The sequence below is a fragment of the Hibiscus syriacus genome, unplaced genomic scaffold (genome assembly GCF_006381635.1).
Source record: "Hibiscus syriacus cultivar Baekdansim isolate YM2019G1 unplaced genomic scaffold, ASM638163v2 tig00110819_pilon, whole genome shotgun sequence".
Taxonomy (NCBI): Eukaryota; Viridiplantae; Streptophyta; class Magnoliopsida; order Malvales; family Malvaceae; genus Hibiscus; species Hibiscus syriacus.
In genome coordinates this window covers 233278-305366 of record NW_024062875.1, presented here as the reverse complement: position 1 = coordinate 305366, position 72089 = coordinate 233278, and the positions used below count along the sequence as shown (strand labels likewise).

At 32.9% G+C, this 72089-nt stretch overlaps 3 protein-coding genes, 1 long non-coding RNA gene and 1 pseudogene across 4 annotated transcripts; 1 reads left to right on the top strand and 4 right to left on the bottom strand.

The window, feature by feature from the left end:
- Positions 1-8682: 8682 nt before the first annotated feature.
- On the bottom strand, positions 8683-10201 carry LOC120142094. Its single transcript, XM_039156856.1, has 2 exons — positions 9490-10201; positions 8683-9392 (listed from the first exon to the last, which is right to left on the bottom strand). The coding sequence occupies exons 1-2, from the start codon at positions 10199-10201 to the stop codon at positions 8683-8685; spliced, it is 1422 nt and encodes a 473-aa protein (XP_039012787.1).
- A 14287-nt stretch (positions 10202-24488) lies between these two features.
- On the bottom strand, positions 24489-26017 carry LOC120142093. Its single transcript, XM_039156855.1, has 2 exons — positions 25318-26017; positions 24489-25219 (listed from the first exon to the last, which is right to left on the bottom strand). Exons 1-2 carry the CDS (start codon positions 26015-26017, stop codon positions 24510-24512), a joined length of 1410 nt encoding a protein of 469 aa, XP_039012786.1. The 3' UTR covers positions 24489-24509.
- Positions 26018-30829: 4812 nt separating this feature from the next.
- Positions 30830-33609, bottom strand: LOC120142017 (annotated as a pseudogene).
- A 3655-nt stretch (positions 33610-37264) lies between these two features.
- LOC120142055 (COP9 signalosome complex subunit 2-like) lies at positions 37265-41295 on the top strand. The gene is made up of 12 exons (XM_039156813.1): positions 37265-37331; positions 37459-37551; positions 37910-37988; positions 38355-38595; positions 38679-38753; positions 38842-38976; positions 39515-39702; positions 40304-40372; positions 40465-40555; positions 40659-40793; positions 40937-41049; positions 41139-41295. Exons 1-12 carry the CDS (start codon positions 37322-37324, stop codon positions 41227-41229), a joined length of 1320 nt encoding a protein of 439 aa, XP_039012744.1. The 5' UTR covers positions 37265-37321; the 3' UTR covers positions 41230-41295.
- Positions 41296-57802: 16507 nt separating this feature from the next.
- LOC120142042 lies at positions 57803-59316 on the bottom strand. Its single transcript, XR_005517816.1, has 7 exons — positions 59302-59316; positions 59054-59104; positions 58874-58948; positions 58618-58687; positions 58416-58488; positions 58022-58066; positions 57803-57910 (listed from the first exon to the last, which is right to left on the bottom strand). It is a non-coding gene; the product is annotated as an uncharacterized LOC120142042 (long non-coding RNA).
- Between the last annotated feature and the right edge of the window lie 12773 nt (positions 59317-72089).

Here is a 72089-nt window from a genome sequence, read left to right as displayed (position 1 = left end):
AGCGTTATTATTTTAGGCTGAAATATGCATATTATGTTTAATGAAAAGATGATCAACTAAATAAAATGATTAAAATATTATTTAATTATGTTGATTTAGATATATAAATTTGAAATTATAGATTTATATATTTTATTTAGTTATACGAAGTGAAGGTATGATGTTAAAAAAATGTTGTTAACGTTGATTAAAGAATCATTTTAATTTCTAAGGCTGTGGTAAAATAATTTTGATTAGATGAGAATAGTGAGTTGACTAATGGTCAAGGTTTATCATTAATGTGACATGATATATGTGCTAAAAGTTGTTAAAGAATCTTTTTTATCTTTAATGTTGAAATGATTTTAATTGGAAATGAATAGTTAGTCGACTAGTAGTTAATGCTTATCATTAATATGAAAATCATATGCGTTCAAAGTATTGAGGTGTATGTTAGGGATGAAGTTACATAGGAATTGTTGCCCCTCTTAAAATTTTAGGTATAATGGTATTTTAGGTCATTTCTAGTTTAAATATTAGTTAAATAAGGCATTTGACCCTCCCAATTTTTAAATTAAAATATTCAATAGATTTTTTTCTTTTGATATAAAACAATTTTGTTGAACTATGTTTCGATATAACAATTTAAGGAAAAATGATTTTGGACTTGAATTGAATTTACAAAATGTATTTGGACTTAATTGAATTTATTCAAAATTTACAAAAATAATTCAAAGTTCTTTTAATTTAAAATTGAGCACAAAAATGTTTTTATGAATAGTAATTTACTATTTGAACAGTAAATTACTATTTGAATAGTAAATCATTGTTTGAACAGTACCCCGAGGCTCAAAAATTTCAGTATGTAAAAGGGGAACCGATTCCCCCCAAGGGGGTACCGATTCCCTCATTGTTCATCAGTCCAACGGTCATAATATTTGAATATTATGAAGGGGTATCGATTATTTATGAAGGGGTACCGATTTTCCCCATTTTGGGCAGTCTATTTTTGCAGAAAAATCATTTTCAAACGGCTCTAAAACATCCCCAACGGCTAGATATGACTTCGAACACATTCCAAGCATACAAGCTAAGGACACTTGAAGAAGTAAGAGAACAACTATCCAAGTAATCAAACACAAGAGAAGAGTTTTTCATTCTTATTTCATCTTTCTCTTGTATATATTTTGTTCTTGTGAGCTCAATCTTGTAAACACTTACATTAGAGAGGTTTTCTTGTTTACATTTCTTATCATTTTGTAAAGGGGAAAGGTTCTAGCTAATCCCGTGTAAAAGCTAGGGAAATGTTCTAGTTTAGCCCGGAAAAACTAGAGAGTTTGTAAGGTTACTTTTTATCCTCAAAAGAAAGAACAAATTAGTGAATTTGTTGAAAAATCCTTGGTGAGGAGCTAAGGTAGTGGACGTAGACTTTGATTGAGAAAGTCGAACCACTATAAATTGCTGTGCAATTCTCTATCTTTCAATCTCCTTACTCCCTAAACACAAAATCGTTCCGACCCCTCTTTACAAACCATTTCAGTTGTCAATTCGAGTTTCTCAAAATCCTAACAAATTTATCCCATTCAACTTTAGATCTTAGCTTCGTCCTTGGTATATGTCATGTGTTCAAAGTTATGACATGGAATATATTACATGTGAAGTTATGATGTATCCAATGTTTAAAGTGTTGACATATAATGTCTTTAAAGTGATGAAATAATATGTCATGTTTTAAAAGTGATGATGTGATATATATCATGTGTCCTAAAGTGATGACATGACACATTATCTGTCTAAAGTAATTATGTCATATTTTACGTGTTCATAAATAATGATGTGACATTTGTTTAGAGTGATAACATGGTACATGTTATGCGTTTGCGTTTAAAAGTGATGTAGTATTTTGTCACGTATTCAAAGTGATGATGTAATATTGTTACGTGTCTATAGTGGTGACATAGAACACATCATGTTATCAATTTGGACACGTAGAACTTGTCAAATTAACTAGAGATCAAAGTGATGTTATAAAATATTATGGGTCAAAATGTTTTAAAAAATAAATAGAGATCAAAGTGGCTATCTTGTCAAACGTTAGAGCTGAATTTTGATATTATTTCATGAAAAGAATTCACCCATAATGTTTGATTAAATAGTCACTTTGATTCATATTCTTTTTTGAGCACTTTAACTATCAATTTTTCATTTTGAGTCAAAATGATCCATTATTGGATAGAAATTGTCAATTGATTAATGATCAACGTTTGTTATTAATATGATATTACTATGTGTCTAAAGTGATGATGTAACATTGTAACGTGTTCGTTGTGGTGATATGATACTGCAACTTGTCCACAATAATGTTGTGGCACTGCTACATGTCTGAAGATGACATGTCACGTTAGTAAAATATTGGCTTAGTGCCTAAATAAGTGCTAAAACTATACATTTTGTGTCGAATAGATGCCTACATTATTTTTTTGGTCCATCTAGGTGTCTAACGTTATAAAACATTACCCCTTTAGGTGTCTGGGCCTTTAACAACATTAATTTTTCCGTTAAGTGACAAGTGTCACAACTTGGTAATTTTAAAAATTTTATATAAATTTTAAAAAAAAATTGTATATTTTTAAAAATGAAAACACAAGTTTTAAAATAATCCCTAAACTTTGAAAACTTTCATTTCAACCCTTATACTCATGCCGATAGTAGCCCTTTGCCGTTGAAGAAACTCCACCCAACCTCCCCTCCCTGCGGCGACCAAAATCCCTATGAAATCGTGACCGGTTGACGATCGATTAACGATAAATCAACGTTTTAAATCCCACGATCCTTAGGATGAAAATCGCAATCCTACGTGATATTGACGGTGAATTGGCAACAATTACGACGACATATAACTAGGATGATGGCAAAGACTACGTCATTGATGGTGGTCATGGCTGATGAGGGCGCCGACGGTGGATTAAGGTTAGGATTTGAGATTTTAGGGTTATTTTATAATATAAGAAAAGTTAGGACTTTTTTATAAATATTTTCAGATTTTTAATATTTTAAAAAATAAATTTTAAAATTATAAGGTTGTGACATGTGTCACTTAACGAGAAAAACTAACGTCATTGACGCCCGGACACCTAAAGGGGTAATGTTTTGTACCGTTCGGCACCTAGATGTGCCAAAAATAATGTAGGCACCTATTTGGCATAAAAGGTATAGTTTGGGCACTTATTTAGGCATTAAGCCTAAAATATTTTTTTATATATTAAATTAAAATTGATCCAATTCAATAACAGGTTCAATGGCACGTTAGTAATATATATTTCGATTATCCTCCTTGTTAGTACACCAATAACGTTTTTGTAGAAAAAAGTGCTTTTGAAAATTTACATTAGGCTTTCTTCTTATGTGGTAGATTTGAGTGTTTTTTTTCATAATGATAGTATATGAGCGTTGTTTTCATGAGACTTAAGTGCATTATTACTCCTTAAAGTATGTTTTTTTATCGAGTTATCACTTAAAATATTTTTTGGGATGTACTTTTAAAATTTAAATTGTTATTTCATTTGCCATAAACTGTTTTGGTCATCCAACTTTTTTCTTTTTAAAATCATCACTAAACATATATGGCTTATTTACAAGCTTTTGTCATTCTTGTATCTTCTTCTTCAAAGCAAATTCATGCCGCCATGTTCGCCCCAAAATTTTTATCGATGAGGTTTCACCTCCTAAATTGCAATCCAAAATATTGTCTCAATAATAGAAGATTAAAAATGGATTCATTAACACGATCACAAACAAAAAGGATTCAAGAGCAATTCTTACACTAAATTTTTGGGGCATAATTCATACACTAATTTTTATATTAAAAAAACTTATATTGTCATGTGAGTTTAAGTGTGTGCGTCAAATCATTAATTAACAAGTGATGAAAAGTAAAAACGATAACATTGAAGAGCAATTCTTAACAAAAATTTCAATTTTATCGGATGTTCCCGGCGACAATTATGATGGGCAGGCGAGGCTCTCAACGCTGGTAGATGAACCGATGCTTGTTTCTGCTGAGGTGTATGGCAGGAGAGATTTGGAACAAGCGAGGCCCTCGATGCAGGAAGTAGAACAAATACCTGTTCCTACTGAGCTGGCTGATATGAGGAAGGTGGACGGTCTTGGGCGAACTGAAGATGATAATAGACCTGGGGGTGTAATGAAGCAAGGACAAAATCTAATTGAAGGCCCAGAAAAAAAAAATCAGATGTCATGTGATGTCCATAACCTCCAGCAAAACAGGGCCAGTGAAGATATTTTATTAATGGGTTTTTCTAATATTGATCTATCATTGATGGATCAACACAAGGACAACCCAGCCGAAAACGTAGTGGAGAGTTTTGGTACAACAGAAAGTGAGAATTCATTTCTAGATCATGATCCTTAGGTGTGTTGCAATATATTGGCCAAGGTGTTTGTAGTTTATGTTTTCCCGCTCCTGGGGCTTTGAAATCCACTATTAAGTGGTATTTCTAATATTCATAAAATAATTGATGTGATTAAAAAAATTCTTAACAAAAAAAAAGAAAACTTTAAATTCATAAAGTTAAAGGATAATATACGTCGAACAACTATTTGTATATTAAGCATAAAGAAATTATAGATATCTCACCCCAATTGATTTCACTTCTTTTTTTTTATAGAACAAGACTTTTATTAAACAATATTTTCAGCAGTCTCATGAGCGACAATAGTAGTTACTGTTAAAGAGGTTTCATCAAATAATGTTTCTCCTATGAGTCGTCCACGTAATAGTTTTGCTAATGTATTTGCCACTTGGTTTTGTTTGCGGTTTACATGCTGAATTTGTATCTCTTAATCATGGTCAGTCATCCTTTTAATCATATCTACTATGGCATGGTCTCGTAGTGTTTCTGATTTCCCTTGAACCACCTTAACTGCTTTAACATTATCTATTTCAATAATGATTTTCTTAAAATAAAAAATCTTAGCATGCGTGAATGCTTCATGTAAAGCCAATAATTCCTAGTCTTCCGACAAGAGAATTAAGCATTTTCCATGCTTTTTGAGAAATCAAAAAGCATCCTTCATTATCACGGAAGACGCCACAAGTTGATGAATCTTTAGTAGCCCCCGACACCGCTTCATCTGTATTAATTTTCATCAATTGCTCCGGTAAACGCTGCCGATTCGTTATGTCCTCATGGGTGTTTCTGCTAGTCTACGCTGTAGCCTTCTTTGTGTTCCTCCCAATTAAGATCTCCTCCTTAAAGGATATACTGCTGTCGATGACACTAGTGCACTCCACAAAATTCATATTGGAAGTCCGCTCATTTAATCAGATTCATAATTTCCAGTAGATTAAAGCGAAGGGAAGGCTTCAATTTTTATTTTCCCATGTTTTATTCTTGTTTCTTAAATTTGGGTGTATCCACTTTTGAATAGGAGAGCAAAAAATTTTGTCCACCTTACCATTAGCATCGCTTGTTTTGGCTCAGCAATGAATGATTTTTATTGAAGGAAAATGATCGTACAAGATCAAGATTACCTTAAGCCTCATTAAAAAATCCCTCCAAATAGAAGAGAAAAAAGAACGTATAAAGATGATCAACATTACAAAAGAGTCGCATACAAAAACATAAGTGCTGTCTTGGCATTTCTCAATAAAATTGCCTGGCCGATCAAAAAATTTCCGGCAGTCAATTGTCTGAATTTTACTTTGTTTGCAGGGCGGCGCCAATCTATAGTTGAGTGCATGCTTCTTCTTGTTCCGCTTTCAACGCAACCCAACAGCCAAGAAACATGTCAACGTGCAGTCAAAAGTTTTCCAAAACTAGGCATCACCTATGGAAATTGAAACTCTTAGCATGAGGCTACCATCATTAGTTCAATACATATTGAGCACCAGCACCAGACATCTGAACCAACGCAGACAACATCAACCTGACCATAACTCTTACAAAAAGAAAAGAGGGTAATAATATCGCACAGACATACACCAACTTCATGACCGGCTTAGGCCTCCGTAGAATATAAGCAACTACAACATAGTAACATAATCATTCCAGAGGAGTCCCACTTAATACATGTATAGTTTATGCATTATCTCGACGCAAAAAAATGAATCATGCCTCCAACAATCACATATCCTCTAAATATCTCTCAGATCTTCGCATAACGAACAAGAGCAAAGCTTGTCAAAGAAAGAACCATCTAGCTGCTGGTCCGAATTGGGAATAATATCAAAACTAACCCCATTTTGTTTCTGGTTTACCCGTCGACAAACAAAGGGGAGCCGTTGACACTCGAGCTTGATGATATTCATGGAGGACGATACGAGACTTAGCCTAAGCAACTTTACATAATACAAGAAGCCAGACGCTTCGAAAGAAGGAAAACTCTTTCCAGAACCAGCGGGAGGAGAACTCGAATAAAAACTCCAAAGAAAATGAGACGGTCACAGCAAACACACCAAGGAACAAAAAAAATATATTAATACATCACAAACCCCTAAACTAGAGAACCACTCCAACCTAGAGTTACAATTGTGATCCATACTAGTAGCATCCACAACGAAACTTGCATGACATCGAAGCTTCAATTTACAAATTTTAAAACACCTTGACAATAGGAATAAACAAAACAAATTCTTACTAACCAAAATGCAGGCTTCAAGAATTCTCTTCATGGATAAAATCTTCAATTATCTCTTCTTCATTACCCTCAAAACGAATCCTGATACTTCTCCCAAGATCAATAGCTTTTCCAGCCTCCCGTATCAAAATATTCCTTCTATTGTAAAGGTCAGATTCCAATAGCGGAGCATCGGAGATTTCAGTCTTACCATTGTACTTGACCTTAATTTTGCTTCTTTTTTTCCTCCAAATTTAAGAGAATCTTGTCTTGAATTTCTAGCATAGAGCTATATTTCTTTACTCGCCTTGAGTGAATCTCATTAAGCTTCAGTCATGACTTATTACTAGTATATATATTCATCAAGTTACATAATTTATTATTAGCATTAATACTATTCAACTAATCCATTATTTTTTTTTACCATTATTGGCAAAGTAATGATAACTCAAGATTTAAAACAAGCTTAGTTCATCTGAGAAAGAAAATGAGGGAAACGGTATCCATGGCAATACTACACAGATTAAGCTAATGGAACTAACTGTTAAATCACGTGTTTTAAGTTTTAACTATGCTTCTCTCAATATATGATAAATGTCTTAGTAACTTATTTCTGGAGTCTTATCCACTTATGGATCTATGTTTTGTTACTGTTGACTCTAAATTTGAATTTCTTTTTATTAGTTTTCTATTTTATTAATTGTATCTATTTTGAAATTTTATTTGTCTATCTCATATAAAATTTTTATGTTATTAATGTATATGTTTACAAATAAATATATCTCTAGATCCGTCATTAATCTTATCCAAAATAAACTACGAGTTCAAGAAAAACCAAATTTTGGCCGTTCATAGGTACTGAACAGCAAAGCATACATTTAGAGGAGTATTGGTACACTCAACTGACTCGGTCAAGACAATTAGTTTCACAGAAGGACTGCGAATGACAACCAAGAACGAATGGGAGTATACTGATTATTGAAAGAAATGATCTTTCCATTGTCAACTATTTAGTCAACCCGAAAGACGACATCTCGATAATTGAATTGATGCTCAGCAAAGTGTACATGATCATGTAAGATAACTCACACCTTGAGATGCATTATGTCAATCATGAGGCTAATCATGTTGCTCCTGATTTGGTTCAGTGTGCTTTGTGGAGGATCAATCCTCTTTGATTTGTCATGCGTGTCAGGGGGAAGGATAAAAGTGTGATAAACGTATTCGAGCATTCCATGTCTGCAATTCTAACTTGCATCAAACAACTAGTTTTATTGTTAGAAGGGTGTTGTTCAGTAATGGATGTAAGTGTGTTCTAGAATGAGTATATATTTATCTTAAAATTTGATATTTTTATTAATAATCTATTTTATTAATAATTTCTTTATATTATTTGTCTAATTAAATGAATTACAATAAATAAGATTCAGGATTAGTATATAATTGAACTGGTGTCCAAAAAATTGAATTCAAAATACTTGGGTAAATCTGTACCTTAAAAATTAACCGTTATTAAACAAAAACTTAAATTCAGAAAATTAGAATGAGAATAGCAAAACAAATCATTGAAATTCCAGCAAAAGAAAGAAGGATTAAAATTGGATAAACTATGTATTTAGTCACACAACTAGTCGTTTGGTTATATTTTGGTAACCAAACTATTTTTTTTTAAAATTATACCTAACGTTACATTCTGAATTTATTTTAGTCACTCGTCGTTAAAACATTAATAGAAATGTCGACGTGTCATTTTTTTATTTTTTTCAATGAAGATGTGGCATTATCTTATGATGACACATCAACATTCCTATTAATATTTTAATGACGGGTGAATAAAATGAAATCAAAACGTAACATTAGATATGATTTTGAATAAAAATAATTGTGTGACAAAAATAGAGCCGCACGGAAAGTTGAGTGACTAAATAAGTAGTTTATCATATTAATAAATATTTTAGTACATGAAAGTGTAATGGGCAATATTCTTATGGCCCTTATTCTCTTACAAATTTATTCTGTGAGTTAATTGTTATTAATATGGAAATGCAGAATATGAAACTCAGTTCAGATGCTGGCAACTGATACAGAAGATCTCTGAAACCTGCAAGCCTTGCAGAAAGTTGAGAACAGTGATGGGGTTTGATATCTATCTTCCCCACCCATTATGGGCATTGGCACCCCTCTCTTCACTGGACTCACATAACCAGGCTGGTACGTTTTTCCCAACACTCCTTCAACTTCATCACTTAAGTTGCTGAATTTGAACTGTGTTTCCAAGTGAGCAAAGGCATTATCATCTGGTAACTGATACTTATGAACCCTATTTTCCCTTTTTCCAATCGGTCTCACCCTTATGTAAATCTCCACCAATCCCGATACTTTGACAAGAATGTTGTTTCTGTCATCGGTTCTTTCGACCAACACTCGTCCATTCCTCCATTCGGCTTCTCCGTCGTAAGGGATGTTAACAGTGTCGCCATCCCATCGAACACTTAGAGCATCGATGTTGTCGTCCCAATGAGAAACTCTATTTGCTCCGATGACAAGAGTGTGGGTATCGAACATGACGGCCAAGGCTTGCACCCATGTGAAATCGCGAGTCCTTCCTTGTGGTCTAGTGCCGATGAAATGAGCATTGATTTGAAGCTTATCATCGGAGACGATGGCAAAGTTTCCATCTTTAGCTCCATGGAAGTAGAACATAACTCCATTACCGCCAATAAAACGAGGGTCATAGCAAATAGAACCATAGCCATCACATTCTGGTTTCCTCCCTGGAAACAAATAAAAGAATGTGAGTTTTAGAATCAGTCCATAAACTTGGAATTAGGGTTAATAAAGGTGAGAATTAAAGGTATTAATTATGCTTACACTTGCAAGTGGCTTCACACTTGCTGGCACAGTTGATATGGCAACCCTTCTGCTTCTTATTATGCTTAGGCTTCCTTCGAGGGCATTCAGAGGGGCAAATAAGAGTCTGGTGGTAACAAGCACCTTTGGCTTTGCAGTAGGCACGTTCTTGTCCACTCTTCGATGGTGACAAGTAGTCATAATCCACTTCATCATCATATTTCTTCTTATTCTTATCACCATTGCCCTTGTCATTACTATGGTTGGTATCGTTGCCATTACCGTTGCCGTTTCCATTGCCATTTCCGTTGCCGTTACCGTTGCGGTTGCCGTTTCCATTGCCGTTACTGTTACCGTTACCGTTGCCATTGCCATTTCCATTACCATTGCCGTTGCCATTACCATTTCCGTTTCCGTTGCCATTGCCGTTTCCATTTCCATTACCATTGCCATTTCCATTACCGTTGCCATTTCCGTTTCCATTTTCATTACCGTTGCCGTTGCCGTTTCCATTACCATTGCCATTTCCGTTTCCATTTCCGTTGCCGTTGCCGTTGCCATTACCATTGCCGTTGCCGTTGCCGTTGCCATTTCCGTTCCCGTTCCCGTTGCCATTTCCATTGCCGTTGCCATTTCCGTTTCCGTTGCCACCCTTATTATCACCATGCACAATGACGGCTTCAGTGCACAGCAACATAATAACGAGAATCACCAATATACTACGTGGCTTCATAGTATAAAGGATTTGACACACTGCTTAAATGCTTCTTTCTCCTTCTGCTGTTTTTTTAAGTGATCGAGTTGATCAATGGAGAAGAGATGATGAAACATGTTGCAGAGAATGAGCCTATTTATAAAGGATTTCTCAGTGTGAATAAAGCCTTGGAGTTTGGACTTGATTTTTTTTTTAAAGATTCCTTAATTTATTCTTAAGACAATTTGCAAAAGGACAAAATTTTGAGAGGAATAAATTAGTAAATATAGCCTTTGGTTTCAGGGTTTCTTCTTCTTCTAATTTCTTATTTTAGCCCCTTCATTGGTAAAGTTGTTAATTTAGAACTATTAATAATATTATTAAATATAGGATCAGATTATGCTAAATTAAATTAAAGAGATCTAATTAAGATATTCAGTATAGTATAGGGACTAAAAGAAAAATTATACCTTTATTTATGTTGACCGAATAGCTGTAAAATAAGTATTTCTTTCAAAGTAATCGTATAAAATGTTTGCCTTTTCTTGAATTCCATGCAAGGTCATCAATGTTCAATTGTTCAGCTATAAGTTAGGGTTTTGCTTTAGGTGTTAGAAAAGTGTCCCCTTTGAACATTTCAAAAATTTTGTAATTTAAGCACGAACAAAATGACTCCATTGATTAATGAATTTATTGTTATTTTTTAAGATATCGAGTTTAAACAACACGTATATAAAAGTATAAACGTTTATTGTCAAATAGTTGAGTCTTTGAATATATATTATCATGTATTCATCTCAAATTTATAAAAAAAATTATGTAATTTAAAGTGAATATATTCTTAAAAATAATAGTTTGATTTTTAATTAATAAGTTGAATAATCATGAGGTGTTACTCTTTACCCTATCTAATTAACTCGAGATTTCTTATTAAATAATAAATTTCATTTAATTTAAAGTACACTAATTTCTTCAATTATTTGATGAAATCAATCTATTAATAAAACATAATTAAAGAAAAATACATAATTTTAAAAATTCAATTAATCATTGTCAGAAAATGAATTTCTAAAGGTAAATTAATGGGAAAAATTAATTAAAAAAAACTTCGTAATGAATTCTTTCGATTACATATATTTTTATTTCAACATTTTAAGCAAAACATCTGTTGAAAACGTTTTGATGTTTCAATATAACAAATTAAATTAAAAGAATTTTAATTTTGAAAATGATTTTTCTAAAGCATATTCGATATATTAAATTGAATATCAAAATATTACTCAAAGTATTTCAAAGTTCATTTTAAATCCTTACTCAAGTGTAAAATTAAGTTTTAATTTTAAAATAATTTCAAAACGATTTTAAAAAATATTTCGAACCATTTTAAAGCCAAAAATTCCAGATTGCTCAGAGGGAACTGATTCCCCCCCAAGGGGGTACCGATTCCCCCCTGAATGGTTTGGCTCCGAGAATTCCAGTATGCTCGGAGGGAACCGATTCCCCCAGGGGGTACTGATTCCCCCCACTGTTCAACGATCGAAATATTTGAATTTTACACTTAAAGAACTGATTCCCTATGAGGGGTACCGATTCCCCTCACGCTCCAAGCAGAAATATTTATTGTTTTCACACTTAAACGGCTACAATAATTTCATTAATGATCCCCAACATTCAGAAGTGATTCAATGTGTATTTAAGCAAGCTTAGAAGCCATTGATCAACAACAAGAAACATCAAGCAACTAGAATCAAGAGAGAATCAAAGAGAAAGCATCAAACCTCAAGTTTGAGCATTTCAAGCCTATCTTTCATTCAATATTCATTTTGTTTTCAAGAACACTTATTGTGCTCAATTGTATTCATTCTTGAGTGTTCTTTTCTTTGTTCTAGAATTGTGCAAACAATCTACCTTGTGAGGATTTCCTTGTAAGTTTGCAAATTTGTATTGTACTCTTTGGGAGAGAGTGTTCTCAAGAATTTTGGGTATAATTCTTGAGGGTTTGTAAGGTTACTCTTTGTCCTCAAAAGAAAGACAAATTAGTGAATTTGTAGAAAATACTTAGTGTGAATAGCTAAGGTAGTGGACGTAGACTTTGGTTGAGAAAGTCGAACCACTCTAAATCGCTGTGCAAATCTCTTTCAATTTTCTGCAAAAGCTTCCACCAAAATTTTAATTGTCAATTCACCCCCTCTTGGCCATATTTGTCAATCGATTAACTCAACAATTGGTATCATAGCCTAACTCATTTGAAGGTTTAATCGCCTCTTGAGTCGATTCGGGAAGAGTTACAACGATAATCAAAGTCTTCAATGGCCTCTACTTCAAACTTCGATTCCAGTCTCGATTCGATGCCCGTCAACAAGCCTCATTTCTTTAATGGGGCTAACTATGCCTATTGGAAAAATAGGATGATGTACTTCATTCAAGCAAGTGACATGAGAGCATGGAATGTCGTAGAAGAAGGATACATCAAGCCTCTCACTCATCCAAGATTGTGGAGTGAATGAGAGACAAAAATGTTCCAGCTCAACTCCAAAGCCATTCATAGCATATTCTTGGACCAGATGAATACGGAAGAGTTTCATCTTGTACATCCGCCAAAGAAATATGGGACAAACTTCAAGTCACTCATGAAGGTACCGATGAGGTAAAGAAATCTAAAATTAGTATTCTAACGCATAGCTATGAAAATTTCAGGATGAAACCAAATGAAGATATCAAAGCTATGACAGATAGATTCTCAACGATTGTAAATGGTCTCAAATCATATGGAGAGATCATTTCAAATGAAAAGCTTGTGAGGAAGTTAGTTTACTCCCTTCCAAAATCATGGCAATCAAAGAAGACGGCAATCATCGAGTCTAAGGACCTAACGTCCTTAACTCTTAAAGAGCTAATTGGTTCACTCCTCACTTATGAAATGATGCTTGAAGATGAGGTGGATCTCGATAAGATTGAAGAGACACCAAAGGATAAGGAGAAGAAGAAAAACATTGGAGTTTCTCTCAAATCCACAAAAGATGAGAGTGATTCGGATGAAGATGACGATGACGAGGAAATGGCATTATTTACCAAACGGTTCAGAAAAATGATGAGACCTTACCAAGGAAGAAAATTCAAACGAAATAAAGGCCTCAAAAATGAACCAAAAGAGAAGGACCCAATCATTTGCTATGAATGCAAAAAGTTGGGGCATGTCAAATATGATTGCCCATAATTGAAGAGAAAGAGTCAATCAAAGAATAAGCACAAGGCTCATGTGGCTACATGGAGCGATGAAGAAGGTTCCGATGAAGAGGAACAAGAAGTAGCAAACTTGTTCTTGATGGCATTCGGGGAAGATTCTAAGGTAACCTCTAACTCATCTGATTTTGATGATATATCCTATGATGAGCTATTAGAGGAATATAATGGGTTGGCTTCGGATTATGAGAAATTTTTTTTAAAATATAAAAATGATGTTTCAAAATTGAAAAATGAAAATAAACTCATATCCAAAACCAACAACGATCTTGAAAGTAAAATCAAAGATTTGCAAATCAAACTAGAAGAGTTTGAAAAGAAAAATTTGGATTTGCAAAATTTACTTTCAAAGGTCAATGATGATCATCAAAAGAAAATTGTTTATCTTAAAGCTTCTTTTGATAAAGTTGGAACAAAACGTTTTGAAAATAGAGAAAATTCAAAATCCAACTTTGTTAGAAAAAGTTTTAAAAATTACAATCATAGAGGTCCCCAAAGAACCTCTAATGGAAAAATCGTTAGAAGTATATGGGTTCCTAAAGAGCTCATTACTACTAAAGATAAGGATATCCTACACAAATGGATACTTAAGGGGACTAGGATTTTAGAAACTAATAGATATGGACCCAAAAGAATTTGGGCACCAAAAATTAGAAATTAATCTATGTTTGTAGGAAAATGAGCATTGCTACAAGGCACGGGAAACAAATCCAAATTCATTGTACCTTGATAGTGGATGCTCAAGACACATGATCGAGACAAAAGCCGGTTCATTGAGCTTAACGCCAAAAATGGAGGAGAAGTGACTTTTGGTGATGATTCAAAAGGTCACATTGAAGGTATTGGTACTATTGGTAATACCTATTCCATACAAATTAAGAATGTTTTATATGTGAATGGATTAAAGCATAATCTATTGAGTATTAGTCAATTTTGTGATAAGGGATTCAATGTCATATTTGATATTAATGGTTGTAAAGTCATTGGCATTGCATCTAATCAGGTTATGCTTGTTGGTCATAGATTAGGAAACATATACATAGTGCATTTAGATTATATTAATATGACTAATTTGTGCCTAGTTGCTAAGGATGAGCATGATAGTTGGTTATGGCATAGGAGACTAGGACATGCTAGCATGAGTGTTTTGCAACGGTTAGTTCAAGGAGAATTGGTTCGAGGGCTTCCTAAACTAAAATTTGATAATGATAAAATCTGTGATGTTTGTGCTAAAGGAAAACAAAAGCGAGTTTCTTTTAAATCCATTAATGACGTATCAACTAGTAGAGTATTACAATTGATCCATATAAATCTTTTTGGGCCAACTAGAACTACTAGCTTGGGTGGAAAACAATATGCATTTGTCTTGGTAGATGACTATTCTAGATATACTTGGGTTCTATTTTTAAGTACTAAAGATGAAGCATTAGAACATTTCATCACATTTTCAAAAATAATCCAAAATTAAAAAGGTTACTCTATAACTAGTGTTAGGAGTGATCATGGCACTGAATTTGAAAATCTTGGATTTATTGAGTTTTGTAATTCTAATGGTACTAGCCATAATTTTTCAGCACCTATAACCCCTCAACAAAATGGAGTTATTGAGAGGAAAAATTGAACTTTAGAAGAAATGGCTAGAACCATGCTTTGTGAAAATAATTTACCAAAATATTTTTGGGCGAAAGCCACAAATACCGCTTGTTATGTTGTAAATCGAGTAATGATTAGGCCAATTTTAAAGAAAACTCCATATGAAAATTTCAAAAATAAAAAGCCTAACATTAGCTATTTTCATCTTTTTGGATGTAAATGTTTTGTTTTGAACAACAGTAAAGAAAACCTTGGCAAATTTGATGCTAAAAGTGATGACGGAATTTTTCTGGGTTATTCCTTAAATTCTAAAACTTATCGAGTATTTAATAAAAGAACTTTAGTTGTAGAAGAGTCTATACATGTTGTTTTCGATGATAATCCCCTTCCGAGGAAGGATTCTTGTGTGAATGATGATGTAGGTATTATAAATACATATGAAGTTAGACATGACGTTGAAGAACCATCATCAAAGGAATAAATAAAAGATGAGGTAACTCGTGATCCTCTTGAGAATCCAACCATTGAAGAAAGGGAAGTATCTTATCCAAGAGAGTACAACTATGTCAAGGATGGTGAGATTATAGGTGATCCATCCAAAGGGGTAACAACTCGATCTTCTCTTAGAAATATTTGTAATTATGTTGCATTTATTTCATGCATAGAGCCTAAGAGTATTAAAGAAGCATTAAAAGATGAACATTGGATTATGGTTATGCAAGAAGAATTAAATCAATTTGAGAGAAGTGAAGTATGGACATTAGTTGAAAGGCCTAGTAATAAATCTACTGTAGGTACTAGATGGGTATTTAGGAATAAGCTTGATGAGAGTGGTAATATAGTGAGAAACAAGGCTAGACTTGTTGCTCAAGGGTATACTCAAGAAGAGGGCATAGACTATGATGAAACATACGCTCTCGTAGCTAGGATGGAAGCAATTAGAATGTTATTAGCATTTGCATGTTTTCATGAATTTAAAATATATCAAATGGATGTTAAAAGTGCATTTTTAAATGGTTTTATAAAAGAAGAAGTGTATGTGGAACAACCTCCAGGTTTTGAAGATTCAAAATTTCCGGATCATGTTTTTAAATTGACAAAAACACTTTATGGTTTAAAACAAGCTCCTAGAGCTTGGTATGAAAGACTGTCAAATTTTTTAATTGAAAAAGGTTTTTCAAAAGGGAAGGTTGACACTACATTATTTTTAAAGCATAAAGGTAAATATTTATTAGTAGTTCAAATTTATGTTGATGATATAATATTTGGTTCTACTAATGATGTTATTTGCCAAGAATTTTCTAAGCTAATGCAAAGCGAATTCGAAATGAGCATGATGGGGGAGCTCTCATTTTTCTTGGGACTCCAAATCAAGCAAAGAAAAGATGGCATCTTCATCAATCAAGCTAAGTACGACAAAGATATGCTCAAGAAGTTTGGACTGGAAAATGGGAAACCTCATGATACTCCAATGAGCTATTCTATAAAGCTTGACTTGGATGAAGGAGGTAAATGTGTAGATGTTAAATTATATAGGTCAATGATTGGATCTCTACTTTATCTAACTGCAAGTAGACCAGACATTATGTTTAGTGTTTGCTTATGTGCTAGATTTCAATCATGCCCTAAGGAATCACATTTACTAGCTGTTAAGAGAATCTTTAGATACCTTAAGGACACTCCTAGTTTAGGACTTTGGTATCCTAGAGACTATAGCTTTAGCTTGCATGCCTTTTCTGATGCGGATTATGGAGGATGCAAATTAGATAGGAAAAACACCTCCGGTACTTGCCAATTCCTTGGAAATATGTTGATTTCTTGGTTTTCAAAGAAACAAAATTGTGTTGCATTATCTACCACTGAAGCCGAATACATTTCAGCTGGTAGTTGTTGTGCACAAGTTTTATGGATGAAACAACAACTTTTTTATTATGGAATTGAAGTAGGTACCATTCCTATCAAGTGTGACAATACTAGTGATATTTGTCTCACTAAAAATCCCATCCAACACTCTAGAACTAAGCACATTGAAATAAGACATCACTTCATTAGAGACAATGTCACTAAGTAATATGTAGTTCTAGAATTTGTTGATACTTTGCATCAATTAGCGGATATCTTTACAAAACCTTTAGACAAGGAACGTTTTTGGACACTTATGAGAGAATTAGGTTTAACTGACCTATCTTCACTTAGTGTTTAAAATAAATTTAGCCCTTTTAAGAATAAATGAAAAATGCTTATAATAATTTTTGATTGCATTCTTTGCTATTAGTTAGGGGGAGTTTATGATTTTTGATGAAAAATTAACTTTATGTTCAAATGTAGTTTAAGGATTAATTTGATTCATTGAACATAATTAATTTTTGATATATGAGTTGCCAACACCACTAGAAAAGAGTAATTTAGCATTTTGAGTGTTTAAAATATATATTTTTTAATTATAAGGCAGAGGGAATCGATACCCCTTTGAAGGGGAACTGATTCCCCCTAGGGGAATCGATACCCCCTGGGGTTCTGGTTTTATCGGGGCAAAACCCTTGTTTTTGGCTCAAACCCTCTTTTCTTCTCTTCCTTACCATCGTTTCCCCTCTCTACTCTCACTATCTCCATTTTTGCCTCAAATCAACGTTTTTAATCAGAATTCTCTTCAAATATCATCTCCTAAACCTGCTAGCATCATTAAAATCGTGCAAACAACATCAAAATCCACTTAATCTCATCTTTCAAGGTAAATTTTTCTAAACTCTCTATTTCATTGATTTTGAACGTATGGCTAGTTTTAATTAGTTCTAAATAGAAATAATGATCGGGCATTTCTTATTAGTGTTTAGAAACTAAATTTTTACAACTAATTTCATCAAAAAACACAAGATTTTTCCAAAATTTTGAAATTTTCAAAATAAAAAAAATTATTGTGTTTTGATTGAATTATGTTGTTGTTATAAAAACTATACATATATTGATTTTCAAAATCTTATTTTTCAATAAGTTTTTCGAAAACTTTGCCCATTAGGATTGGTTTAGAGAACCTTGAAATATTGAGAACTCAATTGAGTTTTGGGATTGATTGAATTGCATACATGTGTTTTCTAAATTGTAGGTTATCCATTCTATTCCGATTTCCTAAACAATGTCCAATCCTAAACGTGCTAGGTCATCATCTAGTCGCTCAAACCGTCAACCAAATCCACCTCCAAATCCTCCTCCTATTCCTGAAATTCCAATTCCTAATCCTGTTGATCCTAATATGACTATCCAAAACTCGTGTTTCAATCATCCTAGTCCTAGAAATCATCGTTTTTGGTATTATCAATATTTTGACTCTTACAAAATTAGAGAAGAATGTATCCCTTCTCGTCAAGCTATGATAGATATCAATTTTAGATATCTTCCTCTCTTACAATAGTGGAAATTTGATAAACTTTGTAACCTTGAACCTATAGTTTACCATCAACTTGTTTGCATATTCTATTCAAATGCCGTGTGTGTTAAAAACCGAGCTCAAACCAAAACCATAGCAGTTCATTCCTATCTCCTAGGACAATTCATCCATCTTGACTCGGCTTACATAACTAATGAATTAGGATTAGATAATGATGGTATATCAAATGAAAAACAGCTTTTAGGTTCTCGTTATAAAAGAAGGGATAGTGCGAGTGTCTTAGATATTCATGATCATTTTCTTCATCTAATGATTTCTTGATGGTTTCGACCATCCGGAGGTCGTTACTCTACTCTTCGTGCTTTAGATCTTTGGTGGTTACATTGTTTCCAAAACAGTATTAAAATAAATCTTCCTGAGATTATTTTTGCTGAAATCGTTGAAACCGTAAACTTAGTACCAAATAAGAAACTTTGTTCCTCTCTAGTTTATGGTTGCATTCTAAGTAATCTATTTTATAAAGCTGGGCTTAGAGTAGGTCTAGATGTCGTCTTTCCTCACAAGAAACAAATTAATCTTCTTTCCTTAACGAAAGCGGGATGGATAAAGAATAAGGACACCGGTGAATGGGTTCGATCTTCTGAAGATACTCCGGGAGCTAGTTCTTCACAAGCTCCTCCAGCAGATGACGAGGATCCCGAACTTGAGCAATTAATGCAAGATATTGACGAAGCCGACGATGAGCCAGAACAACATGAGGAGCAAGCTCAGCAAGAATATCATGTGCCTCCATATTTTCAATCATTCATGGAGACATTTGATTTCCGTTATGCATCATTGGATTCTCGCTTCACTTCCATAGAATCTCACTTCTCGACTATGGAAGCTCAACAATTGGAAATTCTCCGGGAGATGCGTGCAAACAATGAGGCAACCATCGCTCGTATTAATGAACTCACTCATGAAATGGTAGCTATACGAGCTCATTTCCCACCTCTCGATCCTCCTACGGATGCTTGAACTTTAATCTTTGCTTTGCTTGTTTGGATTGAACTTGGATACTTTCATTATTGTTAAAACATTTTGAATGCTTTTGGATTATTTATTTTTGGTTGTTCAAACTTATGTTTAATACATTTGATTTGGATTTCGTGTTTATTTTGCATCTTTAGACATATATGACCAATTATCCATTACATGTTTATGAATATTATTTATGAAACTAATGGCTAACCTCTCTTTTGATTGTGTTCTTAGCAGTTTAAGCTATATATATTTATAATCAATTGGCTAAATGATTTCAAAACCTTGTTTAAAATCTTTTACGAGTCTTTTTGATTTAACAAAAAGGAGGAGATAAAAGCGTTTTTTAGGAGTAGTGTTAAAGTAAGAGGGAGTAGTATTTTTCAAAATCAAAATTCATTTTGAAATTAGAAAATCTTAAAATGTTTTGTTATATAAAAAATGGGGAGATTGTTGAAAACATTTTGATGTTTCGATATAACAAATTAAATTAAAAGAATTTTAATTTTGAAAATGATTTTTCTAAAGCATATTCGATATATTAAATCGAATATCAAAATATTACTCAAAGTATTTCAAAGTTCATTTTAAATCCTTACTCAAGTGTAAAATTAAGTTTTAATCTTAAAATAATTTCAAAATGATTTTACAAAATATTTCGAACCATTTTAAAGCCAAAAATTTCAGATTGCTCAGAGGGAACTGATTCCCCCCCAAGGGGGTACCGATTCCCCCCTGAATGGTTTGGCTCCGAGAATTCCAGTATGCTCGGAGGGAACCGATTCTCCCAGGGGGTACCAATTTCCCCCATTGTTCAACGGTCGAAATATTTGAATTTTACACTTAGGGAACCGATTCCCCATGAGGGGTACCGATTCACCCCACGCTCCAATCAGAAATATTTATTGTTTTCACACTTAAACGGCTACAATAATTTCATTAATGATCCCCAACGTTCAGAAGTAATTCAAGGTGTATTTAAGCAAGCTTAGAAGCCAATGATCAACAACAAGAAACATCAAGCAACTAGAATCAAGAGAGAATCAAAGAGAAAGCATCAAACCTCAAGTTTGAGCATTTCAAGCCTATCTTTCATTCAATATTCATTTTGCTTTCAAGAACACTTATTGTGCTCAATTGTATTCATTCTTGAGTGTTCTTTTCTTTGTTCTAGAATTGTGCAAACAATCTACCTTGTGAGGATTTCCTTGTAAGTTTGCAAATTTGTATTGTTCTCTTTGGGAGAGAATGTTTTCAAGAATTTGGGGTATAATTCTTAAGGGTTTGTAAGGTTACTCTTTGTCCTCAAAAGAAAGACAAATTAGTGAATTTGTGGAAAATCCTTAGTGTGGATATCTAAGGTAGTGGACGTAGACTTCAGTTGAGAAAGTCGAACCACTCTAAATAGCTGTGCAAATCTCTTTCAATTTTCTGCAAAAGCTTCCACCAAAATTTTAATCCCCAATTCACCCCCTCTTGGCCATATTCGTCAATCGATTAACTCAACAACATCTTATAAGTAAAGCGCAAGGCTCTTAACCTTGTGGTCGTGGGATCGAGTCCCACTGAGGGCAATTCATAACGAAGGTCTTCCACGGAAGCTGCTCTCAACCTGGCGTTAGGGGCAGCCTACTACCCTACCTCCCCTTTACCCCATTACATATGAGAATAATGTCAACTAATTTTTTTTTATCTTATAAGTAAAGGATCTCCAACAAAAACTACTTTTGGAATATATAAGCAAAATAAAATATAAATAAATAAATAAGTCCTTGCCACTTCTACACTTTTTGATGCAACTTTTTTTATTATTAAAAATAGAATTTATTCATATATAAAATGAAAACAAAAATGCAAATCAATTGACGTCGGTGGTAAAAGAATTAATATTGTCCTTTTAGGTCATGGGTTTAAACACCATAATGTTAAGGGTGTAAACGTTTAATGTTAAATGATTGAGAGTTATTTTTGAACATATATTATCTTATATTTACTCAATTTTAATTAAAAAATTGAAAACAAAAAAGTATTTAAGTATAATATTTTAAATATATATATATATATATATATATATATGCAATTCAAGAAATTTTTAATATTTTTTTTCATTTTACTTGCATCATATTATTCAACTTTAAATAAAAAATAATATATAAACTATTTGTATCATAATTTTCCCACATATATTTTCATTTAAAATGTAAAAAATATTGTAATAAGCTTTTCATATATAATTAATTAATTATGATACCCTTCATTTAAATCTTAATTGGGATCAAGTCCAAGGATTTATACAAGTATTTTTGTTTCCTCTTTTTGTACTCATTCATCCTTTTTATTAATAAGTTATTACCACTTGTTAATTGCTTTCCAATTAACTAATTATAGTTTAAAACATTAAAAAAATATTCGGTTTATCAATAAATTGTAGTGGATGAATAATACATACAAATCCCACTCCACCCGTGGCGGCTTCACCGGCTTAAAGGCTGCTCAAGTTGAAATAGCTTTATAATTATTCGAAAAATGTCATTTTGGCTCAACTAGTACTAGCATTATTTTTTTTAATTAGCTCTAATGATATTTTAAGCCTTTGAAATTTAAAGAATTGTTTTAAAAATTTATTGAGTAATCTCAGTACTAATAAAAATATTAATTTTAAAGAAGATTTGATTTTCTAATAAATGCGTCCGTAAAATAAAAATATAATATTAATTAAAATATTAAAAAAATATTATTTTATAAATTAGCTTACTATTCTACATGTACGATAATCCACCATGACCCAATTACAAAACCCCCTATCCCAGACCCCAATTATAAGCCTCTTACCAATCCATGATCCATCAAAAACTCGCCAGCTTACCTACTATGCATCATTGACTTAAAGTTCATGATAGGTAATATTGAATTATTAAAGGGTAAATCACACATATAGTATCTGATTATAGAATATTATTTTATTAATTCTCTCAACTATTAAGAAATGTAAAATTATCACTTGACTATTCATGTGTTTCGAATTCGTTCTTTTTTTATAAAAAAATTATGACAGCCTGAATTAGATGTTAATTTGTTGACTGAGATATGATAATCATTTGAGATTTTGATATAGTCAACGAGTTAACGTCAAACTCAGACTACCATTAGTTTTTTTTAATAAAAATGATGAGTTTGGAACATATAAATAGTCTGATGAAATTTTTGTAACTTCTAATAGTCGAGGGACTCATCAAAGCAACACCCTATAGTCAAGGGACCATTTTATAACTTATAATAATCGGAGGATTCAATAAAGTAGTATCATATAGTCGGGAGACCATTTATGTACCCATTATTAAAATATTATCAAAGGTAATTGATAATATAATATAAAAGGATGATAAAATATACATAATTTTATTATTTATCTTGTTGCTTAAAAATAGATAATAATAAATTGATGATTCATTTACTTTGATTCAACTATTTAATTAAAAATTTATTAATTTTTTATTTGAGTCAAATTTAAGTAGATTAAATTTAGATTATTTTTTGTTCTGATTGCTTCAATTTGAGTTGTTTTCAATTCTAATTAACATTTATAAAAGTCTATATCTGTCCAACTAAAATTTGAGCCAATTTTAATAAAATTTGATTTGTTTTAGATTTCAAATCAAGTTTAAGTCATCATATCCGGTCTATATTAATATTCGACTAGTATAAATTAATTTAAATAATTGGATTTGAATTAAATTAGTCAAATTTAATTTTGTACAACTATTGATTTATTTTATTGCAGATATTTATCACACCAATTTGTTTTTTATTTTTTTATTATTTTATCTAATTAATTAATATTTCATTATCACTTTACTTCTCCTTTCATTATTTTTAAAATATTATTTTTCACTCCCAACTAGTTTCCCAAGTTTATCAACTTTTCCTATATAAGATATTTTTTATGCTCTATCAATGTATTATAAATGTAGAATTATTTAATAAAATAAAAGATCGTTTTAATGGATAAATGAGATAATATTGCATTTTAATATTAATAAATATAAATATATAATAATAACAATTCCCCTTCAGATTGATACTCAACGAAGTGTGCATGATCATGTAAGACAACTCACAACTTGAGATGCATTTGAGATGCATTATGTCAATCATGAGACTAATCATGTTGCTCCTGATTTGGTTCAGTGTGCTTTGTCGAGGATCAATCCTCTTTGATTTGTCATGCGTGTCAGGGGGAAGGATAAAAGTGTGATAAACGTATTCGAGCATTCCATGTCTGCAATTCTAACTTGCATCAAACAACTAGTTTTATTGTTAGAAGGGTGTTGTTCAGTAATGGATGTAAGTGTGTTCTAGAATGAGTATATATTTATCTTAAAATTTGATATTTTTATTAATAATCTATTTTATTAATAATTTCTTTATATTATTTGTCTAATTAAATGAATTACAATAAATAAGATTCAGGATTAGTATATAATTGAACTGGTGTCCAAAAAATTGAATTCAAAATACTTGGGTAAATCTGTACCTTAAAAATTAACCGTTATTAAACAAAAACTTAAATTCAGAAAATTAGAATGAGAATAGCAAAACAAATCATTGAAATTCCAGCAAAAGAAAGAAGGATTAAAATTGGATAAACTATGTATTTAGTCACACAACTAGTCGTTTGGTTATATTTTGGTAACCAAACTATTTTTTTTAAAATTATACCTAACGTTACATTCTGAATTTATTTTAGTCACTCGTCGTTAAAACATTAATAGAAATGTCGACGTGTCATTTTTTTATTTTTTTCAATGAAGATGTGGCATTATCTTATGATGACACATCATCATCACTATTAATATTTTAATGACGGATGAACAAAAGGAAATCAAAATGTAACATTAGATATGATTTTAAATAAAAATATTTATGTGACAAAAATAGAGCCGCACGAAAAGTTGAGTGACTAAATAAGTAGTTTATCATATTAATAAATATTTTAGTACATGAAAGTGTAATGGGCAATATTCTTATGGCCCTTATTCTCTTACAAATTTATTCTGTGAGTTAATTGTTATTAATATGGAAATGCAGAATATGAAACTCAGTTCAGATGCTGGCAACTGATACAGAAGATCTCTGAAACCTGCAAGCCTTGCAGAAAGTTGAAAACAGTGATGGGGTTTGATACCTATCTTCCCCACCCATTATGGGCATTGGCACCCCTCTCTTCACTGGACTCATATAACCAGGCTGGTACGTTTTTCCCAACACTCCTTCAACTTCATCACTTAAGTTGCTGAATTTGAACTGTGTTTCCAAGTGAGCAAAGGCATTATCATCTGGTAACTGATACTTATGAACCCTATTTTCCTTTTTTCCAATCGGTCTCACCCTTATGTAAATCTCCACCAATCCCGATACTTTGACAAGAATGTTGTTTCTGTCATCGGTTCTTTCGATCAACACTCGTCCATTCCTCCATTCGGCTTCTCCGTCGTAAGGGATGTTAACAGTGTCGCCATCCCATCGAACACTTAGAGCATCGATGTTGTCGTCCCAATGAGAAACTCTATTTGCTCCGATGACAAGAGTGTGGGTATCGAACATGACGGCCAAGGCTTGCACCCATGTGAAATCGCGAGTCCTTCCTTGTGGTCTAGTGCCGATGAAATGAGCATTGATTTGAAGCTTATCATCGGAGACGATGGCAAAGTTTCCATCTTTAGCTCCATGGAAGTAGAACATAACTCCATCACCGCCAATAAAACGAGGGTCATAGCAAATAGAACCATAGCCATCACATTCTGGTTTCCTCCCTGGAAACAAATAAAAAGAATGTGAGTTTTAGAATCAGCCCATAAACTTGGAATTAGGGTTAATAAAGGTGAGAATTAAAGGTATTAATTATGCTTACACTTGCAAGTGGCTTCACACTTGCTGGCACAGTTGATATGGCAACCCTTCTGCTTCTTATTATGCTTAGGCTTCCTTCGAGGGCATTCAGAGGGGCAAATAAGAGTCTGGTGGTAACAAGCACCTTTGGCTTTGCAGTAGGCACGTTCTTGTCCACTCTTCGATGGTGACAAGTGGTCATAATCCACTTCATCATCATATTTCTTCTTATTCTTATCACCATTGCCCTTGTCGTTGCCATTACCGTTGCCGTTTCCATTGCCATTTCCATTACCATTGCCATTGCCATTTCCATTACCGTTGCCGTTGCCATTGCCATTACCGTTGCCGTTGCCATTTCCATTTCCGTTGCCATTGCCGTTTCCATTTCCATTACCATTGCCATTTCCATTACCGTTGCCATTTCCGTTTCCATTTCCATTACCGTTGCCGTTTCCATTACCGTTGCCGTTTCCATTACCATTGCCATTTCCGTTTCCGTTTCCATTTCCATTTCCGTTCCCGTTCCCGTTGCCATTACCATTGCCGTTGCCGTTTCCGTTTCCATTTCCATTTCCGTTCCCGTTGCCATTTCCATTTCCGTTGCCGTTGCCATTTCCATTTCCGTTTCCGTTGCCACCCTTATTATCACCATGCACAATGACGGCTTCAGTGCACAGCAACATAATAACGAGAATCGCCAATATACTACGTGGCTTCATAGTATAAAGGATTTGACACACTGCTTGAATGCTTCTTTCTCCTTCTGCTGTATTTTTAAGTGATCGAGTTGATCAATGGAGAAGAGATGATGAAACATATTGCAGATAATGAGCCTATTTATAAAGGATTTCTCAGTGTGAATAAAGCCTTGGAGCTTGGACTTGATTTTTATTTTTTTTAAGATTCCTTAATTTATTCTTAAGACAGTTTGCAAAAGGACAAGATTTTGAGAGGAATAAATTAGTAAATATAGCCTTTGGTTTCAGGGTTTCTTCTTCTTCTAATTTCTTCTTTTAGCCCCTTCATTGATAAAGTTGTTAATTTAGATCTATTTATAATATTATTAAATATAGGATCAAATTATGCTAAATTAAATTAAAGAGATCTAATTAAGATATTCAGTATAGCATAGGGACTAAAAGGGAAATTATACCTTTATTTATTTTGACCGAATAGCTGTAAAATAAGTATTATCTTTCAAATTAAGCATATAAAATGTTTGCCTTTTCTTGAATTCGATGCAAGGTCGTAAGTTCATCAATGTTCAATTGATCATCTATAAGTTAGGGTTTTGCTTTAGCTATTAGAAAAGTGTCCCCTTTCAACATTTCAAAAATCTTGTAACTTAAGCACTAACAAAATGACTCCAATAATTAAAAAGTTTATTGTTATTCTTTAAGATATCAAGTTTAAACACTACGTATATAAAAGTATAAGTATTTATTTTCAAATAGTTGAAAGTCTTTGAATATATATTATCTTGTATTCATCTCAAATTTATAAAAAAAAATTACGTAATTTAAAGTGAATATATTCTTAAAAATAATAGTTTGATTTTTAATTAATAAGTTGAATAATCATGAGGTGTTACTCTTTACCCTATCTAATTAACTCGAGATTTCTTATTAAATAATAAATTTCATTTAATTTAAGGTACACTAACTTCTTCAATTATTTGATGAAATCAATCTTTTAATAAAACATAATTAAAGAAAAATATATGATTTTAAAAATTCAATTAACCATTGTCAGAAAATGAATTTCTAAAGGTAAATTAAAGGGAAAATTAATTTAAAAAAACTTCGTAATGAATTATTTCGATTACATATATTTTTATTTCAACATTTTAAGCAAAACATCTTATAAGTAAAGCGCAAGGCTCTTAACCTTGTGATCGTGAGATCGAGTCCTACTGAAGGAAATTCATAACAGATGTCTTCCACGGAAGCTGCTTTCAACCTGGTGCCCCCACTACCCTACCTCCCTCTTACCCATTACATATGGGAATAGGGTCAACTAATTTTTTTTATCTTATAAGTAAAGGATCTCCAACAAAAACTACTTTTGGAATATATAAGTAAAATAAAATAAAAATATATAAATAAATAAATAAGTCCTTGCCACTTCTACACTTCTTGACGCAGTTTTTTTATTATTATTATTAAAAAATAGAATTTATTCAGATATAAATTGAAAACAAAAATGCAAATTAATTGACGTATGTGGTAAAAGAATTAATGTTGTCTTTTTAGGTCATGGGTTTAAACACCATGAATGTTAAAGGTATGAACGTTTAATGTTAAATTATTGAGAGTTATTTTTGAACATATATTATCTTATACTTACTCAATTTTAATTAAAAAATTGAAAACAAAAAAAATATTTAAGTATAATATTTTAGAAATATATATATATATATATATATATATATATATATATATATATATATATATATAATTCAAGAAATTTTTAATATTTTAGTTTTTTTCCATTTTACTTGCATCATATTATTCAACTTTAAATAAATAATAATAATATAAACTATTTGTATCATAATTTTCCCACATATATTTTCATTTAAAATGTAAAAAATATTGTAATAAGCTTTTCATATATAATTATTTAATTATGATACCCTTCATTTAAATCTTAATTGGGATCAAGTCAAAGGATTTATACAAGTATTTTTGTTTCCTCTTTTTGTACTCATTCATCCTTTTTATTAATAAGTTATTACCACTTGTTAGTTGCTTGCCAATTAGCTAATTATAGTTTAAAATATTTAAAAAATATTTGGTTTATCAATAAATTGTAGTGGATGAATAATACATACAAATCCCACTCCACCCGTGGCGGCTTCTCCGGCTTAAAGGCTGCTCAAGTTGAAATAGCTTTATAATTATTCGAAAAATGTCATTTTGGCTCAACTAGTATTAGCATTATTATTTTTAATTAGCTCTAATGATATTTTAAGCCTTTGAAATTTAAAGAATTGTTTTAAAAATTTATTGAGTAATCTCAGTAATAATAAAAATATTAATTTTTAAAGAAGATTTGATTTTCTAATAAATGCGTCCGTAAAATAAAAATGTAATATTAATTAAAATATTTAAAAAAAATTATTTTATAAATTAGCTTACTATTCTACATGTACGATGATCCACCATGACCCAATTACAAAACCCCCTATCCCAGACCCCAATTATAAGCCTCTTACCAATCCATGATCCATCAAAAACTCGCCAGCTTACCTACTATGCATCATTGACTTAAAGTTCATGATGGGTAATATTGAATTATTAAAGGGTAAATCACACATATAGTATCTGATTATAGAATATTATTTTATTAATTCTCTCAACTATTAAGAAATGTAAAATTATCACTTGACTATTCATGTGTTTCGAATTCGTTCTTTTTTTATAAAAAAATTATGACAGCCTGAATTAGATGTTAATTTGTTGACTGAGATATGATAATCGTTTGAGATTTTGATATAGTCAACGAGTTAACGTCAAACTCAGACTACCATTAGTTTTTTTAACAAAAATGATGAGTTTGGAACATATAAATAGTCTGATGAAATTTTTGTAACTTTTAATAGTCAAGGGACTCATTTTATAACTTTTAATAGTCAAGTGACCATTTTATAACTTATAATAATCTTAGGATTCAATAAAGTAGTGTCATATAGTCGGGAGACCATTTTTGTACATATTATTAAAATATTATCAAAGGTAATTGATAATATAATATAAAAGGATGATAAAATATACATTATTTTATTATTTATCTTGTTGCTTAAAAATAGATAATAATAAATTGATTATTCATTTAATTTGATTCAGCTATTTAATTAAAAATTTATTAATGTTTGATTCGAGTCAAATTTAAGTAGATTAAATTTAGATTATTTTTTGTTCAGATTACTTCAATTTGAGTTGTTTTCAATTCTAGTTAACATTTATAAAAGTCTATATCTGTCCAACTAAAATTTGAGCCAATTTTAATAAAATTTGATTTGTTTTAGATTTCAAATAAAGTTTAAGTCATCATATCCGGTCTATATTAATATTCGACTAGTATAAATTAATTTAAATAATTGGATTTGAATTAAATTAGTCAAATTTAATTTTGTACAACTGTTGATTTATTTTATTGCAGATATTTAGCACACCAAATTGTTTTTTGTTTTTTATTTATTTTATCTAATTAATTAATATTTCATTATCACTTTACTTCTGCTTTCATTATTTTTAAAATGTTATTTTTCACTCCCAACTAGTTTCCCAAGTTTATCAACTTTTCCTATATAAGCTATTTTTTATGCTCTGTCAATGTATTATAAATGTAGAATTATTTAATAAAATAAAAGATCGTTTTAATGGATAAATGAGATAATATTGCATTTAATATTAATAAATATAAATATATAATAATAACAATTCCCCTTTAGATCAATATAAATATCACAAACTAAAATATAATAAAGATCTTTGAACCAGATGATAGTATACATGATGGTGTTAAGCTTTGGCATAATATTATCAATACAAACGAAGGAGGTGTTGCTAGCAAATAGGAACCCCATTCGGTCGTCGATAATTCATTCTCAAATTATGCGACAATCCCCGCGACATGGAAAGATAAAATTAAATACTGATGGGGCTTGTAAGGGAAATCCGGGAATTGCAGGTGCTGGAGGCATCTTGAGAAGCATAATTGGTGAGTGGATTTTGGGATTTACGGCTCACTTGGGAGTTTGCACAAACTTTACGGTTGAACTCCATGCCATTAGAATCGGCTTAATAGTTTCATGGGATCATAGATATAGAGCCATTAAGTGTGAGTTGAATGCTACACTGGCCTTGCACCATATAGAAGTTGGCGATGTGAATATTCACCCTATGGGGACAATTATTGCAGACATTCAAAGTTTGGGAGTTCGTTCTTCGGAGATAAATTTCTCTTAAAAGTAAGTTGTAGCATTGATGAAAAGCTTGTGATATTTGATTCACCAGCTGCAAAAATTCTTCATTGCCTTGAAGCTGATGCGAGGGGAATTCCTTTACCAAAAGTTTTCAAATGCCTTAGTTTACACCTTTAGTTCTTCATTCTCTTTGTAACCAAAAAAGATAGCAAGAAATAGTTATTTTAAAAACTATAAATCCTATCAATGGTGTTGGTTCAAGTGATAAGTAGCTTGATATTGTTTAAGAATATATCGAGTTCGAATCTTTTTTGTATGCAAAATATATCGAGTTCGAATGATTTATTATATTGTAACTGATTTTTTATTTTTTGTGTGTAATTGTTTATATAGTAGGAAAATTAAACTTTAAAGAAATATTCACATTACTTATAAATAAAAGAATTACAGTCGATATATATATAAATCATTTTTCTTTTTAAGAATTATTCAAGAAAAACAGACGTTTAATGTTCATATAGATTTTGATGTTGCAAAAACTTATTTATCCACAATGTTCATCAACAATACTCACATAAACTCTGATATAATACATCTCATACATTTTGTTTGCCTAGATACTAGCCCTTGATTGGTGGTTCGAGACGATTCCGGTTTACGGTTCAAGATAATTCCAGCTCACCGTACTAGAATTTGCAGGAAGAAAACCATATATTTCAAGATAATTCCTTGGTGATGCTCGCTTTGTTGCATGGAGACGTTCCAACGAGGCTATAGCATCAGTCATGCAGGGCCTGTACTTCGGATCCGTATGCAAGCACTGCAACGTGAGTGCAACTGGCCTCCCAACCTCGTGTCCATTATTCGTAGTACTTTCCTGTTGTCACTTAGGAACGGTTTCGCCCATTCCACTAGTGTTTCTTCCGAAAACCCAACTCTCTCATCGTCCATTGCCCGTCGCCTCGAAAGTAGCTCTAATAGTACAACACCAAAGCTGTACACATCGCTCTTTGGGGTCAAATGACCTGCATTCGAGGTTTGAACAAGTTCGTTAGTACAATGCTACAAAGCAGTTGCTGGTATGATCATGCTAAGCATATTATGTTCAAAAGAGAGTATGAACAAACCTGTAGCAACGTATTCAGGGGCTGCATAACCTTGAGTTCCGACAACTCTGATTGAAACATGGGTGTTATCACCAGTTGGACCATCTCTTGCTAACCCGAAATCCAAAAGCTTCGCATTGTAATCCTACATAAGTTTATATGGAAATAACATTAATCACTGAATCAAGTGGAATGTTCAATGGAACATATCTGGTATGCAACTTGGTCCAAACCAGAACTTTCGATGTGTCAGCATTACCGAATCTAGAAGAATATTGGAAGCCTTTAAATCACGGTAGATTACATTAGCATCTAAGCTATGTAAAAAGGTCAATCCCTGCACAACGCCCTGGGCAATATGCATCCGTGTAGCCCAAGAAATCGGTTGAACACCTTCTGAAAGAAGAAAAGAATAACGGGTTTAGTGTTCGTACGTGACACCTTCTGAGTAACATAGTCGGATTCTTACTTGACAAACCAAACACACTAATGAAAAAGAGAAATTTAAAAATGATTCATGAACAAAAGTGACACCATCCTAAAGGCCTAAAACCATATAACTCTAGCTGCCCTGCATAAAGTTCTGCAACTGGGAGTACTGGATTCATATAGTATGGCCTAAACTCGCACTTTGACATGCTGTTGATTCATGGTATATGATTTAACATAATGAGAAGAAGATCAATGGAAAAAGTGTCAGCTCTGCAGAAAGATAGAAACTAACTTTTAAATAAGTGATTCTCCAAACTTCCCTTTTGCATAAACTCAAACCAAAAGTCTATTTTCAGACTCCACACAGTAACCAATGAGTTTCACAAGATTTTCATGGTGAAGTTGACCCAAATAGTTAACTTCCGCCTAAAAATGTTGATCAGCAAGGAATCAGGTTCACAAATATGAACTTGCAATATCTGGAAAAAGAGAAAACAAAAAGGGAAAAATGAAACTAATAAACAAAGTTTACATACAAGCCATTCCTTGTGCCCCTGAAAACTTTCTGGATTGAGCTTTTTGATAGCTACGACGATTCCAGTACCCGGCTTGGTCGGCACAAACGTGTACTCATCAATCCAACCTTTATAAGCAAATCCAAACCCTCCTTCCCCGAGAAGTGTTTCGGACCCGAAGTTTTTGGTGGCATTTTTAAGATCACTAAAAGTGAAAGACTTTAGACTGATGGAAACTGATTTATGAGGTTTTGAAGATATGAATGGTTTGTTCCGAGTTTCCTTAGGTGATTTCTGGGTTGAAGAAGTTGATTCCGGCTCTGTGTTACTATAAGTCTTTGCACTACCTTAAACAACAAGAAACATAATTTATGAATTTACGGACTTCTAAAGCCATATCAAACCTGCGGTTCATTAATTAAACACATGAAACTACCAGAGAAACATGAAAATAGATATATTTTAGTATTAATTGTATTCTAAGTTAGCAAAACAACAGAAATTTATCTGTCAACTGGTCTCATAACCCCCACACAACATATCCGGAAGGAAAAAACAAATAAAACAACCAGAAAAATGACCATAATCCTATCTTACTAACGACAAATGCAAAATTCTTTGCTTAATACTAATTTCACCAAAAGAAAAAAACAAGATAGTTGATCAGAGAATGCAGGGAACCCCTTTGGATTCATATTAGATATTGAAAAAGATTTATAACTAAATGAAATTGCCCTTTGTTTGCTCAAAGGCAAGCTTCAAAATACATCAGCCAAACCAAATTAGTCTTTTGATTTCATCCATAAATTGCATGGGTTTAATCCATTATCAACAAAGTGCATTTAAGATTTGTACAAGCAGAAAATCAGCCTAAAAATCACCTTCACTCTAAGCTACCAGCAGAATGTCAGATGAGATGTACCTAACGTTCTTGTTTTGGCTCATCAGATCAATATCTCACAAACTTCAGAAAGTAAAATCCATCGAAACTCTTTGCTCATGGAACTTTGTTTTAGAAGAACACACACCCAAAACCCAGACAACATATATAGTTGAAAGGCTATTAATTATACCCCAGAAAAGTCACATAACAAATGAATTAAATGAAGGGGGGGGGGGAAGTTATAGACTGACCTGAGAAATTAGTGGAAGAAGCATGAGAACACTTAGCAGGTTTAGGCCAGCAAATCCCCATGACTGGAAGAAGATCAAACAATAAGGCTGAGGGGGAGACGAAGAAGAAGAAGAATAAAATTTCCTGACGAAAACGATAACCCATAGTGGTAGAAGAAGAAATGAAAAGAACCCAAAGTTAATCCCATTTAAAGAGTCATTTTGTTCAGTTAAGGAACCCGAAAACAGAAGAAACAAAGGGGATTTTGAAGAAACGGGCAGGAAAACAGGAGGGAAGGTAGCAGGTCAGGGCGTTGCATTGGTCAATGGAAGGTGGCTGGATTGAAAATGAAAAATGTCTACGTCTTTCTTAAATAATATAATAAATACTGTTGACACAATCTTCATCAAAATCTAAGTTTCATGCCCCCAATTACGGATTTAAAGTCCCCACAAGGCACAAGGGAAATAAATTGTATATGAATATTGACTTTTAGCATAATACGTCTATAGGATGATAAAAAAATTCGAACCCGAGGAAAAAAATTAAAAATTGAATTAAACGGGTACGGAAAAAAATATTTATGTTAAACGGGGACGGGGACGGGGATCGGGAAAAATCGTTTATATTAAACGGGGACGGGGACGGGTTTAGTAATCCCCGCCCCAATTATCCGATTACTCGGCCCGATACCCAACCCGATAAATATTAAAAATAAATATTATATATATATATATATATAAATAATATTAATAAATTTAAATTAAATTAAAATATATATATATATATATAATATTTATATATTTAATTTAAATATATATATCCGCCCCGATACCCGTGTAAATAACCGTTTATGCTAAACAGGGATACCCGTTTCCCCGCGGTTTTCCCCGATTACCCGATGGGGATCATCGTTTAAATCTCCGCGACTTTTTAAATAGGGACGGGTACAGATTTTTTTAACGGGGACGGAAGACCAATACCCGACCCATTACCATCCCTATACGTCTCTGCTATGCAACTCTTGACTGTTGAATATCAAGATCTTTAATCTTAGACCCTTTCCTCTTCGTCACCGTCAAATTGTACGTAACACTGTACGAACGTCATCTCTTTTATAATCGAAGTATTTTTAGTTTTCATTTTTAGTTTTTTTATTACTATAAGGTAAGTTTAAGATATTATTTATTTAAAAATAACTATCAACTATTTGATGTTATACGCACATATCTATAATATTTAAAGTGCTCGAAGTTAAGGAATAACAACAATTTTTAAATAACAATGCTATAAATAAGTTGAGAGACTATTGAAATATTTTTTATTTGCATTCAACTTTATTTTTAAATTTTATTGTGTTCTATTTTGATTTTTAATTTTTTATTAAAATGATTCGAATATAATAAAATAACAATTTATTAGAAGAGTTCATTTGTGTTAGAATAACTATATGTTTATAAGAGGCACGAATCAACTAACCTTATTTGTTAAAGGAATTATTGTTGTTCCTATAGGTCATGTGTTCGAGCATCAACGGTTACAAGAGTGATTGAACATTTATTGTCAAATGGTTGAGAGTATTTAGAACATATACTACTTTGTAATCACCTTAGCTGAATAAAAAATATATATTTTATAAGGGATTTAATAAATTAGTCTCTAAACTTTTGAACATTTCAATTTCATCACAAACTATATGTATATACTAATCACGTCTCTTGCTAATAAAATCGTTAGGCCACATTATATTATTATATGTTTTAAAAAATAAAATTTAAGTTAAACTATGGTTGAAACTAATTATATATTTGGATTAATTTGAGGATGAAAATAGAAAATTCAAAAGTTTGGGGATTTATTGTACTATTAAAGGAATATATAATATTCTTAAATATAAATTAATTATTAATTTGATCGACTCTTTCTATGTTTTATTATTATTTGAGGGTACTTATAAGTTGTAATATATGTTCTAAAGACTTTAAATCATTTAACAAGAAACGTTTAAATATCATGCAGTCTCTGGTATTCAAATATAGGATTTTTAGGAATAAAAATGATTCCTTTAACCTGATAGTTTAGTTTGTTCCTTTCAATGTTTTCTTAAATGTATAAAAAAACTATTTAACCGCATAAAATGTTAAATTATTATGTCAATTCATCGTAAGTTTTAAAAATGCACCATTACATAGTTTTTATGATAAAATGAAATGTTGTTATTTTTAGAGATTCGAGCAATTACATTTGTTGTGTGTGTATTATTAATTAGTTAAGAAAATTATGAACATATATTATCTTATAATCACTCCATACTATTAAAACAAATTTTAAAAAATAATTCATATTAAATAATTGATTGAAATTAATGAAAAACTAAAATGTGCAATTTTAAAAACTAAGAAAAACGAAAAATGTCAAACTATAACAATTTTTTAAAAAAAATACATCAACTCTTTTATAAAAGTTGACCAAAATATTAATTATACTCAGCTAAACATCATTGCAAATAGATGTGTATAATTTCGTTGACCATGGTCTAAGTCAAACTCTTCCATAATTATTCACGTAAATAACTTTGTTTATAAATAATTTGCATCCGATTAAAATAAAAAGTTTTATACATTGTCCTCTAAATTATATATTTATACATAGTTATTTATAAAGTATTTTCTAAGACGTTTTGTTATTATAAAGTTTAAATTATTATTTTAATTGTTTAAATCATTGCAAAGTACAAGAGTAAATTACATATTAAATCACTCGATTATTCTTGTAGTTCCATTTTGATCATCCGACTACTTTTTCTTCAAAATCATTACTAAATTTCAGTTTTTGTTCTATTTTGATCGCTCAATTCGATTCGATTAATTTTTTGAATTTATAATATATAAAAATTATTTATATAACATATTTTTTACTCAACAAATAAATTTAATTTATAATAATAAATAAAATTATAACGTATTAAAATCGTATGTACTTAAAATTTTAATAAAATAAATATAAAATATTAAATTAAAATATCATAAATATTTAACAAAATTAAAATATTAACGAATAATTATTCATTTATAAATATATATATTTGATAAATTTAAATCTCTTATGCTTCAGGATAAAACGTCCCAAAAAAATCAATTTTGATCAAATTTAAAATAAATAATTAATGATAATAATAATTTTAAGGGTTAATATTTACTTATACAATGTAAAATTCTTTAGTTTTATACAAATTTAGGATCATTGGATGAGTGAAAATAAATAGTTGAGATTGATTTTTTTTTCTCCCAGTGAATATCTTATCATTGCCTACTATTTGTTTCAGTAATCTATTTTCTCGCATCCAACGATCATAAATCTGTGTAAAATTAAAATAATTTTACATTATGTAACATGATTCTATCTCTGATTTTAATTTTTTTATATACTTTTAATTGATATAATAATAAATTTAATAATAAAATTTTATATATTATATTAATTTGATTTTAATTTAAAAAGTCAAATATAAATATAAATAATTTATTTTTTGATAAAAATATATAGGGTAAACTACACCATTCATCACATAATTTTACTTTCTCTCTCTTATTTCACTAATTATATTTTTAATTTTTTGAATTTACTCACTAAACTTTATAGATTGATTTTTTATTCAACGATAAAATTAATTATTTTATTATTTTTTCACATGAATGGCATATCTTTATTAATAGGATTAGTATTTTTAATCTTATAACTGAGAGGACCTAAAACGAGTTTTACCATTTTCGTGATGTTTTTATAAAAAGTTAAAACAAACAAACAATTTCCGCACGAAGCAAGGCAGCTTTTTGTAGCTTAGTTAATTTTATTCAAATCGACACTTCACCGTCGATTCTCTCAGTGCCCACCAAAGTTCACAACCCGATTTTAATCCAATAATCATGGCTTCAGGTATCTACTTTTCTTTTATCTCTGATCTTCTTATCTTATAAATTATCTACAGTTACCTATATATATATATATATTTTTTTTCGCTATTAGTGCTTGGTAAAATCGATTCGTTTTTGGAATTGGGCAGATGCAGATATGGAGGATTATGGATTTGAATATTCTGATGAGGAGCCTGAGGAACAAGACGTCGATATTGAAAATCAATACTACAATTCCAAAGGTTTTTTTTAATACATATTTTTTGAGTGTGAAGTGCTGTTTAGAGTTTATCCCTCTCAAATTGGGAAATTATACAGTTATAATTGTTGCGTAGTGGCTGAATAATAATCTAAACTTGTTAGGTTCATTATAGTTTATCCACAACCTTTTTCGAAATGTCCTCTCGATAAATTTAATAATTAATATATCATATGGTAGATGGTTATTGAATTTCATTTTCTCCACCATGGAAAGCAGTGGAGTTGTGCTCAAGGGTTCAATTCGGTCTGGATAAATGCTTAAAAACCTTGTTTGTTGGTTGACGATCATAACGATTTCCTACTTCTTGTTACTGATTATTTGTTTTCTTGTCATAACAGGTTTGGTGGAAACAGACCCTGAAGGAGCTCTTACTGGTTTTGCTGAAGTGGTTAGTATGGAACCCGAGAAGGCTGAATGGTGAGTTCTCCGGAAATGATATTTATATCTTTTACTTTCTGGTATATTATGGTTGCTATCTAGCCTTCTTATAATTGCTACCAACTAATGCTTTTTATTCTTGCTTTCTTGTGCCAAGTGTTTTAATGATTTAGCTCATTATAGGCACATTATTAGAAGATATGTTGTTTGTTGCCTCTTTTGCATGGGATCCTCTCTTTAATTCAAGCAAATAACCTTTATATAAATAGAGTTTTTGGCTTCTTGCAACCACTACGGCTTGGGGTATTTGTTTTATCTATCCATTAAAAACAATTATCTCATTCACCAAAAATATGTATTGTGTCTGAGCCTTATTCCTCAATATTAATTAGTTTTCTATGACAGGGGATTCAAAGCTCTAAAGCAAACTGTAAAGCTCTATTACTGGTTAGGAAAGTATAAAGAAATGATGGAAGCTTACAGGGAGATGCTAACGTACATCAAATCAGCTGTGACGCGAAATTACAGCGAGAAATGTATAAATAATATTATGGATTTTGTTTCTGGGTCTGTTAGTCAAAATTTTGGGCTCCTGCAGGAATTCTATCAAACCACTCTAAAGGCCCTTGAGGAGGCAAAGAATGAGGTTAGGAAATTATCAGATGTACAATACAATGTCGACTTCAGCATTTGCATGAGGATGTGATATATTTACTCTCTGTCTTGCAGAGACTTTGGTTTAAGACAAATCTTAAGCTTTGCAAGATCTGGTTCGATATGGGTGAGTATGGGCGGATGAGCAAGTTATCTTTTCCAAACCTGAGAATTTCAATTTTATTTATGCAGGATACAGAACGCAAGAAAATAATCAGCATTAATGTTGCACTATCAGATTTTGAAGGAACTTCATAAATCCTGTCAAAAGGAAGACGGAACAGATGATCAAAAGAAGGGAAGTCAGCTTCTGGAGGTATATGCAATTGAAATTCAAATGTATACTGAGACAAAGAACAACAAAAAGCTCAAGGTATTTCAACATCCTTTTTATTGTCATCATTTTTCTCTCATATAAGTGATATACACAGTAGAATATGTACCCAATTTGTTTGCCAAATATCATGTTTGTTTCCTTTGGAATTCGTGTGAAGCAATGTTATACTAGGATATGAAACCTCTAGACCCTTGGGCATTAAAGTCTACACCTGTGTCTTACTTTTTCTATCTTTTTTTTTTTTGATAAGAACTTTTTCTATCTTTTGAATTCTGGCAACTTTCAAACTTGGAACTACTAGAGTATATTCACTTGTAGTCTGAAATATTTATTTGAATCCTGGTCAAGATATTGTTCACATTAGCATGAATCACTCAGTTAATACTGAAATCAGAAGTTTCACTACCTTTCTTCCTGATGGATATTTATAACTTTGTTTTTTTTTATTATATGATAGCTGAAATACCAACATTGGTTCTTTCTGATAATTGTTTTACAAAAGCTATATGGTATATGTCTGGGTCTTGTCTTACATTGTGGTTTAGCTGTATCTGAGATATTGGTTTAAATGCAGCAACTATACCAGAAAGCTCTTGCTGTTAAGTCTGCAATACCACATCCAAGGATCATGGGAATAATTCGTGAATGTGGTGGCAAGATGCATATGGCTGAGCGCCAATGGGCTGAGGCAGCGACAGACTTCTTTGAAGCTTTCAAGAACTATGATGAAGCTGGAAATCAGAGACGTATACAATGCCTAAAGTATGATTGTTTCTGTCTTTTTTCCTTATGTAGTTTTTCACATTTTCAATTTGATGCATGCTTCTCTTTTCTCTTTCATTTGGATTATAATTTTCAACATGAGAGGTGAATTTCATTATCCGTGATTCCTTGCCAGCCTTCTGATTTAACCACATTACAGCATGAAGGTGACTGCCCATAACAAATGTATAAAATGGACAGCATTGATCTGAACATGTTTGAGGGGTTACTGAGTTCAAATGTTCTCTTATCTAAAATGGCATAAGTAATTGCCATAGAAGGGCCATAAAGGGTTGAGGACAGATTGTGAGGAATGGTCAATATGGAGGAATATGAACAAAATCCCAGTCAGTTAGATCTCAGAGAGCAAAAAAGAAAGAGAAAGTAAGGATAGACTTGGTAAGAGAACTGGAGAAGACTATCCTCGAGGAGTACAATAGAAGGGAAGGGTTGTAACAGGAAGAGAGATATTTCAAATATATTATTATCTTACCCAATAAATAAGTCCCTGTATGCCTTGTATAGATACCTCTTGGTCCTGTCTTTTACCAATTAGGTAAAGTTTCAAATTTATCTTTTCATCTTGTGGTTCCACTTCCAGATACCTTGTTCTGGCTAACATGCTGATGGAATCTGAAGTTAATCCTTTTGATGGTCAGGAGGCAAAGCCGTAAGTTTATATATATATATCATTACCTACTAAATGTAGTCCTTATCTCTTTCTACGTCTCTGTCTCTCTCCCCTCACTGCAATTACTACAGGTACAAAAATGATCCTGAGATTTTGGCGATGACAAACCTTATAGCAGCCTATCAACGAAATGAGATAATAGAGTTTGAAAAAATTCTCAAGGTTTGTACAATGCTTTCAGATGTTCTGATATATATTGTTGTTTACATCTCTTTGCTGTTCTTTTTGTATCATCATCATCATCATCATAATCTCACTTTCATAGAGTAACAGAAGGACAATCATGGATGATCCGTTCATCCGAAATTACATCGAAGATCTTTTGAAGAATGTCAGAACTCAGGTGCTACTAAAGCTTATAAAACCATATACAAGAATACGTATCCCTTTCATATCAAAGGTGAAAGATAGTCTTTTTCCTTATGTTATTTTTTTCAGCTAGCATTTCTTGAACTCTGTTTTTTATAATAAACTCCACATGTGTTTGTTTATTTCTCACAAATATATATCGGTTAAACTTCTCCATGAACTTTAAACATTCAGGAACTCAATGTGCCAGAAAAAGATGTAGAGCAGTTGTTGGTTTCCTTGATCTTGGATAATCGTATCGATGGGCATATTGATCAAGTGAACCGGATTTTGGAGCGTGGTAACAGGTCAGCCAACTTATCCATACACTACCATGGCGTTGAGTTAAAAGTTGAACCAATGTCACACTTCTACTTGCATTTCCTTGCTCGTGCAGGTCGAAGGGTATGAAGAAGTACACTGCTATTGAAAAATGGAACACGCAACTCAGGTCCCTTTCTCAAACCATCACCAACCGGGTTTGTTGAGAATGAAAGATGCCAAGGTACTCTCCTTCCTTTTCTTTTTCTTCTTGAGACTACAAAAATATGCTTTGCTTTCTTATGTTGGGTAATTTTAGATATGTAGAACCTTGAATTATTATATGTTTTTGTTTTTGGTTAGCCAAGGTTGCACATATATTGATATATTTGCCTGTTTGCAAGAATTTTGATTCAGAGTTTGAGGCTGTTATATGAAGTGGAAAATGATAGGAACATGGTATGAATATTTGATCGAATTAAAATTTATATAAATATACAAGAAAACAAAATGAATATTTGAAAGAAAGGGAATTAGTTAAAAGAACAGGATTATAATTTGTTTTGAACTTGTTTAATATATTTGAAATCCAAATGTTCTATTATTTGCTTTTTAATTGATTTTACCTTTGATTCAAACAGCAATATATGTTTGAAATATTATTAAATGTTCAACTTTATTAAATTATTTAAAAAATAATAATTCGATATGTAATGGATATTGGATTTAGATATACGGAACTTTTAAATCATATACAATATTATATATTATCCAAATTTAATAAAGATTTTTATCGAAAGGAACCAAATTATTCATGTTTGTAATTGATAAGGTTCTAATGAGTATTTATATTAATTTGTTAATCATAATTTCTAGATATTCGAATTGCAAAATTTTAACTCTATTCAATTTTTTAAGAAAGTAGAATTAATTTTAAAAACTGAATAATTTGATTCAATTAATTTAAATTTTAAGAGATAAGTTGAACAAAATCTGATTCATCTATTTAACAGTGTGATAATTGGCGTTTTCGACAACTACACAATCAACATTTGCTACATCTAATCTCGATTCCGAACATTTGAACATGGCAACGCGATTATCAATTTGTTCATCCATATATGCGTTATATATCTTGACTACTAGTTTTGTATAAATACTATATTTATTTATTAATCGATTAATTCAGATAGGATATTATAGAGGTCCAATATATGATGATTTTCTCAATCCAAATTGTTTTTTTATGCAAATATCAAAATTCGATCTCTTGATTTTGTTTAAAAAAAAATTTAGTATCTCATTTCATTAGGCCAAATCGGTTATCTTTAGCTACTTTTTTTTTCCTATAACAGTTGGCAACAGATTTGACAGGAACCTCTTTCTCACATGTAGAACCCTTTTACTTATTTACGATCGAATAGGAAAAACTTGAAAGCAGAAGCAAGATTGGTAACTTCACGTGGAAGATTAGGATTACACTGAGGTTACGTTTCGTTGGAGAAATACTCTAATACTAGGGTAATTATATTTTCTAAAAAAAATATTTTCACGATTAGTTTACAAGTATTCTCTGAGTGGTAATGATGTATTATTAACGATATCAACTATTTGTCAGATGAGAATATTATTTTTATTTATTTTATTTTATTCTTAATGATTATTGAACTCACAAATTAGGAGAGAAAATGTGTCAATTGAGAGTTTTTAACTATATACTCTATAAATTATTGACATTTTCATTTATTTCATTATTTTATTGATAATAAATAATTGTTAGTATTCTGGATCATATTATCAGTACTTATTTCACAAATAAACAAAATTCTTCTAAAATTTTTTTACTACTATTTAAGTATTAATCAATAATTTTCAGTTTTGATCAGCAAATTTTTTATTGATTTTTATCAAATTATTTAAATATTAATAATTTTATTAATTAACCGAATAATTTTGATTTGAGTATATATACATACATAATTTACTTGTGTAAATTTATTTTAAAATATTTTTTAATATTTTAATTATATTAACAATATATTAAATATATAATTAATTTAGATAGTGTAAAAAAAATAATTTAATAACTTTTTATGAAAATATTTTTTATTTGTTATTTAAAATTAAATTTATTTTAAAAAAAATATAACACGAGAGTAATTGATTAAAATGCACTTTCAATTAATCTTACATTTGCTTAACCAAATAGTGCACTTCTACATAGGGGTGAATAAAACTCGAATGGATTAGAAAACCAATTTTTTCAACTCGAATTGACTTCAAGTTGTAATTTCATAAACTCGACTTGAAAAAACTCGACTCGAATTAACTTCAAGTTGTAATTTCATAAACTCGACTAAAAAAATTTCAAGTTCAAATCGAGTTGTAAAATACAACTCGAGTAACTCAAAATTTTAACTAATTAGTATATTGATTTTCAAGTTTGAGTCGAAGCTTGAGTCAAGTCCCTCAACTTTATATTATATATGTAAATCATATATGAAAAAAATACATACATACGTGTATATATATATATATATATATATATATATATATATATATATATATAATATATTATAGATAAAAATCAAGATGAAATCATATCATAATATTGTAAATATTTATATTAAATTTAAATAGAAACTCGAAAATTTGACTTGACTCGAAAAAATTTCAAGTCAATTCCGAGTTATAAAACATGACTCGTCAACTCGAATAACTCGAAATTTTTTGACTCGACTCAATCGAACGCTCACTCTACTCTTACATGTTTTTGTTAAATAAATAAATCAAATAAAGAAACACAACATTTTTAATATTGTATCCAACACTGTTACATTCTGCTAATCATATTTTCATAAGATAATCTTATAATTTAATTTATTCATAAATCAAACGTTTCTAAAGATACGTTTGATTTGTATTATTTAAGATTGTGAAGAATGTAAGATTTCAATATATAATTATCGTGTTCGATTTATAAATATTATCTTGACACGATAATCTCACGCTCTACAATGTCAAGATTTCAAAATAGAGTGGTGAAATTTTGGATTATTTGATCCTTCATTGTTTAGTTTTAATCAATTTTATCCCTTTAATCCAAGAGGGAAAATATGTAATGAAAAGTGCTGCATATACATCATCAATACTAAAAAGTAAACACAATCACTGCAAAAACTGGGAAATAAAATAAAAACCAAGCAACCGAACAACGGAACCCCTTCTTTTCTTAAAAATATATATGTTCATTGATCGGAAAATATACGATGGATAAGCAAAAGACAGAGATATGAGTACCATGCCTCATCCGAAACTAGTGCATTCGTGCGAAACAGCCAAAAAAACTTCATTAACAAACTCAAACGGCACCGGGAAGAGACCAGGTGTATCATAGAGTATTATGATCTTCTCGAGTATTTTCCCACATTCTTATGTCTTAACACATCCAGATTTAAAAGAAGGATTATGAAGTTTCGAGAATCCAGTACATAGTGATTTCTTGTTGCTTGAAGTACCGTCGATCTTCTTCGTCCACTAGCACAAGATTCTAATATTTCACGCTGAATTTGTTATTGATGTTACGATATGTTGGTGTCAGTCCATATGGACTTAAGAACAGTGACCGGAATCGATTCTCCTGTAAAGGCATTCATAATAGCTAAAGTAAGATACGCCTCACGACCTTAGGTGATAGACATATACAACTCAATAAAAATACCCTCTAATCAAACATGTATAACAATCAACTTCTCGATTTCGTAAAGAAATTACAATTGAAACCTCGTCTAAAATGACAGTATTGCAACTGATGTAGCAATCATGACCAAGGCAACAACCGTATCATGTAGCATACAATACTTGGCTAGTGTCGCTGTTCTATGTTAGTCGGATTTGAGTGTGTTAGGTACAAGTATGCGTCTGACGAAAGGTATATTCAACTTTTTATAAGTCCTTTCATTCATTCGGAAGGTCCTTAGAGAGTCATATTCTCATACCCATGTTCAGATATGAATCGTAAATGGAAACTTCAAGAAAAAATAAATATGAACATCAACGCAAATACCAACACTAGGAGGTATTCTATAAAAGCGTGATTGTAAAAGTGTTACTGGCTAACGAATATCTAAGATATCTGCCTAGAATTCTAAATCTGTGATTAAAAACATGAAGTTAGAAAACATGGCGTGGTACAGAGAAGTTTGCTAAGGTACCTCTGACAGGAGCACCATCCATCAACTCGAATTTAGCAAGGGTCTCTTTCTCGACATATGTGTTTGGTCCCGATTCAGTTGACTATCGGCGCCTGATCTCAAGCTCCATCTTTTTTAGCTTAATTCTAGCAAGAAGAAAATATATCTTGCCAATAATGACATCCTTCTTGAATCCGATAATATAATCCTCCCAACTTAGGGTAAAATAATTGGCATGGGATTATATACGAACTCCAATAAAAAAATACAAAAGAGAAAATAACCTCAGTGACCAAAAATCCCAGATAATATACGATTTTGACCAACTTTTTTTGGATTTGCGAAAATGACCAACAAAATCGCAATGCGATCTCTAATTCGCATTGAGATCTCCACAATCGCAAATTCGCGTTGCGATTTTCCATTTGGCGTTGCGATAGTTGAAAATCGCGTTACGATAGTCTACAGTTGTCGTTGCGATAGTCTACAGTTGTTGTTGTGATAGTTTACAAATTCGTTGCGATAGTCTACAGTTGTCGTTGCGATTTTCCAAATTCGTTGCGAAAATTCGTTGTGATAGTTAAAAAAAAAAAGATTTTGTTTCTCTAAAAAGATAGTATCCGCGCGGGTGTGTCGAAGACACGTATTACCACGACCCCGACCCGAGACGAGACGGCGGCGGCGCGCGAGAGTCCCCCTTGTTCTCTTCCACTCAACAAGGAAGTGGGAAATTCAAGCCTTAAATACCATTCCCAATAGTGTTTCCAATACTATGTGGGATTGAGCATTACCAACACCATAAAATCTTAGTTCCCGACCACAAAAACCTTGATATTCAATATTGATTAAATACAAGAAAGATATATACCACCACAGATTTGAGATCTCTTTCCATTATCACTTAAAGGCATGAGTCTATCTAGTTCACTGCTACTTCCCTAACTTGACTTTCAAAAACAGTGGAGAATGAACATAGACAACTATTGTTAACTCAATCAATAACAAACGACACCGCAAATCAAGCCCTTGAACCAATCATTTTAGCGATTAATTTCCAATAAGTTACTCTTGATACTCATGGATAACCATCATAAGACGCATTAAAACCACCGATCAAGTAAGATTATCTAATACTTTCACATGTTCCGCTACCATAATATTAACTGAATAGAAATGTTTCGAGGAGAAAACATCTGCCTCTACTTATTTACTATATTCTATTAGCATTTTCCTATGCAGAGATTTAGAAAAATACACATATATCAAAGAAATGCATGTTCATTACATAGTCAAGGAAGCACTAAAACAGATGCTTATGTATGCAGTTTAACAGTCCCTTCATATTTCGGTCTCTTTGATTAGTAAGTGGTGGTCGGGAACTAAGATTCTATGGTGTTGGTAATGCTCAATCCCACATAGTATTGAAAACACTATTAGGAATGGTATTTAAGGCTTGAATTTCCCACTTCCTTGTTGAGTGGAAGAGAACAAGGGGGACTCTCGTGCGCCGCCGCCGCCGCCGTCTCGTCTCGTCTCGGGTCGTGGTCGTGGTCATGGTAATACGTGCCTTCGATATGTCCGCGTGGATACTATCTTTTTAGAGAAAATTCTTAAGAAACAAAATCTTTTTTTTTTAACTATCACAACGAATTTGGAAAATCGCAACGACAACTGTAGACTATCGCAACGAATTTGTAAACTATCGCAACGAATTTGGAAAATCGCAACGACAACTGTAGACTATCGCAACGCGAAATGGAAAATCGCAACGCGATTTTCAACTATCGCAACGCGATTTTCAACTATCGCAACGCGAAATGCAACGCGAATTTGCGATAGTGGAGATCGCAATGCGAATTAGAGATCGCATTGCGATTTTGTTGGTCATTTTCGCAAATCCAAAAAAAGTTGGTCAAAATCGTATATTATCTGGGATTTTTGGTCACTGAGGTTATTTTCTCTACATGTTGAGCTACATACTTTCTTTTACTGTATTCAAATTCAATGTGTAGACAATCCTCAATACCAACTTCCATCTATATGAACAATCAATAGAAATAAAAAAAGTCAATTTGAAATCCCAAAACATCAAAATTGGTATAGAATGGCTACATGTCATATCAACCATCACATCACCAAGGAAACAATAGAAGTATAACCTTTAAGGCCATTCCAATAACTATCATAGCATGGAAAATTTTGGGATATCAGGCACTAGTATTAGACATTTTATAGCACCATGGAATTTGCAAAGGGTCTAAATGATAATCTCTTTATATTATGTTAGGATGATGATTTTAAGAAGGGTAAACTACACGTTTAGTACCTAAATTATCGGTTTTGGCCCGTTTTAGTAAGTAAACTTTCAATTTTTTTAAAACCGCCTAACGTTTAGTTTTTGTTTCATTTTTGTACCCATGTTAAAACTTAACGTTATGTTTTGAAAAAAATTGAAAGTTTAGGTACTAAAACAGACCAAAACTGAGAGTTTAGGTACTAAACGCGTTAAGTTTTAACGGCGGGTACTAAAATGAAACAAAAACTAAACGTTAGGTATGATTATGAAAAAAAATGCAAGTTTAGGTCCTAAATGTGTAGTTTACCCATTTAAAAATTTGGATTTGTATTTCATTTGCTATATATTGCAAGAATGAAATGCATACATTTATGAATAAATTAGTTGGGTTTCAATATAACATATATTTGAAAAGTATAGAAAGCAAGAATCTGTGAAATTCATAAGTTCCTTGGGAATTTCAAATTCACTACTAAATAGGCATCCAACAAATCTATGGATTTGAGAAAAAAAATCAAGAATATTGCGTCTTTATGTGTGTTATCACTCAATTTACACTATTTTCTGAAATCCAAAATCCAAATATTGAAATCCAAGTTTCCAAAAGCTAACTTAAGAAGAATTGTGATAAGAGAGTCATCCAAATTTATACATATTACATATCTTGATATAATAAAAACAGAGTTTAGACGAAGCAAATACATTGGAGCAGAAAGACAAGTTAAGTCCACTTTTGATACACAAGTATTTGTGAGTTTCACAATGAAAGATTTTTCAATTTCAATATCACAACTAACCTAAACCAAATGCATCATCAGGCATAAAGAAAATTTCCTTACCTTAATACTGTTATGTTTGATGGAGTGGAGTATAATTGGACGGATGCAGAAATATTCAAAGAAAGGAAAAAAGTATGAATAACAAATTTCAATCTGCTACTGCTATGCTATGATCTTAATCCAGGTAATTTATCTGAACGAGCAAAAACAAATACAAGATGGGGAAAATATAAAACCAATACAAAGAAACTCCTTACACCTTAATGGGGATGCATTAAGAAGATGAAATGACCAAGAAAACAACAATTGAGATCAGAGTATCCTTAGTGAACACCATATGGGTAAAACAATGTTAAATACTAAACGGCTAGTCCTTTCCAAAAGTTCCTCGGGCCCAAGATTGAACACAAAAATTTAATTTAGTGAAATAGCTTTATCACTTGAAGTTTTTGTAGAAATCAGAGTAATCCTCTGTAATTTCTTATTCTTTTCAATATGACAGATTACATATTTATATACAAAATATCTCTCTAAGTAGGAAACTCTAAGAAAAAATAATAATCCTAGGATATGATCCCTTAAAATAAGGGATTTAGAAATCTATTTACAAAATCATATCTCTATAGGAATGGTAACAAATCATATCTCTATAGGAATGGTAACAAATCATCTCTATATTCCTACACTCCCCCTCAAGCTGGAGAATAGAGTGTATAATCCCAACTTGAATAGATTTATTGAAAACAGGCTTTGGCAAAGCCTTAGTAAGAATGTCTGCAACTTGTTCTTCTGAAGGAATGTATGAAAGTGTGGCTGTCTTTTTGTTAACTTGATCAGCAATAAAATGCCTATCAATCTCAACATGCTTTGTCCGATCAAGTTGAACTGGGTTCTTGGCAATTTGAATAGAAGATTGATTATCACACAAAACTTCAAAGTGATCCTCTTGATTAGTGACAAGTTCTTTCAGTAGTTTAAGTAGCCAAATTCCTTCGTATATTCCCAATGCTAGTGCTCTAAATTCAACTTCAGCACTACTTAAAAAGACAGATTGTTTCTTACTTCTCCAAGTTGTAAGGTTTCCCCAAACAAAGGTGCAGCCCTAGTGGATCTCCGTTCAGTAAGGTCTTCGGCCCAACTAGAATCGTAAAGATCTTAACAGTTTGTCTTGTGTCTTCTTAACATTAAACCGTGTCCTGGAGTTTTCTTCAAGTACTTGAGAATTCTATTTGCTGCTGCCTATGCTCTTCATAGGATTAGTCATGTGTTGGCTTATCACATTTACAGGAAATGCTATCTGGCCTTGTCAAGGATAAATAAATTAGTTTCCCAACTAATCTTTGAAATTTCTCTTTGTCTACCAAGGACCCATCTTCTTTGTTAAATTTCAAGCTTGCCTCCATTGGTGTATCAATCGGCTTACAACCAAGAAAACCAGTTTCTTTGAGTAAATCAAGTACATATTTTCTTTGGTTGATCACAAGTCCTTCTTTTGACCTTGCCACCTCCATTCCTAGGAAATACCTTAACTTTCCCAAGTCCTTGGTTTCAAATTCCTTATTTAACAACTTCTTTAAATTGCAAATCTCTTCTTCATCATCTCCTAAGAATTATGTCGTCCACATACACAATAAGGATAACTTTCTTATTTGTAGAAGTTACCTTGATGAAAAGAGTGTGATCGGCGAGGGATTGCTTGTAGCCGTTTTTTAGGATGACTTTAGTAAACCTCTCGAACCAAGCTCTGGGTGTTTTTTTAGCCCGTATAGAGACTTGTTGAGCTTACACACCTTGTTACTTCCTTCAACAGACTTTAAGCCAGGTGACAACTTCATATAGACTTCTTCTTCTAGCTTGCCATTAAGAAAAGCGTTTTTTACATCAAGTTGGTGTAATTTCCAATCACAATTTACAGCCAAACTTAGGAGTACTCGAACAGTATTCAACTTCGCCACATGTGCAAAAGTTTCTGTGAAATCTATCCCATATGTTTGTGTAAAGCCTCTGGCCACTAGTCTCGCTTTGTATCGTTGGATGCTACCATTTGAGTTATACTTTACAGTAAAGATCCATTTATAGCCAACAACCTTTTTTCCTTGAGGAAGGTTCGTAACAGTCCAAGTAGCATTTTTCTCCAGTGCACAAATTTCCTCTTCAACAGTCCTTCTCCATTTTGAATCCTTTAGAGCTTCAGCTATTCTTGTGGGAACCTGTTCTTTATCCAAGTTTGCTGTAAATGCTTGAAAAGACGGCATCAATGAATTATAACTAGCAAATTTTTCAATAGGATGCTTGGTGCACTGTCTAACCCCTTTTCTAATAGCAATAGGGAAGTCATCTAGAGTAGGGGAAGTGGACTTACTGATTTCTTTTTCTATTTCGGCAGCTGGACCCAAATCCAATTCTCGGCAAGCATCAGATTGCAAAACAACCTCAGGAATATGTTTTCTTTTCCTTGTATAAAAACGAAGCTGTTTGATTGGTGTTGTTTGTGGAATATTTTTGAATGAGAGGTGTATTTTCCGGAAGGATATTTAAAGTGGGTATGGGTGAAGTAGATAGGTACTACCGGTGGATCAATGGGAGTAGTTACAGGTGACAAATCTGTAGTAAGGACAAAATTGGTGGCAATTCTGAAGGTTAGAATGAAGAGTAGGAGATACCTGATGTGGCTGAAAATCCTTCCTGTCTCCCCCTGAATTTCAGCCTGAGTGAAATAGGATCCTGCTCATAAAATGTTATATCCATAGTGGTAAAAAATCGTTTTGAAGGAGGATGATAGCATTTATAACCCTTCTTAAGTGAAGAATACCCAACCAGTACACACTTTAATGATTTTGGATCTAACTTGGACTTATTAGGAGCAATGTTTTGGATAAAAACAGTACAACCAAATATTTTAAGTGGAAGAATGGAGGAAATAGGTTTAAAATGGGGAAAGTATTGCAAAAATATAGATTGAGGTGTTTGAAATTGTAAAACCTTACTAGGCATTCAATTGATTAAATATGTTGGCAGTTAATAGGCCCCCCCACAAATATTTTGGAACATTAGTGGTAAATAGAAAGAACGAGTAACTTCAAGGAGGTGTATATTTTTTCTTTCGGCAATACCGTTTGTTGTTGGGGTGTCAACACAAGAACTAATCTGAACTATGCCCTTTTCCTGAAAAAAAACGCACCCAAGACTTAGCAAAAATTCACTGCCATTATCAGATTTAAAGAGCTGAATTTTAGACCCAAATTGAGAGAGAACCATGTTATAAAATTGGGTAAAAACACCTGCAGTTTCAGATTTATCTTTTAGCAAATAAGTCCAAGTTATCCTACTGTGATCATCAATGAAAGTGATAAACCACTTACAATTGTCAGCATTCTTCACCCGAGAAGGACCCCAAATATCACTGTGGATCAAAGCAAAAGGGTGAGAAGGCTTATATATAGAAGGAGAATAGTTGATTTAGTATGTTTGGCAAGAGAGCAAACTTTGCAAGAAAAAGAATTTGGCCTTTTATGAATGAATAGAGCAGGAAAAATTTTTGCAAGATAGTGAAAACTAGGATGACCTAGAATCGAGGATCCAATTAGGGGACGATTGGGAGGAGAAAAAAACTGTAGCATGAGGTTTACCTTCTGGTTCTTTCATGACCAGATTACCTTCTGATTGAGCAGCAGAACCAGAAAAATTTTCTGGATTTGAAGTGATCTCCGGAGTAGGACAAGAAGTTGTGGACGTCATCTAGGTTGGAAAGAAACCGTAACCTAAGCTGATACCATGTAGAAATCAGAATAATTCTCTGTAATTTCTTATTCTTTTCAATATGACAGATTACATATTTATATACAAAATATCTCTCTAAAGTAGGAAACTCTAAGAAAGGAAAAATAATAATCCTAGGATATGATCCCTTAAAATAAGGGATTGTAGAAATCTATTTACAAAATCATATCTCTATAGGAATGGTAACAAATCATCTCTATGATTCCTACACTCCCCCTCAAGCTGGAGAATATACATTATATTCTATTCAAGTCGGCACAAGAATCAAATATCGGTGTTTCTTTTGACAAAGATTATCAAAGAGAATTCTGTGCAAGCAACTTAAAATCCTTGATAGGTTTAGTTTCTTTAGATAAATGATAACACGTCAAAAAATAGTCTTATAGGACTCAGGATATGTAGTAAGTGGTCAAGAGTAAATATCTTTAAGGACAACAATTTCACAATTGATTACTTATTCTCTCTCAAAACCAAGGATGATGTGAATCATACTTTTTCGTATCTGCTCTTAGTTGATCAGTAAAGACACATGAAGATGGCTTCCAACAAGAAGAGGTTACTTAATAACCAATGTTTCACCTCATAACAATCCTTCAAGTGACATCAACATGATCGTAAGGTGGTTCCATCCTGACCAGGAAGTCATGGGTACAGAAACAACCTCTTCTTAAAACAATTATGCTGTGTATCTATAAAAACCCCTAGACCTAGCAATCTCAAACTGGAAGTTGGCCCGCCCTTAAGATCATCTAGAAAATAAAAACTTCCTTCTCACTTTCAACAACTTGTCCGAAGAGGAACACTTAATCTAGAAAGAGCGCTTAAGATGGAGTGTTTCTTATCACAACCCTTTTCCGTAGAAGAAGTATTTATTGGTTCCCCGGGGAATATGTTCGCCTGGCAGAAACAATTAGAGGATTTAAAGTGATTCTTTCCGGATAGTTAGACGGTCTTCCTGAACAGGCCTTTTGGTAGGTAATATCGATGAAGCTACTGCAAAGGCTGCGAACTTAGAAATGGAGAGCAAATTGAAGAAATTACTTTAATCTGTGTACTTACCCCTAATCAAATTGTTTGGGATTCAAAAGTGAAAGAAATCATTTTATCTACTAATAGCGGATAAATTGGCATTTTAACAAATCGCGTGCCTATTGCCACAGCTGTAGATATAGGTATTTTGAGAAAACGCATTAAGACCTCGACGAACAATATTTAACCATGACTCCAATGGGTGGTTTTGCTAGAATAGGCAACAATGAAATCATATTACAATATTGTGAATCTTAGCAGGTTAAATAAAAAAGCCTCGCATACGCCATTTATAATAACAGGCACAGAACAGTGCGATGCCCAAAAGAGAATTGTTAGCTTATGATAAAGTATTGAATGTAAATTAATGCATTTGATATAATTAAAAAAATGAATGAGAGAGTCAAAAATTTAGAGAGAGAATGAGCGAATGAATGAACGAATGGTCAGTTTGCTGTGGGGGAGAAATGGACGATTTTCGTTGATAATCTTAGCAAGAGGGTTACAAGAGGTGAATTAAGGGAAATATTTTAGCATTACGATCAAGTTGTGAGGATTTTCATTCCAAATTTTACTCAGAACCGAAATACAAGAACTACACTTTCGCGTTGTTCAGTTTGCAAGTGAGGAAGGGGAGGAGGGCTATTCAGTGTGTTAACAGAACTTGGATCGATGGGAAAAGAGTTTCAGTCGGGTTAGAAAAGTATCAGAACAACAGGAATAGAGAAGTTACTGAAGGCAGGTCTACGAGGGATGAGCCAATCCCAATAAGGGTGGAGAAAACAAATGGTGAGAAGCACGCTGGATCTTTGAGAAACCTGAGGGATAGTAGATCATACAAGGAGGTGGTGGAAACAACCAATAGAGAGGATTGCAGAAATATCAATAAAGAGGATGGTCAAAGGATAAGGAAGGCTGCTAATGGGATAAGGAATGTCTGGGAGATGCATATCTCCTCGGAGGATTCGACTTGGGTGAAAAGGTCTTTAACAGGGGTAATCAAGCATTCCTTCGAGCAAGAATTTGTTCAAAAAGCTTTGGCAAGTGAAGGAATTCAGGTGAAAATAGCGAGATGGGGCTACGCATGGAATGCCTGTGTTGTAACCTTTAAATTGATTGAAGACTACTCTGATACATGGGCAAGAAAACAGGAGGAGATCTGTTTTTTGGTTTGATTGGCTGGAGCCATTGCTAAACGAGGAGGGAGTTCCATTGGCGTTCTGTCTCGTGGAATTAATGGGATTACCGTTATTATGCTGGAATGTAGAGTTCTTGGAGAAACTTGTTCAGAAATGGGGAAAGTTCATTGGCATCTTAGATTCTTCAAAGAACAGGTCAGATTTATCGTCGGCAAGAGTTTTGATCAGGGTCGCCAGTCCGTTTGATGTCCCTGAAATGCTCACAATAGGGTCTTACGGTAGATCATACAAGGTCAAAGCCATACTGGGATCGGTATTTTTAAAACCGGAGGAGTTTTCCGGGGGGATTGATGGTGAAAATTCAAATTACGGGTACAGTGAAAATCATTTTCCCGAGGAAGAGTGTGGCCGCCGTCTGACTTTGGAACAAGTTGAAAATTTTAAGTCTTCTGAAGACTCTATGCTGAAGAAAGACAACTGGCATGATCAGGAACAGAGGAGTAGGTTGCAAAAGGGGATGGGGAGTAGCTTTTACCAAAAAAGTCAAATATGGATATTTTTGATGTTGGGTTGTCAGAGATGCGGGAAAAAGGAAAATATCCTGCTGGGGAGCATGCGGGACTTGGTCTCAGGGAAGAATTGGGCCTAGACTCTCAAGCCCAAGATTGTAACAGTTTGATTTCTGAATCAAGCATGAAGATTCTGTGTCCTCCAGGGCCTGCGTATAATCTGAAATGGATTGTCGAAGGGTCCAAAGGCAGATTTATTCCCCAATTAAACAGGGAATGGATCAAGTCCAATGAAGAATCGATAAAGGACGTAGTGGTCTTGGACAACGAGGTTACGAACGCAAAAGGAGTGGAGGAGGAAAAGGATGATGTTTCAATTAAAACTGTTAGAACTCAACCAATGGAATTACGTAAGGGGACGTTTTCTAATGGTCAGAGGAGCTGGAGTCCGTTGGTTCATTTGTCCAGAAGTTTGGCTTTGACGAGTGTTCCGGTGGGAAGATGGAATAGAGGAACTTGTAATAGAGTATATAGAAGATCAAAAGATAGAAATTCTGGTATGATCCGATAGAAGAAGAGTTGTTGCGACCAGCTGAGGTACTGGACCAAAATAAAAGCTTCTAATTCTTTATTGACCACCCAACCGCTCCCAATTTTAGAGGAAGATGAATAATTAGCGACAATGAGGAAGGAGGTCCCTCTAAAAGTAGTAGGAGACTTGGACCAGCATTCAGGGAATAGAGTAGTGCCTCGATCAGATTGTCAGTCTCGAGCAGTTATAGGGAAAGAGAGTAGGCGACAGAGAAGGATTTTTTGACTAAGGAAGCTTTGGAGGTGGCTTTTACACACAGTTTCTTCTCCCTCCTTTCGATGTTTTTGGAAGAAGTGGCTACGTGGGAGGTTAGTACGTTGCTGGGGATCTCATTTAAAAGGCAAGAAGGTGTTTTTAGATAAAATTATTGATCTTGAGGAAGGATTGGGGGTTAGTAGGAATTGTTGAAATAAGGGGTTTTGCTATTGTGCTTTTTTGATTTGAGGTTCTTGGGATATTTTATATTGCGTAACTTAATATTATTTCGTGGAACATAAGGGGGTTGAGGAAGAAGGAAAAAAAAAGAGTTGTAGCTAAGTTGGTCAGGAAGAATAAGCCGAGCATTCTACTTATTCAAGAAACAAAGCTAGAAACTGTTCTATGGCTCTAAGGAGATAGAGGGTTGTCTTCTCGAGGGATGTATTTTTTTCACCAGCTGTTGGGTCTGCAGGGGTTTGCTGGTAATGTGGAATGATAATGAATTTAAAGTGTCCAGTAGTTACTTAAGTAGCAGGATCATTGCAATATTTGGGAAGTTTAAGAATATTGTTGAAGAGTGTGTGATTATGAATATTTATGGTCCCTCCACTGAATCTGAAAATGATGAATTCTACAGGTAATTACTGGAGTTTGTTTCAGCCCAATCGAATCTACTTTGTATTGGGGGGACTTTAATACGTATCTTGATCCGGCTGAGAAGATAGGAAGGTCTCAAAATTGGCATTCTGTTGATATATTTAGGAATTTTCTATAGCAAACAAATTTAATTGATCTTCCGTTGGTGGGAGGAACTTTTACTTGGTGTAACTACAGGGAAGAATCAACCTGGGTTAGGCTTGACAGGTTCTTAATTTCTGGTAATTTTTTGACCTGCTTTCCGAACGTAGTTCAAAGGCTACTGCCTAGGTCCATATCAGATCATAATCCGGTGTCATTGGAGGATTCGTATGTAGTCTGGGGTCCTAAACCATTCAGATTTTACAATTATTTATTAGAGGAAGAAGGCTTCGAGGAATTGGTTAAATCTTCAATGGTTGACTTGATGGAAAGGAATAATAGAAGGGGTATCTTCAGTATTTTACAGGGAACTAAAAAATCAATCAGAAACTGGTCAAGCAGGAAATTTAATGGGATTTCAGACTCTATCGAAACTTTAGAAGGGCGAATTAATGAGTTAGAATTGAAGGCACAAGGTAGTAATCTTTCTCCGCAGGAGTGGGAACAGGTGAAGCAGTTTAGATCAAATCTCTGGAGGTTGTACAGGATTGAAGAAAGTGTTTGGTTTCAAAGAGCAAGAACGAGATGGATCAAATGAGGGGACAGAAATACTAGATTTTTCCACTTGTGTGCTCTAAACAGAAACAGGAGAAATGCAATTACTAGTCTGAAGATTAATGGGGAGGCAGATAGTTTAGCAAAGCAGGGGATCGGTTGATTGTATGTTTTAGTTATAGTTTATTTTTCTATGGCTGTAGGTTCTTGAAGTAGCTGAAGTTGTTAAGTCTAATGTAAAATCATCTGCTGTATTGTTAAGTCTTATGTAATTCCGGTTTGGTAATAAAATGAGGCACTCTTTTCCTCCCTCCACTACTTGATCCTTTCTGTTAGGAAAGGGTCAACTATGAGGGAGGTTTTTAACGAGGCTTCCTATTCCTATCAAAAAAAAAAAAAACTGTGTAATGTAACATCATTCTCATGTAATCCAAGTCAAATCATAAATAAATATTCAGAAGCTAAAAAGGTGATGGTAAAAGAAGATGATATCAAAATAATGTAACATAAATCCAGGTTACATTTTCAAGTAGAATAGCATAGTGATTTCATCTAGTGCTTATACAGAATACATTACCACAAAATCTTGGTAATCCACAATGTTGCTGACATAGTTTCTACTGACTGTCACTTTCAGTATATACCCACACATTTGCAATAATGTTTAGATAGATCAGTTTCATGTTTATATCCTATTATAAAGGATCCTTGAATACTACACTTCAAACATTCAGTAATGATAATATTTCAACTAAAACTCGATCACAAACAACAAATTGAATTTAAAAAAGAAAACTAGACACTAGTGAAAGAACGAGTAAAAAGTTTAAATAGCCAAACTTATGCTTATGTCCTTCACAATTTAGCATGGCAGGGATACCACTAAGCACTGTAACTTTGAAAAAGGGAAATTGCTCACAAAAAGTAACTTCTAGAGGCATGAAAACTTATCACAAGAGTCGACTAATAAATTAAATGAATAGCCTACCTAAGTCTAACATTCACTCTGTTATAAGACTCATATGGCATCTCCACCGTTGAAAATTCAAATGAATATGCTTTTCTTTCGTATAATTCACCAGGAACATCAAGTTCGCGTACTGCCAAAAAAATGTGAGAAAAAATGAATAGTATAACTTTTAAGGATCCATAAAACTTTTAATTAAACTAAAGACATCTTAAGCCTTTTCTTTAAGGTCAAATACACTCACCAAGAGAGGTGAAATCATAGAAGTTGCCTCTGTCAAAATACAATTCTGCAAAGAAGAGAAAAAATGTCATGGTCCAAGTATAGTGGCATCATCTGTATGGAGATGACCTTTCCAAAATTACACACATTGTTCACAAAATTGGAAATAAAAAAATATCACTGACAATTTAAGTAGACAACAGAATCAACTATAACAAAGAGAAAAACAACAGAACAGTAACTAGAACTAAAGATTGACTTGAGCTAACTTTTATACATCTATATATTTTCTTCTTAGGCTAAACTGTACTATATAACATATAAAGATTAAAAGAAGTAATGGAAACCATATGCATATCCCAGCTAACAGTCAAATGGAAGATCTAAAACGAATGTATGAAGCAAATGAAGCACACCTATCTGACCAAGGAGCTCAATTTTAACACCATTTTGTTCAACCTTCTTCCCATGTATTGGTTCTATAACCACCTGAAACATCAGCAATAATAAATAAAATATGGATACAGTTTTGACTACAAATAATAACAAAACGTTTTGGATATGATAAGCAGATAAACTCAATCATAAGATCCTAAATGGAAACACGAAAAACACTACCTCTCCTACAATATTTTCTTGGCTCTGAAAGAGAGCAGCCGTAACTGTTTTCCCATTTTCCTTCTTTAACCTACAAAATAACATTGATCTAAGTGTATGAAGGAAAATCATGTGAATAAAACGGGGGGAATAAACCAGACTAGATCACAACATTACTTGTAACATATTTGTGTACAAAATTGTAAAATCATGCATTTTGCCTTGTATCTAAAAGCAAACTTTTGCTTTTCACCTAAATTTCATAAGCAATATACACCTGCTTGCGGCTTCTTCCACCAGCAAATGAAATGAAAATATTACACGGCTGTTTGAAAGCTCCAACTAGGTAATTCTGCAAGAAAACAAATAGATAAACAAGCTTTTCACTTAACCATTATGTTGGGAAAGTAAAAAAAAGAAGAAGAAGCTATTTCCTGAGAAATTGATAGTTTAATACCATGATGCTTTAGTGAGTCCTGAATCAAGATTTTTGCTCAGCATGAAGAACCTAGAAACAGAAACATAAATCATTGAAAATTTGAAATCAATTAACATAATTTTTTTTTGCAAAATTAGAAAGAAAAAAGGGACTAAAATAAAACTTCTAATCAAATTCAAAATTCCACCATTTTCTTACTTTCCCTGGGGAAGCCTTAGCACTGGAATCAGATCATAAAAACAAGGAAAGGGAATGTGGGGTAATACCTTAATTAGGGATCTAAGAGAAGGAGAAACGTTTGACTGCTGAATCGAGAGCAGATCAGCGGTAACAAAACTTGTAAATAAATGTAATTACTGTTCCTTTGCTTTTGCTAGCTACCAGTCAGCCTTCTTTCGGGTCTTCGACGATTTTCACAGTTTGAAAATTTTCACGTTTTAAATTGGGTATACTACATGTCTACATCATATAGTGATATATGGTTTATATTATTAAACTTTCCATTATTTCCATTATAATTTTTTATTTAATTATATATTAGGCCGTTGATTCGGTAACCGCTCTATAACATAGCTGAAAATGACAAATGTTCTGCAGGAGGCTTAAACCTGGATAATTTAAAAAAATAAGCATCAAACCAACTTAAATATATGATTTTCAGGCCCTTATACCCATTTAATTAGTTAATTAATTTAAGGACCTTAATGACCCAAATCCAGAAATGTAAACGGATGCACTAACTCTCTTGGGACCAAGTGCATCGAATTATTTTAGAAAAATAATTAAATTTAGTTTAATGTATCAAAGAAAAAATTACAACCCCAATATTTTTAGGTTTAATATAAAAATAAGTGTTTAAATAATATCTCGAAAAACGTTTTGGTACCTCAAGAAATTTTTGTTAAAAATAGGTTCCTAACTGTAGACACTCATTTTCTTAAAAGATAAAACTAGCAAGAGTTCATCTCCTAAGAGGACTCTTCCACCACCATATCTTTTAAAACAACAACCACACCAACAAACGTGCAACAACCGAGTAAGGAGTCTAGTTGCATTAGGATTCTATTGTTAATAGGATTCTAAAAATAGTTAGTTTTTCTTCACTATAAATATATGTAATCCTCCCCATTTGTAGGACATGATTTACATACAAGATACAGAGGAAAGCACGAAAAAATACAAAGGCAAAGCTATTGTAAATGATTCGAAAAGGAAATAAAAGGTAACATATTTTTTACATTGATTCGTTCATTTCTCGCATGTGCATGTTATTTTTCTTGAGATTTGGTTTGAATAACCCAAAGCGTGGGTTGCGACGATGACCAAAAAGGGGTGGAGTTTCGAAGTTTCGAACCTAGATCAACTCCCGAGGCATGTTCATTTTTTTAAAGTATTTAATATTCCCCCTAAATCAATCTTAATCTTTAATTTACCTTGAAATTTACCCTTTAATTTTACTTTTATATTAATTGCGACCCATATATATATATATTTAATTATATTTTTTTATTTATTTACTATATTCCTTTTTTTATTTATTTTATTATTTTTATTATATATATCTTATATATATATATATATGTATAGATGTATTATTTTTCTCCATTTACTATGTATATATTTTTCTTAATATTATACTTTATACATTTTTATATATATATTTTCTTAATATTCTATTTTTGTTTTTATTTATTATATATATTATATTTTTACTTTATTTTATTTTTTCTATTATTATTTTTTCTTAATATCATGTATATCTTTATTTTTTTATTTGTTTTACTTAGTATTATATATTTATTGTTTTTATTTGTTTTAGTAAATACTACTTTATATGTACACATTATTTTTATTCATTTTTAATTTCTTTTACCTTTTTTTATTTTTTTACTCCATTAATATTTTTCCCTTTATCTGTGTCTTTATTTTTTAACATTTTATTCATTTTGTTTATTTTTATTATTATTTTTATTATTTTTACGTGTTTTGTTATTTTCCATTTTTTCTTGTTTTATTTATTATTCTCACGTTTGCACACTTGCTATCCTAATTCGATTTTATACTCCGCTACGAGTCAAACGTTTTTATCTTTTAAGTGTATTCAAATCAATCAATTGTAAGTAATTTGAATCGGGTCTGTTAAATTTTAATTTTAATTTTGAATTTTCGCAACTAAGACAACCGGCAAATTAATTGGTACCGAAAGGGCGGTTCAAGGGTGCTAATCCTTCCTTGATCGTAATCGACTCCCGAACCCGACACATTTCTGGTAAAAACGCAGATCAGGTAAGATGGTGTCCGACCCACCTAAATTCGTTTTAAAATGGTCGGTGGCGACTCCAATCCACATTTTTCAAGTCGAAGCCCAATTTCGGGGCCCAACCGAAAGATGGTTATGACAGTTTGGCGACTTCGCTAGGGACTGGTAAGTGGGTTAGGCTGAAATTAAATTTTTTGTTGTCTTTTTATGCGAAAATGGTAAATTTAAATTTAAATTTATTCATTCGATTCCAATTACTTACCTTTGATTATTTTTCAAATAAATAGTTATACTGACATTTTTTGATGATTTCATATTTTCAAAATTTTCATCTAATGCTCTATACCCGAGCTCCGAACCCTTTTAAGTGGGGTGAAAGCGACGCATTCGTGTGAATTAATTCACTATGAGGGCCTAGCAAGTAGCCTTCGGGATTCATATACCTTATGTCTTCGTGTGAATTTATTCACTGTGCGGGCATAAGGGAATGTTTCCTCTCGAGTTTAACTTAGTCCGCATAAGCGTGTAATAAGCTTAGGACTAAGGGTCTGGCAAGCCCAAGGGGGCACCATTAAGGAGAACTCAGGTACCGTTTTTTAGAACCTAAACTGGAGACTTTGAAGGAGTTAGAGCTCACCCCAAAACCTCATTTCAAACCCTAGAATGCCGTAATTATTTCCTGCTTTACTTTCTATTCAAAGCATGTGAACTAGAAATTTATGCGGTTAGGACTTGTTCAAAATCAACTTGCGGGATAGAGATCATGTCCGGGTAGGAATAATAAGCATGTGGGGTAGATATCATGTGGGGTAGGACTTTTATTTTCATGATTGTTTTTTATTATTTTCACCTCACTAACCTTTTTCATTTTTGTACTATTTTATTTTATTTTCATCATTTGCATCATTTAAAAGAGGTATTGATCCACAAAAAACGTGTTTGTTAAAACATAAATAATTCTCATTAATGGACAAAGGGGTTGTAATACAAGAGGTGAAAAACGCAGGGGTTCGGCTATGGTCAGAAAAGACTCAGAAAGAAAATGAGGACAATCTGCAAGACAACTATGTGTCACATTTGAGAAAAGTTAACTTTTCAAAAATGGGTTGACAAAGATGGCAGGGGCAAGACGAGAAAAAAAAGTTACTAACCTCGAGAGTCTATTCAAAGACGACAAAAACAATATGGCAAAACGATAATTGAATTGGAAGTCATTGTCGACAAATTCAAGAAACAAGTAAATGAACTTCGAATAATCCCTTTGATGAAGGATTTTAATGGAGTTTCCGATTCATCAAAGGATGAAAGGCAGAGATGCAGTCATTCGATACTTTTGGGAAAAAGTACAAAAAAACAGCTCGTTACTTGCACGGTTTAGCCAGAGAAGCCGGAGCGGTTCGACAGGGTATTCGACCGGTGACACACAAATGTAGAAGACTAGTCAACTTGTTTCGGGGTCTAGAGGATTTAGTCCAGATGTACCTTTAAATATGTTTATTGTCTCTTAAAAGATAAAACACTTTTGTCCCAATAAAGATTATTTATAATAACATACATGTTTTTGGATCAATGCCTCGAACATTTCATGCATTTTTGCATTTTGCATTTTGCATCTACATTTCATTTTTAAGCATTTTCATAAACATGAAATTTCTTCATGGAGGATTCGATGAAGTGGTTTTAACCACATGAAACCACATGGAAGCAAGATTGTAACATCAAAAGAAAAAATTGAAATCAGTACAGTGGGAGCCCGATCAGTTGGTTATATGACTAAGCTTGCCAGGATGATCTGAGAAAAGAGTCCACATATCCTGAGGGCTACGATGTTGAAGCTGTTAGCAGTTGCCACATAGGATGCTCCAAATATTCCTCTAAGAACTATAAGACGCTGAAGCACAAGATCCAAAACCTGATGGATTCAAGGGCATGGACAACCGAAGAAGGGGGAATTGCATATACCATTTACACCTAGAGGATTGTTTTGTTTGAATACGTCTTTGATCTTTTGCTTTGTAACACCCCCAACCCGTATCCGACCCGGATACTAGTCCGAGGTGTCACATTACCTTTTTAAAACACATTTCTTACAAAATCACAACATTTGAACTTATATTAAGAAAATACGATAATATATATATATTAATACACTTTCACCAAAATACTTAGAGCATACACAACTTAACCCTTTAGTTACATGCCAAAATCCATTTACATAACAAAATGACTTACTTATTGAGTTGCTTCTGATCTGATAGTTGCAGGAGTAATGTTGTCCAGATGCTTAACCTCGATCGTCTACTTTATCGGATCCTACGTGTGAAACACGCACACGCTAAGTCATCGACTTAGTGAGGCAATATAATAATAACAATAAAATATAAATGAATTGCCAAAATGAGATGGGTTGCAATGATAAGATGTATGTAAACAATGTAATAACCATAACTATGTTTCTTACACATATACTTATCAAATTCACATTCATAAGTTCACCTTATTAAGTTCATTATCCCATGGTACCATATTGAGAACCTAAGGTATGTGAGTATTGTGAGGTTGTGCACTATGCTGTCACCACAGCTCGTATAATTGCACCGAAGTGCCACTTAGAATTGCACCGGAGTGCCGCGTAGAATTACACTGTAGTGCCATATAATAATGTCCATAAGGACCACATATCATTCCTTAAGAATTATATACATATACTAGGGATCAAGTATGTGTCTCACAAGACTTCACACATGTTCCAAAGAATATATATATATATATATATCCCGAATGACCGCGTAGACCCTCTACCCTTGGCATGCCAGCTATACCTATAGTTCTCATCTACATAACATGGGATTTCACAATTCACATAATTTGTATCACGTAGACATATTATTTTCCTACCTTTATCACATAGACATATCATTTCCATACCTTTATCACATAACTCATATAACTGTTTCCTGCATATCCATGTCATATAATGCATATGGTATAAACTCATATCATGTTTCATAATATGTAATGTAATCATGTATCAAAATATTGAATCTAGACTTATCATAAGTCTAGAACTAATTATAATACTATATTCATGCTATGCATATGCACTCACCTAGATTTCTTTGTCTTTCCCTCGATCAATCATACTTGTCGATTGTTCCAGAACTCGTTTAGGCTCGATATCTATATAGTAATTCATTGATACTTATCAGTATACTAATTAGTATATTCTAAACTATCATTTCTTAGGCTAAAAGAAAAGCCATTTTCATCTTTTAATGAAGGTATGCATCGATGCACCACACCATGCATCGATGCATAAATCCTATTCGATGTTTGTATTTAATGGGGTGCATCGATGCACTCCTTATACATCGATGCATCGATGACATTCGATGTTTGTATTTTAAAAGAGTGCATCGATGCACTTCATGTGCATCGGTACACCTTGAACAATTTCTGGGATTTATCATTGATGCATCGGTGCACATTGAATGTGCATCGATGTACATAGCCCAGAAATGTCATTTAAGTACGAAAATCTCTTCTTAATCTTCTCAACACTTTATATATCCCCTCTTTTTATATCCCTAACTTGCATACTCTTACTTAAACTAATTATTATCCATTTCATACCTCTAAAACTTAGAAATCCAATTCTCTACATAAAATTTAAGAATCTAACCCAAATTCCAACATGTTCTAATTTGAATTCTAACACCTCATACTTCTTTGTTAGCTTTATGACAAATCAAATCTCACTTCTAATTCTTATTAGGAACTCTAATCCAAGATTTCACTTTTCTACTTCTTTTCTTTAATTCTTCATATACTCCTCATCTTATGGTTTTAAGATAATCTAAGCTTTTCTTAAGCTTAGTTATCATCTAAGGATCAATAAGCAACCTTAAATTCATCAAAAATTTAATCAACAAGAAAACTCACCTTTAGCTTGGTCTCTCGATGGAGAAGAAGAAGTGAATAATAAGAGAAATATGGAAACTTTTGTTCTCTTCATTTTCCTTCCACATGGATTTAAATATCATCATATAATATTTAATTATTTCCCCTATTAAAAGACTCATTTACCCCTTTAGTTCCTCCTTCTTTGTTAATTGATCCTACACAAAACATTCCCATTAAATCTTTCAACTATTCAATTTATCTACTTTGGTCACTAAATTTTAGAATTTCATAATTTGATCACTAACCCGGTATGAAGGATGTTACAAATCTCCCTCCCTTAAGTAAATTCGTCCTCAAATTTTCATTGTACGAACAGATGGGGATATTGAAGTCGCATATCTTCTTCACATTCCCATGTGGCTTCTTCTACTTTGTGATTCCTCTAAAGAACTTTGACCAATGGAACAGCTTTATTCCTCAAATGTTTTACTTCATAATCCAATATTCTCACTGGCTCTTCTTCATATGTCAGATCCGATTGGACTTCTACTTGTTCTGGTGTAACGATGTGATAGGGATCGGACCTATATCTTCGTAACATGGACACATGGAAGACGTTATGGATCTTCTCCATTTTCGATGGCAAGGATAACTGATATGCCACGAGTCCTATTCTGTTAACAACTTCATATGGCCCAATGAATCTAGGACTTAACTTTCCTTTTCGACCAAAACGTAATATTTTCTTCCAGGGGGATACTTTAAGGAAAACTTTATCTCCAACCTCAAATTCAATCTCTTTTCTTTTAAGATCAGAATATGACTTTTGCCGATCAGAGGCTACTTTGAGGTTATGTTGAATTTCTCAAACTTTCTTTTCTACATCTTGAATTAAATCTGGACCAAGAACACTTCGATCTTTGAGTTCATACCAATTTAATGGAGTACGATATTTCCTCCCATATAATGCCTCGTATGGGGCCATCTTTATACTAGATTGATAACTATTGTTGTAAGCGAACTCTGCCAGCGATAAATACATTTTCCATGATCCTTTGAATTCCATTACGCATGCTCTCAACATATCTTCCAAGATCTGAATAGTTCTCTCTGATTGCCCGCCAGTCTGAGGATGAAAAGCCGTACTAAAGTTTAAACGAGTTCCCAACGCTCCATGCAAAGATTTCCAGAATCTAGAAGTGAATCGAGGGTCTCGATCAGAGACTATGGAAACAGGCACTCCATGCAATCTAATAATTTCTCTAATATACAGCTCATCGTACTTTTCCATAGAGAAATCTGTTCTAACCGGAAGGAAATGTGCTGACTTAGTCAATCGATCAATAATTACCGAGATTGATTCTCTTTTTTTCGGAGTCAAGGGTAACCCCAAAACAAAATCCATCGTAACATTTTCCCATTTTCATTGAGGAATGTAAAGCGGTTGCAATAATCCTGACGGAACTTGATGCTCAGATTTGACTTGTTGACATATCAAACACTTAGACACAAATTCGGTGATGCTTCGTTTCATCCCTGGCCAGCAAAATCGATCATTCAAATTCATACACATCTTGGTTCCACCCGGGTGCATCGTTAATGGACTGCAATGAGCCTCTATCAATATTTCTTTCTTTCAATCTTCATTTTTGGGTATCACAATTCTTTCTTTATAATACAAATTTCCATCTGACTTAACCTCAAAGTCTTTAATCTTTTTGTTCTTTACTTGCTCAATTCTTTTCAAACACGTTTCATCTTTACTTTGCAATTCTCCTATTCGTTCCAACCATGCTGGTTTAAGTTTTAACTCTGCACAAAGACCACCATCTCCAGTTAAAGATAATCTTGCATCCATAGCTCGTAATGCTACAAACGTTTTCCTGCTTAAGGCATCTGCTACCAAGTTAGCCTTTCCGGGATGATAGTCAATTATCACATCATAATCTTTTAAGAACTCTACCCATCTATGTTGCCTCAAATTCAGCTCTTTTTGAGTCATCAGATAATTCAAACTCTTATGATCCGTATACAAATAACATCGTTCTCTATACAGATAATGACGCTAAATCTTGAGGGCGAACACCACTACAACCATTTCTAAATCATGTGTGGGGTAATTCTTTTCATGTGGTTTTAACTGTCTCGATGCATACGCTACCACCTTCCCTTCTTGCATTAATACATACCCCAACCCATTATGGGACGCGTCACTGTATACTACAAAATTCTTGCCAGATTCCGGTTGAACCAATATAGGAGTTTCTATCAGAATTCTCTTTAAAGCTTCAAAACTTTCTTGACATTCAGAAGTCCAAACAAACGATACATTCTTTCTCATCATCTTTGTTAAAGGCAACACTATCATCGAAAAATTCTTAACGAATCTTCGATAATAACCGGCAAGTCCCAGGAAACTCCGAACTTCAGATACATTCTTGGGAACTTCCCAGACCATTATAGCTTTAACCTTCTAAGGGTCTACTCTAATCCTATCTGCCGAGATCACATGCCCCAAGAAAATTACTTCGTTTAGCCAAAATTCACATTTGGACAATTTCGCATAAAGATTATTATCCCTGAGAATTTGCAAAACTAGCCTCAGATGTGCGTTGTGCTCTTCAATGGATTTCGAGTACACCAGTATCTCATCAATAAAAACAATAACAAACTGGTCTAAATCGGGCTGAAAAATCCTGTTCATAAGATCCATGAAAGCAGCAGGTGCATTTGTTACTCCGAAGGGCATTATAATGAATTCATAATGACCATATCTCGTTCTGAAAGCCGTCTTCGGAATATCTTTCTCCTGAATCTTCAATTGATAATAACCCGAACGTAGATCGATCTTCAAAAATACTAAAGCTCCTTTTAGCTGATCAAACAAGTCATCAATACGCGGAAGGGGATACTTATTCTTGATGGTCACCTTATTAAGCTGTCGATATTCAATGCAAAGACGTATTGATCCATCCTTCTTCTTAACAAATAACACTGGAGATCCCCAAGGTGACACACTTGGTCAAATAAATCCCTTTTCTAATAATTCTTGCAATTGATTCTTTAACTCTTGCAATTCTTTCAGAGCCATCCGATAAGGTGCCATTGCAATTGGAGCGGTTCCTGGCATTACTTCAATTTGAAATTATACCTCTCTATCTGGAGGTAATCCTGGCAACTTAGCCGGGAAAACATCAGGGAATTCCCAAACTATTAAAATCGCATTCAATCCTTTTTCTTTAGCTCTTGAATCTATCACATTTGCAAGAAATCCTTGACATCCTTGTAGCAACAACTTCTTAGTTGACATTACTGATATTACATTTGATAAAGGATTAAACCTTTCACTACTCACACTTATCTCTGTTCCTCCTGGACTTTTCAGGGTTACCTTTTTCGATCTGCAATTAACATCTCCATAGTAACGGAACAACCAATCCATTCCCAGAATCACTTCAAACTCGTCAAAGGGTAATTCCATCATATTAGCAGGGAATTTAATTCCCTGAATCTTTATGGGACACCCCTTACAGACTTTGTTCACCTGAGCACTATGGCCTAAAGGATTAGTTACTATAATCTCAGTACTCGTAGCTTCTAAAGGAATCCTTAATTCCTTTACTAACTTACTTGTAATGTAAGAATAATTAGACCTCGGATCAATCAGTACCAATACTAATTTATCATACAGCTGAAAAGTATATGCTATAATATTAGGGTCATCACGGTCTTCACTTGTCTTTAGATTGTACACCCGTGTGGTTGACCGAACTTCAGGTTGAGCAGAGGATTCAGACGGGTTCCTTCCTCTGCCTCTTCCTCGTCCTCTTTGTCAACTCTTTCAGATGGTGCAGACTCACCAACCATCAATGGATAATCCCGAATAAAATGTCCGACATCTCCGTATCGAAAACAAGTCCCAGCAGCCATCCGATAAGCCCAGAATGGTTTTTCCCATAGTGTTAACACGGTCTCACTTGACTCGGAGTAGATCTCCCAACACCAGATCCTACTGACTGCGTCTGTCTGGGTCTTACCTGACTTGTTCCCCTAGCAGATGATGCAACTGATTCTGATCTAGCTTGTGATCGAAATCCTGAGTCTCTTCCTCTTTTTGGTGGTACTGAGCTAGAAGAAGAACCAGTCCTCTTTGATGTCTGAACTCTAAAATCCCCGAATCTCTCATTCTGAGCTCTTTCAAGAGCCTTGGCACGATTGATCACCTCTTGGAATGAGGACAAATCCAATACTATCAATATCTCTTTCAATCTAGGGCGTAAGCCCTCCACGAACCATTCACAAGCCTCTTTTTCAGTAGGCACAAGCTCAGATGCAAACCTACTCAGCTTGTTGAACTCACATTCATACTCATATACAGAGCGGTTCATTTGTTTCAAATTCAAAAACTCCTGCTTCATCTGCCGAATAAATTGATCTCCAATGTACTTGTTTTTAAATTCATCTAAGAACAAAGACCAAGTCAACTGGTCACTGGACATCCTCATGGTGATGTTCGTCCACCATATCCTCGCCTGACCCCTCAGCAACGAGACATCTCCATCTAACTTCTCCACTTCAAAACAGTGGAGACCATCTAACATGATTTTCAAATCATTTAACCAAAGATCCGCAGTAATCGGACCTTCCTCGGCTTCTCTCTTAAATTCGGGAGCTCCTAAACCTCTCAACTCTTTTGATACATTCATCATTTGAGTTTGTGGAGCAGAAGGTTGAAGGCGCGTCAGAATAGCATCCAACGTCCTGAAGAAAGTATCTTGATCTTGTACAAGCACTCCCTAAGATGCCTGTCCTTCACCTTGCCTGGCCAGGGCAGGTGAATTACTGCTTTCAGCAGGCCTATCTTCTCCCGCTTCACTTCGGGAGCTACTATGTCCGGACATCTAATAAAATAAACACATTGTTCTATTAGTAAAACAACATACTCATACTATACCAGATCAGAAGTTCTTACTATTTGTTGGCATGTATTCCATTTAAAGACTCTATAGACTCTGGTTTATGCCTAGAATCGGGTAAACCATAGCTCTGATACCATTAAATGTAACACCCCCAACCCGTATCCAACCCAGATACTAGTCCGAGGTGTCACATTACCTTTTTAAAACACATTTCTTACAAAATCACAATATTTGAACTTATATTAAGAAAATACGATAATATACATATATTAATACACTTTCACTAAAATATTCAGAGCATACACAACTTAACCCTTTAGTTACATGCCAACATCCATTTACATAACAAAATGACCTACTTATTGAGTTGCTTCTGATCTGATAGTTGCAGGAGTAATGTTGTCCAACTGCTTAACCTCGATCATCTACTTTATCGAATCTTACGTGTGAAACACTCACACGCTAAGTCATCGACTTAGTGAGACAATATAATAATAACAATAAAATAAAAAGGAATTACCAAAATGAGATGGGTTGCAATGATAAGATGTATGTAAACAATGCAATAACCATAACCATGTTTCTTACACATATACTTATCAAATTCACATTCATAAGTTCACCTTATTAAGTTCATTAGCCCATGGTAGCATATTGAGAATGTAACATCCTCAATACCGAGTTACTAACTAAATTGTAAAGTCTCAGAATTTGGTAGTTAAAATAAAATGAATGAATAATATAAAGATTTATATGTAAATTATTGTGTATGATGGAATTGAAAGGAAGAAAGAATGGAAGGACAATAGAGTAATTGCAAGGAAAAATAATTAAAGAAATGATAAGTATAGATATAAGGATACACATGGGTGGAAGGGGAGAAAACACCCAAGGCTTCTAGAGTTCTCTTCTTCTTCTTTCTTCCTTGTGCGTGTGAACCAAAGCAAAGGTAAGATTTTTGATTATTGAGTTTCTTGTTAAATTTAATATTGGGTTTTGATTATTAGATGATAACTAAGCTTAAAGAAAGCTTAAATCATATTAAAATCAAAGGATGATGGAGTTAGGAGAGATTTAAGATTGGAAGTTCTTAAATGAAATCTTGGAATAGAGTTCATAACTAGAATTGAAAGTTAAATTTGACTTGTCATCAATCTAGTTAAGATATACGAAGTGTTAAAAGTGGAATTCAAACATGTTGAATTATTGATATAATTCTTGAATTTCGTATGAATGATAGAATTGGAGGTTTAAGATGAAATAAATGAGTATAAATTGGTTTAAGGATGTGTACTATAGTTAAGAATGAAAAAGAGGATTAAACATGAAGTATTTAATCCAAAATGAATGAATTTTTGGGTTCAAAAAGAGGATTCTAGGCAGAGTGCATCGATGCATATTCATAGTGCATCGATGCATCAAGGTTAAAACCCAGAAAGTGCTTGAAGGTGTATCGATGCACTGGTAGTGCATCGATGCACTCTTTTAAAATAAAAAGATCGAATGCAATTAGTGCATCGATGCATCCCATTAATAATAAAAAAACATCGAATGCATTTTATGCACCGATGCACAAGTAATGCATCGATGCATACCTTCATTAAAAGTGGAAATTGACATTTATCTTAATCTAAAGAGTGAACCATTAGAGTATATTAGTTATAATACTGATATAAATCCATGTGTGATTATGTAGATACTAAAAGTAAGCTTATTCCGGAACGATCAAAGGATTAGAATTGAATCAAAGCAAAGCTAAGGTGAGTGCATACTATATGTATAGTATAATGGAATAAGACTTGTGATAAGTCTAATTCCTATATTGATTTTCATAGTACAATAGTTGTGAACATGCATACATGATAATTATTGTAATACATGCATAAGGCATATATATATTCATGTGATTGGATAAATGATGTATATATATGAATATATTCAAATACACATGTGATATGATATGTGATATAGA

Excerpts from the sequence above, each read along its gene's own strand:
- LOC120142094 (XM_039156856.1), bottom strand. The coding sequence starts at position 10,201 with ATGAAGCCACGTAGTATATTGGTGATTCTCGTTATTATGTTGCTGTGC. Across the intron at positions 9,393-9,489 it reads GTGTGAAGCCACTTGCAAGT|GGAGGAAACCAGAATGTGAT; the intron begins GTAAGCATAATT and ends ATTTGTTTCCAG.
- LOC120142055 (XM_039156813.1), top strand. Across the intron at positions 37,989-38,354 it reads GAACCCGAGAAGGCTGAATG|GGGATTCAAAGCTCTAAAGC; the intron begins GTGAGTTCTCCG and ends TTTCTATGACAG. Across the intron at positions 38,977-39,514 it reads AGAACAACAAAAAGCTCAAG|CAACTATACCAGAAAGCTCT; the intron begins GTATTTCAACAT and ends GTTTAAATGCAG.
- LOC120142093 (XM_039156855.1), bottom strand. The coding sequence starts at position 26,017 with ATGAAGCCACGTAGTATATTGGCGATTCTCGTTATTATGTTGCTGTGC. Across the intron at positions 25,220-25,317 it reads GTGTGAAGCCACTTGCAAGT|GGAGGAAACCAGAATGTGAT; the intron begins GTAAGCATAATT and ends ATTTGTTTCCAG.